This window comes from Glycine max, chromosome 9, assembly GCF_000004515.6.
Source record: "Glycine max cultivar Williams 82 chromosome 9, Glycine_max_v4.0, whole genome shotgun sequence".
In the NCBI taxonomy this organism is placed as follows: domain Eukaryota; kingdom Viridiplantae; phylum Streptophyta; class Magnoliopsida; order Fabales; family Fabaceae; genus Glycine; species Glycine max.
The window spans coordinates 11,730,519-11,794,796 of NC_038245.2; the positions used below are offsets into that span (position 1 = coordinate 11,730,519).

The following is a 64,278-nucleotide window of genomic DNA, read 5'->3' on the forward strand; positions in this document are numbered from 1 at the left end:
ATGAGATCCATCTTTGTCCAAATCTTCCTCCTTAAATTGAAGTTCTTTGGTTAATCAAACACAAAATAGTGAGCTTTTCGGATTAGGATGCTTCCTTTCCTATCTCTTTGAGAAGATAAAAATAGAATCAATATAATAAAAAATAGTAAGATCAGGTTTTGTTGTATGCTTCAATGCGAGAATGTGCATGAACATAATTGAACAGGTCATGACATGTGCTTGGTTCGTATCCCTTTTTAATTTAATGAATAATTGGTGCTTTGTACTTTCATGGGAAAAAAGAATGCTCCCATCTTAAAAACATAAACTACTCTTAATCAGTAAGGCCTAGGATCAATTCTACTATTTTTATCAATAAGGACTAGTATATGTTATATTCTCTTTAGATCACTAAAATGGAATGTCACCACAATAAGGTATAAACTAAGTCACTGAATTTTATAGCATCATTGATTAATTGTATTTTTTTGTTCTTCATCTTTTCATTTTTCTATATTTAGTTGTCTAGTTCAACTCTATGCTGGTTTGGAATGAGTGATTGACAAATTTTCTAAGATGGTGTCATCATAGGTATAATATGTCTTCTGAAGAGAATCCAATTGAGGAGAACAAAATCGAAGAAAGTTCAACCCCTAGTTCAAAAGAATGAGAACATCTATAGCTTGGGACTATTTTGAGAGGTTTGCCAATGATGAAGGGATTTCAAAAGTAAAATGTAAAAAGTGTGGTAAAGAGTATGTGGCAAGAAATGATAGTGGGACTTCAAATATGAAAAAGCATGTGAAGATATGTGATGTAGATGGGAGAATATCTTCCTATCCACTTTTGGATCAAGAAAACTATACGGACAAGGTTTTTGAGGTAATCATCAAACATAATATCCTTTTTCTTTTGTTGAACTTGAAACAATTATAGTGTGTTTGGATGAAGCAATTTAATAGGGGAATTCATTTTTTCAAGGAATTTAAAATGATCAGTGATAAAATAGCTTGTTTGGATAGAGTATTTGAAAGGAGATTAATTTTTGGTATTTTTATTAATCATTGTGATTGACTAAAACAACGGGATTTCAAGTTCTCTCAAAAAATATAGAATTTGAAATTCTTTTTTCGGAGATGCTCATTCTAATTCACGTTCTTGCTTGCGAATCTTTCTCGCTCAACACTCACAACTATGGGTGACCAAAGTTTTTACGGCTGATATCGACATAAGTTGTTTTTCACTGACGTTGGCCGAGGTTTTTTCGGTCAATTTTTTTTTGTATGATGTCAACCAAAGCTATTTTTTTGCCGATATCGGCTAAGATTCTTTTTAGATGATGTTGGTTAGGGTTATTTTCTCACTGACGTCAGTCATGGGAAATTTTTGCTAATGTCGACTAAGGATTTTTTTGGTCGTTGTCATCCAGGTTTTTCCAGTTGATGTTGACCAATGATTTTTTTGGCCAACATTGACTAGATTTTTTCTATTGACATCAGTGATGACTAACTTTTGAGTAAACACCTGTTAGGGTTTTTCAACCGACGTCAGCTAGGTTTTTCCAGCCAACATCGGCCAAAGCTATTTTTTAGCCAATATTGGCTAAGGTTATTTTTTAGCCTTGGTCAATGTCGTTCGAAAAGATCCTAGTTGGTGTCGGCCAAAAAAACCCTAGTCGACGTTGGTAAAAAAAATCTAGCCAACATCGGTTGAAAAATAGACTCAACCAATGTTAGCCAAAAAATAGCCCCGACTGACGTCAACTAACAAATATTTCCGGCATACTTTGACAAAAAAATTCCTATTTGATGTCGACCGAAAAATAACCTTGGTTGATGTCGATTGGTCAGGCAAAACAACCCTGGTTAAAATTATCAATATTTTATATTTATAAATTATTAAAAATTGAAAATATTTTTTAATTAATATTTTAAAATTAGATTGTGTCTATTTTTTATAAAGTTTAATATTAAAATTTCATCTATTTAAAATATAAAATTGAAATTTTGCATATAGAGAAAATTGAATTGTCATATCCAAACAAATAATTTAAAATGGAAGAAATTTGAATTGATTTATCAAAACAAAGCATTTGAAAAATGAAGGAAATTAAAATCAAAGCAATTCAAATTCTAGGCATTTCAAATTCCTTAAAATTTTGAAATTCTTGATCCAAACACAAGATTAGGGATTTGCTTTTTTTTTTTTTAAACCCACACGCTGAAACAATACATAGAAACACATCAAAGACAAAGGTTTTGAAGAGGAATAGGAAAGAAAAAGAAATTCTCAAATATCACTTACAGTCCATTTCTAGACAAATTTGTTTAACTTCTTATTTGTGGTCATCAATCATTACCAATCAATATATGGTGCTTACTGCACACTATATTACTAAGGGTTGAGAGTTACGAAAAAAAGTGTTAGCTTTCTTTCACTTTGCTCCACCTCATACTAATGATAATTTGACCGAGAAGCTATTAAGTCTTTTAAAAGTGTGGGGTATCGATAAAAAATATTCATAATTACTTTATATAATGCTTCTAACAATGACACAATGGTAAAAATATTGAAGAAACATCCATCATTTGGGTTAGGATTGGTTGCTAATGGAGATTAATTATTTTCATATTAAGTGTGGGGCACGTATTCTAAATTTGATTGTTCACGAGGGTTTGAAGGTGATAGATGATTCTTTGGCTAAAATTCGAGAGTGTGTGAAATATATTAGGGGTTTAGATGCATGAAGTCAAATTTTGCATCATGTTTAGAGCAACTTTCACATGTGACATCCAAGCAAGTTTGTCAAGATGTGCCTACAAGAAGGAATTCCACATATCTCATGCTTGAACGTGCTATAGGTTTTCGTGAAGCCTTTACCCTCCTAAAAAATATGGATCTCTATTTTGATAATTGTTTATTAGAAGAAGAGTGGGTTGAGGTAGAAAAATTAGCAAAGTTTTTGAAGCCATTTTATGATATCACCACTCTTTTCTCAAGCAGCACTTATCCGGCCGTCAACCTCTATTTTTATGGTGTGTGGAGTATTCAGATTAATATTAAGGAAGTTGCATGCTTTTTTCATGATGAGTTTGAAAAGGAAAATCAAATTTGATGTATGTATGGCTAGAAAAATATTGGGATTCCTACAGTGCTATTTTATCCTTTCTTGTCATCTTAGATCCTAGATATAAGTTTCAATTTGTTGAATATTGTTATGTGAAGTTGTATGGAAGTGAAGAAGATGTGAGATTGGAAAAAAAGGTTTATGATAAGTTGAAGGTTTTTTTTTTAAAGTATCTTAATTTCTCACCAAAGGAGGAAAATTTGTCACACTCACAAAGATCTAGTAAAGGTAGTCCAAGCGTTATCTCATCAAGCCATTTGGAGAGTTTTTGAAGCTTTCAAAGCAAGTTGTGTGCATCGTCAAGGAAAGAATTAGATTTGGAAGCTTATTTGCTTGAAGATAAACTTGATCATAAGCAATATGTTGATTTGGATGTTTTGGAGTATTGAAAATCAAATGAAAGGAAATATCTTGAACTTTCTTTGATGGCACAAGATGTTTTGAGTATATTGATTACTACAGTTGCATTAGAATCAACATTTAGCATCAGTGGACGTCCTAACAAGTATCAAAGTTCTCTTTTGCCTAAAAATGTTGAAGCATTAGTATGTTTAAATGATTGGCTTCATGGAACTCCAAGTTAGTATCCACCAACTTGTTATTCTTAATCATTTTATTTAATTTGAGCCTTTTTTTTAGTTTTGTTGTTTAATTATTTTTTACTTTCATTTTATTTTGTAGTTGCATTGTATCTTGATGATGAAGAACTTTGGAAGACTTTTGAGCCTTGTCTATGTCTTGAACTATTGTTAATTGTCATGTTGTTTAGCCATAAGTTTAGGATTCAGTTCAAAAGGATTGAATCAGACACCATTATATATTGTTGAGGTTGTTACTGAATTAAAAATATTAAAAATATAATTTTGCTTGTTACAATCTACAAAATAATTTAAATAAGTTGGTTTATTGGGAGACTTATTTCAAGTTCTTAAAAGTTTTTATGTACAATAATAATATAATTAAGAGTGATGGAAAAATCTACTTATTAATAATAAAATATTGTAGTGATTTTATATATTCCTTTAACAAGTTAAAATTAAATTTTATCTTTTGTAATTGAAAATAAAATATAAATTGTATTATTTGGATTTATATGATTTGGGATTTTTTTTTAATTCAACATTCAAGTTACTAAAAAATATATATAATTGCTTTCAATCAAGTTGGCTGGAATACGTGTCAAAAAAAAGTTGGTTGAATTGATGATTGAAATAGTTAGGAAAGAATCTTTGTAAATATGAAAGACTTTTTCTTAAAAAGAAAATAATAATAACAGTGTCCCAGCCTCGCATGATTTAAAATAAATAATAACTACATTCCAGCCTCCCATTAAATCAAGCGCGGAGAGAGAGTATTTTTTTTAAAATTAGATTTTAAAAATATTATTTTTATGGATGGATCGGATATATATCAATAAAAAAGTCTTAATAGATGGATTGGATGGATTTTTTATCAAACGGATAGGATCGGATTCATTAAATCATTTTTAATGAATCAAAATTGATTAATGGATTATTTTGATTCAATTCATTAGGATACATATTAAAATTTATCCGATTCATCCATTTGTCTCTCAAAAAGTATATTTTAGGTCACTTCTAATTTATTCTTAATCTCTCTTTAATATTATGAATATCCAAGTATTATTTGATCACTTAATTATTTTTAACTTTTCAAACAACAGTTTAATTAAATATAATATTTAAATTTCTTAAAGAGAAGATATATAATTAAGTTTGAATAAATCAATTTTGTTAAGCAAATGATACCTTTTGAGTTTTAAAGATTTGAGCATCCAACAGTCTTTAAGAGAGTTTCAACATTTATGAATATTGATTGTGTTGATTCTTGAGGTACCTTTTATAAGCTTCAGGATACTATCCATCAATTGTGAGATATGCATCTTCCTCAAATAAGGTATTAACAATTTGTCTTCTATTCTAGTGACACTTTGTTTAGAAGAAAGAGGGGAGAAAACTTTTATAAACTTCAAACTTTTCTTGCATTAAATATCTCCTAAAACTAAACATTTATTATTTTGAAAAACTAAAAACATGTTTAATTAAAAAATAAAATACAAGATAAGCTTTAAATTTTTTTTTTTTTTTTAACTCTGTTCACTTTTATTCTATCTCCCCTAGTCTAAAACTACTTTTCCCATGTAACGGGTTTCTATTTGCTTCCAGGATAGGTTTTATTTAATGCATTCAATTGAGCCGTTATTCCTTCATGAAAATGTCTTTCAAAAGAAGAAAATTATATAAGGAATAAAACGAAATCTATAGTAGTTGTGCAATATTATATCAACTTTACATTCTTCTCTAGATCATTCTAAATGTTATAAACTCGGAGTATAAGGTGGGAAAGTTACAAAAAGACAAACCACATAAGGACACACATTTGTATCTTAAGCCATCTTAAGTAGTTTGAAATATTTTATGGCTGAAAACAAACAGGACAAGACATGGAAATGTGGATTCAAATCATACAATAAAATACTCCATGTGGGTTAACTTCCCACAGCTAAATGAAAAAGAATTACTAAACAAAGAATAAAAATAGCTGCCTCGTACGATAACATGGGAATTCAGTGAAGTGAGGGAATATTGATGAATGAATTTTTTTGTGTAGGAACTTTTCAACGTGGTTGGATATGACTAGGAATTTCAACTTAAGACGCAATGTTGATTAATTGTCATATAAACTGTGTATTTCGTAGTATTCTGCATTGAGTTATGAATAAATTTAAAAGTTTGAAAAAAAAGAAGAAAAAACCCTTAAACGAGCAAGTGCGTTTTGAAGATTGTGTATGAGTTGGATTAAATTAAACCTTTTAGGCATTTACTCAATTTGATCAAAGTTTTAGATTAAGTACGAATAAAAATAAACTCGATCGTCCCAATCTATCCCATTGCTCATCTTATCTTATATATAAGTAATAATTAAAAGAGAAAATGTTTCTTTAATGGGTTAAGTTTGATTCACAAATTTTAAAACAAAAATTAATTACTAAAACAAAAAAATTATTAAACCTCAACAAGTTGTGTTGAGTTCAACCCAATCAACCAATTAACAATAAAATTCAAATCAATATAACTCAAAGGATTAACATAATGATATAAGATCATGATACATTTATATATGTAAAAACAATCTATTTAACATAAGAATCTTTAATTATTAACGCGTGTAAAATATTCTCTTGGACCAACAATAATCACACATTGTAAATAAAATTAATCTTTAATTTAATAAATTAAGAGACATCCATATGATCGATGACCTGAGATAAAATAAAAATTCAACTTCTTATACTCATGATCAGCAAAAAATTATTATTATTATTATTGTTGAAAATAAAAGTAAATGTACATGGTGGGCTATGGAAGATTTTAAAGCAAGGGAGGAATATTCCAGTCGATCGGCATCCACCACCACGACGAGATTACGTAAAATTCTAACAGTTAGTTCAAAGATTACAGTGTCTATGGATAATGTATAATATCTATAATCTATATAAATGACTATAAAATTAATTCAAAATTTTAAGCACGCTCAGAATGTGCATAAATATGAACATGCAGTTTGACCTTACGTGTTGTGAGTTGTAAACCCCAAATAAGGTTACGTTTGAACTCGGTACTCCTTTGCGTACGTGTAAATTCAATCCAAATGAGTGTTTTGCATGAACCAATTCTTCATATAGAACAAGAAGGGTAGTTAACGCGTAAAATTTAATAAAATTTACTTAGATGGTTTTTAGTGATTAACTTGATTCTATATAATTCAGAAAAAAAAAACACTTGATTCTATATAAAAATCTTTCCGATTAGAAGAAGAAAAAAACTTGATTGCCTGACGATCCTCCAAACTCACCAGGGAATGTATCGATATAAAAATTAATAAAGGTCCACAAAAGTATGTAACGGTGTCAAATTAACTTTGTATATATCATTAAAATGTAATGTAAACTAATTAAGTTCAATTAAATTTAATGAAAGGAATTAATTTTTCACAAAATAACATATCACATGTTTGAATTGTTGCTTAAAAAAATACTTATTTTTAGTATGAACATGTGAATTATTATAGATTTTGTTATACTTAGCTTCGATATCTATGGATAAAAAAAAAATATACCATGACTTAAAGCAAAACCACACACTACTAGAAAAAAGGTTTTTTACGACATTGCTTTTACGACGGTTATACAAGGACCGATGTAGTAAGTTAAGCGGTGACATTTTTGTAAATAATAATAACTTTTTAAAGACAGTTTCTTAAAAAACGACGTTAAAACTAAAAATATGCAATTTTAAGGATGCACATTTTAAGACGGTCTTGTTCACCCATCTTAGAATGTAGGATTATGGCATTTTTGTAATTAACATTAAAGTAGACAACAACGGTTTCGTCTAAAGGACTGTCGTTGATGGGTTGTCCTAAATTTCCAAAAATATTAGTCGTCCTTGGCTATCACGCGCACCTCAGCTGCTCCCTCGGTGAACCTCAATATCGCATTTCCTCTCACTCACCATTGCTCACCATTGCTCAACCTCTCAATCACCATTGCTCAATCGGTCGTTCTCGCGCATAGTTAGCAACCATCGAACGTGTCTCGTCGCTTGCATCGATGTCGTGTGCGACCATCGTCAGTTTTTGTTCAACCAGGTAAGCAGTTTTTGCTCAATCTATTTTGTTCATTCCATGTAGAAATTAGGAGTACCTTAGATGGCATGTATGACAAAAGCCCATGTTTCCCCTAAGACATAATATCAAAATATATGATTTGTTGTAGTTGTTCTGTTGAAGTTTGTTGTTTTGTATTTGATTGTCTAGTAAATGTTGTTGTTCCTTTAGGTTAGCTAGTGTAGTGCTATAGGTTGGGGAAATCATGTATTCCATATTCTCCAATTGATCAAGGTCAACAGAAGCTTCTACAAGCCTAATCAATTTATTCCTCTAATAAGTCTCTAAATGATGGCCATATAGATACCGAGTATAAACAGAACTGTGGAAGAACATTAGTAGAAACAAACTTACCTCATTATTTGATTGCAGCTAGAAGCTACCAAATGTGTGTTAGTGTTTGAGCTTGATCCAAAGAAGCTAACAAACTTACCATCTTAGCCTTGGACTACTTTTTTTTTGTTAGGTTGTAGCTACTTTATTATTGCCTGAGCTTGTTTTTCATATTGTTCTTTTTATAATTTGTGTCAGCTTGTGCTTCTTGACACTTTGAGTCTTTTTTTTTGTCTTTCTAATTTATTTTGGTAGGATTGTTATGCATTTTTATTAGTCTCCGATACTATGTTAGAATTTCTACACAGATCCAAAGGAGTTTGCGTAAATTGGAATGAATTTGTATGAAGCATAGGAGCTATATAGTCCAAAAAATTCAAACTAATTACACCTAACCTCTCTATATTTATATGCACTTATGTTTGTCTTTATTTACCTATTGTGCGAGACTTTATACTTCTCCCACAAAGAGTATAATCACTATCAGCGTACTCTGTGTGTCTTGTTTTTTTTCCTACTTGTCCCAACATTGCGAAGTTTGATCTATGAGGATAAGTCGTATGCATTGTGGGAATAGAAGGAGAATTTTGAAGGCAAAAATCATAGATATATACCAAAAGTGTGTTACATTCAGTGGCGGACCTATGTTGGCGTCAGGGGATGCACTTGCACCTTCTTATTTTTTAAAATTTATTAAATTTGTAAATAAAATTTTATATTTTTATATTTTATTTTATCTATATTTATATAATTGAACCCACTGATTTTATTTTTTATAATTTACTCCCACTGACTTAGGATCTTGGATCCGCCACTGGTTACATTTGACTGTTTGTGTCATGTAGTGGAGTATGTGTGTACAATCATAATAAAAGCTAGCAAAAGAGGAAATAATAATAATGCTGGTTGTGTATGATATGGAGTTGCTTATATAAACAACTTAAGTCTGAATATACAAAAATAAAGATTTCATAATTACAAAAAAACCATAAAAACCAATTGTCTTTGTAGAATTTTATTTCACTTGCAAATTGTATGATAGACAGTTGCTTATATAAACAACTTTCTCCCTCACTCTCTTTGTCTGCCACTTCATTACCACTCCTGCAATTCCACAAACCACAGGTTGTTTAACAATCAAATGTTATTGATAAATAAGCTCTTAAAATAAGTTAAGTTTAACATAATAAATATATGTTTTCCTCTTTTCCCTAATCCACGCTTCTCATTTATACAGACTTAAGTGTTTAACTCATTGCAAGTATACCCTACTGATATAGAGCACAGGAAATCACCATTGGAAGATCACCTCAGTCTCTTCACCATTGGAAGATCACCTCAGTCTCTTTAATTCCAAGGTATGTATGCAATCACTCTCCTCTCTTTGAACTTGATAGAGCAGATTGAAATGTTATATGGAATAGGTAAAAAAAAATTAAAAGCTATGAATTGATGCGTATTGTTGACTCCTTTTAAGATTGTTTGTACCAATCATGCTAAAAAATAAAAGACTGAATTTCTTTTTCACAATTCTCTAATTTTAATCATGCTCCAAAGTTCAGACAAAAGTTTCATCTGCTCAAACCTACTAGTGATGGAGTTTTTTTTTTTTTTTTTTTGCTCAGCAAAAATAGATATTTTATACATATGAGGAGTACTAGTGGTACTAAATATACATAATGAGGATTATGTAGCCAGCTGGTTCCTTTGGTTGTTACAAGGAACCGAGCTAGTCTCACAATAACATATTGCAAATGTCTAGCCCTTACTTGTGATGGAGATGTTTGGTTTGTGTTTCCAAATGACCATCAAGAACAAGTTTCTTCCTTCTCCTTCGAGCAATTTGAGATTCATGTTCCATTAGTTGCTCCCAGTGTTATGTCCAATTGAACCCAGTGTTATGGCCACAGTAGCATGATCAAACCACAAAACAACCTGAGTTAGTCGAAGTTTAGAAGCCATTAAGGATCATACGAAGTTTTCATCAGTGTAATTTCCAATGATGAGGTCAGGCTTGTCTTCCATGAAGTCAAATCTAGTCTCGCTCTGTTGTTTGTATGAAACATAGGTGGTATTGTTACTGACCCTATTTGATTTGAACTCATGCCCTTGTGTTGTGTCTTGTTTATTTGAATGATGTTAGTTCTATTACCCCTGCATTTAGGCAACAGCTTAAGCTTCTATTGTGGTTATAGTGTTTGATCTATTGGTTTAGCAAGAGATTGCCATCCAGTGCAGTGATGAAGAATTTGTTTCAGATCGTCTGTAAGGGCTTCCACTGTCTAAGATGGATAGTGTTCTGTGGGGTGAAACATGTTGCTCCCAACATCCTTAGTCATTAACCCTTCTTGAGCACCATTTAAGAATATGTCTCCTTTAGACCTTATGGTACCACTTGCTCCCACTTCCTTGTCTGCTGCCTGCGACCATGTCACCAATTCAATATTATTATCCAAATAAAGAACCACTAGAAATAATTTTTTATAAAATTCATTAGACATCATAAATAATCAATGCCATTTAGCATAAAAGGTTGTAGAGAGCATGTCTTGGGAATCATGTGTCAATTTGATGCATATGACTTTAATATTTTTTTACTTCTCTTTGGGGTCAAGAGAACCCAATACAAACAAGCATGAAAATTTTCTATTCTCAGATGATTAACTAAGTGAAAGGCAACCAAATACCAACATTATCCTCAACAATAGAATACGAATTACAAATATAAATATTAAAATCTTTCTTTGAAGTAATAATTTTTTTTCCTTCTATTTCTGATATGACAAAACTATGTTAACCTTAAACTAAATTTTCAACTCTCTCTACCTATGAATGTTGGTAATTAGAAATAAGGTCAGCTTAATGTGTGTTTGTTTGCATATCTCAAACGACCATATCCAAAAATATGAAAAGATGCAAAAAGTAAACTATGTTGCTTCTAAGTGGACATGAACCCTCTTTCTAAAACATTGAACTGAGCAAGCTATTAGCTGAAGTCATCCCAGAACAAAACTGCTATTACAACTTGCAAGTGTTACACAACTGGTGAACAATGCCCCATGTAGATGAACCACAGTTGAAAGTGTAAAATGTACAGGTGCAAGGCCAAGGAATTCCGAAATTTGATTAGGTTAGGAACTCAATGATGGGATTGTCATAAATAGCCATAAAAATGATTTTGAATCTAACGAACCAGGGGGCCTTAAATAACATTCACCTTTGTTATATGCAATACTTTCACAAGCATATATAAAAGCAGGTAATGAAGAGATTGTGGAATAGATAACAATAATAACATCTAAATTATGTGTCAGAGACAATCTAGAAAAGAAAAAAAATGATGCAATTTAGTGTAAGACGAACAAACAAGTAGCATATTTGATGTACTACCCATGTGTTGAAGAGTTTTTGAGCTTGAAGACTACTGACATAGTCATATATATACGTGGCATGGTCTATGAATTTGACGACTCAAGACTAGTGACATAGTCATATATATAAAGAGTTGGCTTAGAATGTGAAAATAAATAATCCAAGGCAACCGGTAGCTACTGAATATGAAGATGATGCATATTTCCCCTAAAAAACATATACCCTTCGTATAAAGTCATTGTTATTTTAATTTAATAGTTATGTCACGAAGATAGATAGACAGGCCAGCAAAGAATATTTTATTGCTTATATGGTTGATTTACATTGGATAAGGTTTTATGGTTATGGATTCATGTCTATTACAGTTTGTTTCATCAATATTTGTATTTGTAGGCTTCAGTTTGTACTAACTTGCAGAGAAGGAGGCTTTTTTTTATCAGGTGCCGAAATATTTGTTTCTGTTTGTAGTTTCATTCAGCTTTGGTCTCAGTATTACTCTTTGCATGTCTGCTTCCTTTTCTTCGTTGTGATATTTTTGGACTCAACGAATAATTTTGTCATAACTCTATTTATATGCATGAAATGTGTCAGTGGGCTGTTCAAATCTCTGAAAATGTGTAAGTCATTCAACCAACAAAAAGTTCACCAGTACATTTTCAGTATTCATAGAAAATAATTAAATTTTATTTTAACTGCTTTGCTTCTTGGCCTCTCTTCATGGCCATCTATTAATAGCATCTGGTCCAAAAATTATTCTGCACAAGTGGGATGGCACTGAGTTGAATGGTGTTGCATTTTTTGATGCACCACCATTACATGTTGTGAGCTTAAATATTGTAAATGACAGTTCCTTAAATCTTCTATTATGATGAATACAAGGCCATTGAAACAATTTGCTTAATTTAGTTAGTTTGGTTACTTGCTTCTTCAACCTTTTGAAGTTTCTCTTGTTGAATTAAAATTGGTTGGTAGGGTCAAATTAGAAATGTGTTCCTGGTTGTTATCAAATGATTAATTGTGCCCTCACCTCCACCTCTTGATTAGTAGATGTCATCATTTTTGTAGGTAAAGAACTTCATCCTTATTGGCGATATCCATAAAAGCATATACTTTCTTTGTTGGAAAGAGCAGGGTGCTCAATTGAGCTTATTAGCCAAGGATTTTGGCTCTCTCGATTGTTTTGCGATAGGATTTTTGATTGATGGAAGTACTCTCAGTCTCATGGTTTTAGATGATAATAGAAACATCCAGGTTTGTCTTAAGATTACATGGTAATATATTGTTTCCATTTGTTTGTTGTGATGTGCATTTGCACTCTTTAAAAGATAACAGGTAAAAAAAAGTATTTTTTAATTGAAAATTTGTGTTCCATTCTTTCTTCTTTCTTTAAAGTTCCCAGATCATATTCTACTATTTTTTTTCTTCTAATTTTTTACTTTTCTATTAATTTCACCATCATCTTTCATTTTTTTGAATTCATTGCTTTGTTTTTATTGTTCCCAGATTGATGGGGATTGTGTGTAAAATGTGACTTATTATTTAGCCATTGTGAGTTTGTCCTTGCATTAGCTCCTAGTAGTGATAATGCACCTGGGAGCAGTGATGTTTATGAAGAAGCTATACATTAGTGCTTATTGACATGATTGACAACCATTTTCTTTTTCAGACCAGTTAACTGTGATGTAGACACATTTTTCTCCTTCGCTTGTTTCATCTGAAAATTAGTTGTGAGCAGAAGAGATCAAAACAAATACATTAAAGAAAAGGAGGAAAAATGATTGATAGAATTTATAATAAACCGGTGCATTAAATTCTAGTTTGAAAATCAATTGATTGGTTTCACCAGTACTTTTAACAACTGAAGGTGACTCCATATACATACGGAACTTGACATTTAATGCAACAGTTGAACAACTTGAAGAAGTCTTTAAGAAATTCAGCCCTATTAAGCATGGTGGTATCCAAGTTAGAAGTAGTAAGGTCCATGGTTATTATCCAACCTTATGAGCTATATTATATTTTTGGCTTTGTTGAATTTGAAGAATTAAGTTCCATGCACAGTGCACTTGAGGTACAGAGCAATTTTGAACTATTGATTTTGTAGTTATGCACTGTTGTTTGTTTATTTGGTCATAGAGGAAGTGTCTGTTTGTGGATGCCCATAAGATTAAAAGTTCTTATATATTTTAGAATACTTTTAGTTAATTGGTAGTGGTACAAATTAGCATTAGCTTGTAGCAATGTTGCCTGTAATTCCCAAGGTTCAGCTTCTGATTGGAGCAATTCTGTGGATGGAATGTTCAGGAATAGAGTATGTTCTGCATCTTTTGCACATATAAAATTGTGCCTGGTTCTAAACAAGAAGGTCTTTATAGAAATCTGATTAAAGCAATATATGAATGCATTTTGAAAATGGGATTATTTTCTGTGTTTAGTATGATACATTTTCTATCTATTAATAGTGCATGTTCTTCTCACATGATTATGTGTCCTCTCCACTTCAACTCTCTGTCAAAGACATTCGATCCTAAACTTATCTTCCGTTTGTTTTGTGTGTGTGTGTGTGTGTAAGCCTTACACTGGGTTAGATTGAATGAATACTTACAATATCTACTAAGTAACTTTGTTTTGTGTCTTAAAATACAGGATGTACCATGCATGGAAGGCCTTTTTCCAATCTTCTGCTGTACGTGTGGGCATATATGTTGAATTCTTTGGTAGTTGGGGTCACTATAACGGTGTATCATATGACTTCACACCTTTTTTAGGTACTGTGTCAACATTTAATGCTTTATTTTAATTAATTACCACATGATAGTTATGTCATCATCATTCAGCTTCACTACTTGATTTTTATTTATTTTTTTAAATATCTTCAATGTCTAATATTTGGATAATTTGGGAAACAAAGTAATTATATATAAATAATTACTTATTTGATTAATTTGTGTCCAATTTGTTAAAAAATAAACATGTTTAGTGTACTTAATTTGCATTAAACTATCAAATATTTGAAAATTTCATATTCATTGCATAAAATTTAATTAATTTGATATTGTCACGTGTTTACGGCAGGTATTTGAACCTTATTTCAACTCTGTAAATACAAAAAAAAAGTACCTCCAAATACAAAAAATAAAAAAAATAGCATTTATACATCGATTTTGACAAGACCGATGTAGAATGCTAATCATTCTAAGACGGTCACGTGTGAAAGACTGTCTCCCTTAGTGACCGTCGTAGAATGATCAGTATTCTACATCACTCCTTTAGAGCATTGAGTCGCGATCGTCTTAGAATGCCTATCATTCTACGATGGTCGTGTCTGAAGGATCGATGTAGAATGCTTAGTTTTTTATGCCGCTCACAACTGATGGATCGATGTAAAATGTTGATCATTCTACACCGGTCCTTGACAACCGTCGTAGTATAGATGATCCCTTTTGACAACGTTCCCTACGACGACGGTCGTAAACCGATATAGTTGATCCCAGATAACCAATGTAGAAGACTGATTTTCTAGTAGTGACACCTCCTATTATAAAATAATAATAATAAGATTTATGTTAAAAAATAGATCACCTTTCTTAATTCACAAAAAAAAAAACATGTTTCTTATAAAGATATATCACGTTCTTTAATTCAACAAAAAAAAAATCATGTTCTTATGTTTTTTTTATCACCTAGAAATTTAAAAGAACAACTACAAACAAACACTACAGAAGAAGCATCAACAAGGAGCCTATGCTTCAAACCAATCCAAGCACTGACTGGGTGGCTTCCATTTTTTATATATGATTATGATTATGTCTCAAAAAAGATTTAAAAATATTTTTAATTTTTAATTTTTATTTTATATCACACTGTATCTCGGATGAGTGTTAATGTAAATTAATGAAAAAAAAATCACTTTTTAAAATTATTAAGATAATTAAAGATTAAAAAAATATTTAGCACGATTTTCGAAATAGGGGTTGGGACGTACACATCAATCCCTGTACCAACGTAAGCAAGAACTGCAAATTGGGACATGGGAGCTTAGTTTCAACATCAAAATAACAACATAAAGTGAATGACGTCATCTCACGCAATATTTGTTATGGTAGTATTTTTACTTTTTAGGTTTTCTTTTTTTTGTCGATTCTGTTTTCTAGTTTTTGTTTTTTATTGTCATTTATTATTATCAAAAAGTGATAAAATGAGAAATCCTCTTACGACAGAATATCAATGGCATACTGCTACTATCAAGATTATATTCGACTAGCCATAAAATTAATTAAAAATTAAAAAAATTAGCTGAAATGTGAAAAATTAATTAATAGTTAAAAGTTTATAATTGAAAGTTGTTAAATTATCTTATTAAATTATAAATATTCGATAAGATTATTTATTGAGCTGAAAAATATATATGATAAAATAAATATATTTATATTATATTTTATATAAATTTAAATTTTATTGTGTGGATGAAAATATTTTTGTGTTATAATTTTAGTTTTTTAATTAATTTTAAACTCTTATAATTAAAAAATAACTTTTGTGGATAATTACATTTTTTCATAATAAGTATTCTATTATTAATTTTTAGATTCAATTGTTACATTTTTAATATTAACAACTCCATTATTAATCTGACAATATAACTTAAAATACTTTTAATCAAATTTAAAATAAAATAAAAAATACAATAAAATGAATAAATAAATAAATCACGTTTTATTTAAAAAGGAAAATAATGAAATTTAATAAATTTTAAGAATAAAAATGAATAAATTAAAAAAGTTTAAAAATTATAAATTATCATTTAAAAATATTATTTCAAATAAAATTTAAAAAACATTAAAAATTATTAAAAAATTTGTTTACCTAATAAATAAATAGGCTCTTCAGTTAATAAAAATTTAAAAAATAACTAAAATAATTTATCAGACATCAATAAAATCACCTGTAGCACGTATAATTTATTTTCTTCATAAATAGGCTATAGGATTATTAAATAGGTCCGAATCCCAAATAATTTCATATAATTACTTATACTTGACATTTTTATTTTATTTTCAAAATTAGTGGTACTCAACTAGTTCATAAACAGATCTCTCTGAGTTAATAAAAAAAAAACACAGATCTCTCTGTTTCTTTTGGTTGATTAGCTTCTTTTTAATTTTTTTACAGTTGATAAGGCTTTTTTAGGTGCACACAACAACTTAAGCATTATGATATTTTTATTTACATTTCATTTTTTTATTGGCACTTCCTCTAATGTTTGATTTTTTTGAAAAAATAATTTTGAAACATTATTTTAAGATTAATTAGATGTATCAAAATTTTACTTACTAGAATTTATTTGAATAAATTTTAATTTTTTTTTGAAAGTATACAAATTTTATCACGTTGAGAAACAAAATCTCACGGTGTTAAGATTTTTACATCTTTTGAAAACTAAGGACTTGTTTGAAATAATTGTCTATTTTTTGTTTTTTTAAATATAATTTTTAAAATAAAATATGTTTGACCAATATAAAGTTAAAATGTTTTTTAATTTATTTTTGAAACTTTACATTCATTTTCAAAATAAAAAATAATTTAAATTTTAGTTTTAAAAAACACACTCCTTACACTTGATAATTAATGACCATTCTCATGTCGGTCACTATTATTGTTGGTACTACCATCACTACTATCTTTGTCATTGATACCACCATTATTATTGTCGTTGTCATGGATACTATGCATCACCACCATTGTTACCTATTACCATGAATACTACCATTGTTGGTGATAGAAAACTTTCAAAATGAACCATTTTTAAACTAGTTATTTTATTTTTTAAAAATTTGGTTTTTTAAAAAAAAAAATTAAAACCCACACCTAAAAACTATTATGAATGAGATAAACTAAACTATAACCCTCAACAAATCTGGTACTAAAATTGGCATTTTTAGTCAATTCTTCTTTGAAATAAACAAATACGACAATTGAATCCTCGATTTCAACTATGTTTAGTCAAATTTTGTCTTGATATTAGAAATAACACTAATGATGTGCTCTTTTTTATACATAGGAAAAGGAAGAACAAAATAGAAAAAGCAAGACTTGATCATGGATCCTGGTCACCGTCATTACATCTGCTAAATACACAAAAGCAAGAGAGGAAAGACAAACACTCCAAAACTTGAGACTGTAGTTAGATGAGGCTCCATATTTGGCAAACCAATTTGTACACTGGTTACCTTCCCTATAAATATGCTAAAAGGAAATATACCAATCATGATGCAAGAGATCACAAATGTCTATGATGACAAATTGATGATGTGCTCTAAAGTTAAGACCAAATTTATTGATAAGATAAGATAGTCTGACACAGTGCCATGCTGATACCATTAGGAATAGTAAAAAAATCAATTTTTATTATCAAGGATAATTTGATGTCAAGTTTTTTAAATGTTGAAGACCAATTGATTATTAATTGTTCATGGTTTCAATTTTAATGATCAATTCACTACTATTCAAAGAGCCTTTTACATCGGTTATTTCCTACATACAAAGTCGGTTAGGAATTGTCTTCGTAGCGGGCATCATAGAAGGTGTAGGCATTTACGACGACGATTCCCTGGAACCATCTTAGAATGTGTTGTTTTTTTTAAATGATTTATTTTTATTGCCACCTGATACTTTGTAAAAAGGTCTACCATTTTATACATGTGTAACAAAAGAAAGTCATATTTAATACATATATATATATATATATATATATATATATATATATATATATGTATGTATTTTTATATATATACTACTAAAGCCACTTGAATTTTGTAAAAGTCATTCTCCAGAAAGAAATTTCACAAAAACCTAATTTCATAAAAGAAGACATTTTACAGAAAATTAATTCAAATGCAAACTAAAGAGAGTAAGAGTAAATTTGCTTAAGTTTGTATTTCATAAAATTAAAAGGGTTCCAAGTGTTGGTGTGACTTTTTCCCATATTATGACTAGCTTAACAATTAATCTATATCCTAGGCTAACAAGCTTGGCTAAACACTCCAAAATTTCTTGAAAGGTAAAAGCACAACCCAAAATTAAAACTTAAATACAAGTACCTAATATTTAATTTAACATATACAATTGGATCTACTTATTTGTTAGGAAAGTTGTTTATCAACATATGAAGTTCATACTAGTTTGTTGTCATCCAAGTTTGGCAAACCTTCATTTTTGCGGGTTGTCGTTGTATGTTGTTTGTGAGTCTCAAATTGAATTAATCATGTGGTTTCTTATAGGAAACATTAGGTCCCCTTGGTAGTTACAATGGACTCCAAGATTGTTGGGCAGGACTCTAAAGTCAACGCAATTTCCTCCAAAATGTGGAAAGATATTATACTTGTGTGCCATATGGTTTTCTAACAAGATCACCAAGGTTAAAGTTCTCTATCACCTGCCCATTCATTATATTGAAAATTACCAACTTTGTCATTCTAGACACAAAATAGGTATAATAATGTAGCTTACTTGGCCTCTTTTGCCCCCCCCCCCCCAAATCAAAAAACCGGTTTGCTTAGTTGTGTCTTGAATCTCTACCTTATCAGCAAAAAATATGTGCCTTATACCAGCAAAACATGTAAAAGATTTAGTTCCTGTATTTGATAATATTCATCAGGAAAGAAAACTATTTGGTTTCTCTATTTATCCTTTTAGTTTTACTTTTGTTGGTAAATCCTTACATCACAACTAACAAGAAATTACCTACTTGTTCAGCATTTCAGTAATGGTTGTACAGGTCTCAGGTGAAACCACTACTGTTATTGCATTTTTCTATCAATAACCAACAAGAGAAAGTGGTTAGATACATGATAATTATTTATATTGTAGAAAAGACAAACAAATGAATTATGTGAGAAGGATAAGAAAATCACCATGAGCCATGCATGTGCGATTGTGGAAGCAAAGCCTTCCAAGTTTATTTTGATGATACCAAAGACTCAAGTCAAGAATCAAGAGTCAAACAAGTTTCAAGAATCAAAGAGTCATTCAATCAAGAATCAAGATTCAAGTGAAAATTCAAGAGAAGACTCAAGATATGCAAGAACTTCAAGAAAAGCATCAAGATAAGTATAAAAAGATTTTTTCAAAAGAAAAGATTAAATGACACAATTTGTCCAAAAGAATTTTTTAAAGAAAAATCTTTTACCAAAGTTTTTACTCTCTGGTAACCGATTACCAGAAGGCAGTAATCGATTATCAGAAGCCCAAATAGTTTTATAACTATTTTACAAAGTAGTAATTGATTACCATGGGCATGTAATCGATTACCAATGTTTTTAAACGTTGGATTTCAAATTTCAAAAGTCATAACTTGTGATAAAATAGTTTCAAACTTGTGTAATCGATTGCACAACATTTGTAATCGATTACCAGTGTTTCTAAATGTTTCGGTTTTCAAATTTAAATATGAAGAGTCACATCTGTTGATGTGCAATCGATTACACTATGATGGTAATCGATTACCAGTGACTAATTTTGAAAAATAAATTGCCAAAAGTCACAATCTTTAAAGTGACTAGTTTTCAAAGAGTCACAACTTTTAAAGTGATTAGTTTTAAAGAAATTGCCAAGAGTCATAAACTTTAACTTGAGTCATCAAATGACTATAAATATGTGACCATGACACGAATTTCAAAAACAGATTCCTTTCATTCTAAAAGAGAGATTTCTTTCATTCATTCAAAGCATTCTTCTAAGAGTTTTTGTTCAAGAAAATTTCATTGGCAAAAAACTTGTGCTATTCTTCTTCTTCATTCCTTCTCCCTCTTGCCAAAAGAATTCAAAGAACTAACCGTCTGAGAATTCTTTTGATTCATTCCTTCTCTCTCTTGCCAAAAGAATTCAAAGAACTAACCGTCTGAGAATTCTTTTGATTCATTCCTTCTCTCTCTTGCCAAAAGAATTCAAAAAACTAACCGTCTGAGAATTCTTTTGATTCTTTCCTTCTCCCTCTTGACAAAAGAATTCAAAGAACTAACCGTCTGAGAATTTTTTGCCCAAACACTGAATTCAAAGAACTAACCGTCTGAAAATTCTGTGTAAGAAGCGGGTAGCTTCTTGGTTGTAATAGTGAACACAAGGGAGGATACATCGTTTGTGGTTCACTTTAAGTAGAGGGTACATCTACTTGGTTGTTCAAAGAGAACAAGGGAGGGTACATCCTTTGTGGCTCTTTGCTTGTAAAGGATTTTACAAGGTTATTGGAAATCTCAAGAACCGTGGGTTGCTTGGAGACTGGACGTAGGCACGGGTTGTGGTCGAACCAGTATAAATCTTGTGTTTGTTTTCTTCTTCCCTACACTCTTTACTTTTCTGCTGTGTACTTTTTATTTCCGTTTTACTTTTGTCTAAGTTATTGTTTCTGTTCTTTACTTTCTCATAACTTAGTAGTAAAGCCTAATTGAATCTAGCAACATTAAGAAGGATAAATTTTTAATTAGTCAAGGCACGTTCATAATTAATTCAACCCCCCATTCTTAATTATTCCGAGGCCACTTGATCCAACGACGATATCATTTGTTCGTGATGTTGATGTTACAAAAACAGTGTCACATCCCTAAGGATTTCAGTTAGAGACCCAGTTACTTAATTTTGTATTATAATATGAAATATAAAAAAGAAATTGACAACAACTTGCCAATAACACATAAATGTGTAGAAACAATGCTGCTTTCTTTCAATACATACTTGTCCTTCGTGTAGAGATTCGAAGTTTGCAGTACTCTGGTTGTGAAGGAACTGAATGCAATCTTCTCCATTGATTTTGTTTCAGGTGAGCCAAAACATTTTCACATAAAATTAAGAAAACATTGAAATATGTCAAGGACCAACTCTTAATAGCCTAAGAAAAGCAAGTACCTCTTATCTGACAAAGTGTGAAAGATCCACAACCTATGCCATTAGATGCATAAAAAATTAATTTAAGCAAACAACTAAGTCCTTCATTATCTAACAATATAATAATATATTTTATAAATTGGTAAGCATGCAATTATAAGACTTCAAATTTATATTAGCTTTTACAAAACTTGATAACAGGCTATCACATAATATTTTGTAGAAACTCTAGAATTACAATTGAATAATCTAAAACCTTGAGCTATTCTAAGGCCACAAAAGACATGTAGGTTAGTTCACATTTTGTAAAATTGGAAAGTACAAAGTCAAAAATTGAAATAAAAAATAGTTTAATGTGTTTAAGAGTCTACTTTAGTACTCCCTCTTGTGGTTTATATTGTTTCTACTAAATGAAGTTGTTCAAACAAAGAGAATGAGAAATCACATTAAGCTACACGCATTAAAAAACACATCAAATAAATTACATACCACAACCCTATTGTCCACAGTAGCCAGTGCTTCATTATCATTATGAAATGTCTCAATCATCCCTTCACCAGAAATCTCCGCGCTTGCACTTTTGACAATATCCTACAATCAGTAAAATTAATAATTTGACAATAAAAATTTCTATATTCCACCTGATTTCTCTTCTCTCAAGCAATATCATAATGGTATTCCAAAAAACAAGAGTTATATCATATTTTCAGTCATTATATGTTACACTCATTTTTATTTGGTTCTTATATGACATAAACTTTCAATTCCTTACACATATCCTTTAAATTTAGTAATCACTATTTGTTGTTGATATGATATTCTCTGTTGGCGGTATAACACTATGAAGTGTGGAGCCAAATAAAAAATGTAGGGATCAGAAATACTATATTTGTTGTTGTTGGAACATCATTTGTTATTGCTCTTGTTGTTGAGACATTAGTGCCATTTGCACACTAGGGGGAGGTGCTATGTTGTTGGACATTGCAAAGGGATACTGTTGGTTGTCATGATCAAATGGGTTGTTGTTCTGTATATCCATTGTTCCACTATGTCCATACCCTGCATTTTGGAGTTGGAGTTGTCTCCTGCATTTTCATCTTCATATAGACTATCCAGTAATTGCTTGGCAAAACCACCAGCCTGACTCAATAGTAAAGGAGGGAAATAAAATTCTGTTATATTTTTGCAATATAGGCTAAAAGATTGTAACCTATAACCTCATTGAGCTAAGAATAATGTTTCTCTCATATCTTCATGGACTTTTTGGTTTGTGAAAATGTATCCTATTTTCATATTTTTATTTTCACCTTGTTTCCTGTTTTGTAAAGTTTTTAGAAGTTTTTTCTTATACATATTTTTAAAAACAAACAAAATTGAAAACGAAAAATATTTTCAAACCAAATTTATTTTTTACACTATTCTACACCTTTCCTTTTCCTGTAAAAAGGAATGAAGGGAGAATTTGGGAGTAGTGTAAAAATTTGAAATTATTTTTGTCTAAATATGTAAAAAGCTCAATTAATCATGACTTTGATGCAACACTAAATCATGATTTTATATAGTATATAAATTTAGTCATTGTCAAACAAACATCTATAGAATACTAATTACTAATGTGAGAGTGTATCTATGTATTTATAACCTAATTATGAAGGGATGAAAATCATGCGATCATTATAGAACTCACTAGTTATAGTGTGAGCAAATAAATGAAGATGTAAACTCCATTGATATTAGTATAGTAGTGAAACAAATCAATATGTGATATGGGGCTTGACTAGAATTGGTTACTTGGTGTTGTAACTAGTGAAAGTTCCCATCCAGTAGTCCCATCAAAGTTACTCAAAGCAAGATTGTTTGGACTATTTCCTACACAAGCTTGCAAAATTTAGAATTGAGTTAAGTAAAATAAAAGCTCACATAGTTTAATTAATTATGGGCATGATTGACATATAAAAAGGAAAAGAAAATAGTTAAAAGTTTCTTAGGTTCAAGTCCTAATTAGTTCATGTGAACAAGGAAAGATAAATATATTACATGCATGCTCATGGATTTTTTCATAAAAGCATGTTATGAAATGACAACTGCTAGGGTATTAGTCTTTTTGATATACCTATCTACCATCTTCTCTTATGAGCTTCATGTGGCAAAGTTAAAAAAAAAAAAATTGTCCACATGCTATGTTTACATTTTTGGATTTGTTTATAGGTAGATCAAAATGTACATATAAGTTGTCCTCGTTTACAAAAACTTTAAAATGCTAATATATACATTAATGAGGCACGTCATAATCTCTTGCAAGACTTGGACTAAAACAATTTATATTTCTCAATCAATTATCAATTACTTTAGGCCTTACCACTAGGTGGTACAATTGCAAGAGCCATAGCATTGCTTTCCTCCAGTACTACATGTGAGAGATCTGCCATTGAAGCTTGGTTTGACGATGGAAATGGGGCTGACCCATAAACAAAAAAGGTTGTTGAAGATACTAGCTTGACATAAAATTTTCGATTATGAGAGTCCATACAAGAGTAGAGAGAAGTAAATTACTGGTTTTGAATAAGGTCTATCAGAGAAAGCCTATTATCCAATTTAGACTTACTGGTGTGAGAATCGCTAAACTAAATTGACGATTTAGTAAGAGACAATTCCATTAACAAGGATTGGATTTCTATAGGAGACCTTACCGACATTATTGTCTCTATCCTTGGGGAATCTAATTGCAGAGTTGTGAAGATGAAGATCTTCATCACTTTGAAGGATGTTGTAGAAGGGCATGCAAGAAACAAGGTTCGGTAATAAATGTGTTGCAGTGAGGTGTAGGCACCATTCTCCTAACTTTGTTCACTTGTTTTTCCTTGCTTCAATTATATCACCCACTACCACCAAGGTTCTTATAGTTTGTGGTTTAAAATGTGTGGGTGTGTTTCCTTGAATATGGTATTTGTTATATCTTCTTAGGCATAAGACTTTAAAAGGAGTTAGGGGTTGGGGACGGTTTGATTACAGCACAGGGAGAGACTGATAAGGCTTAAATTGGATAGGAAATTTGATATAAATGTTCTATTCCATTCTTATGAGATGAAGTAGAATATGTAATATGAATAACTTTAACCCAAAATTATTGTACATTTGGACCATTTGGTGCATGGAAGAGAGGAAAAGAATGTCATGCATGCATGATATGTTTAGTTCGATAAGAATGTGGGACCTAGTTGTCAGTCTTAAATATTTTATTTGCTAGATGTTTCTTAATTTGTGTGAAGGTATGAACGTCAACTCTCACAACTGCATGCACAAATCCAGGTTCATGAATTGTTTTGATGAAAAAGAGTTTATTATTAAGAAAAGAGGGAAAGTTAAGCTAGCGGGAGGCTAATATTTTTTATTGTTTATCAAATTATAGTCATGCTAGTTTTCACTTAACTTGTAATTCTTATGCATGTCTTTGGTTTTGCCTATGTACAGGGAAAACATCGACCAACTCGTAAATACTATGCTACCTACAATGGTCTCTTGGAATTAAAAGAGTTGATGCTAAAGGAAACATGTTTATTGAATTTGATCATTTCCCAGCTATTCAGTGCAGAATTGGAAAGATGCTATAAATTTTTCCGTAGCATTTTGTTTGTTTTTCTTTTTTTTTTTTTGGTAATTTATTTTTAAAGTAAACTATGTAATCTTTAAACCCATTTCATATGTTGCTTAAGCTTGTATATATGCTTGGCACTCATGCTGATCAAATGTTATGTCTTGGTTTTTAATTTGGGTTTTGTTAAATTGAAATCAAGGGAAGTCAATAGGTAATGCTTTTTTCTAGCTCGCATAAATGACAAATTTCGAAGACCTAACTTTAGCTCTTCCATGTGTTGTGTTGATTGTAACTGAAGAATTCTAAGAATATTAAACATCTGATTGGGGATTAATTGTTTGTTTCAACCATGACACATGTTTGTTTAAACCTATTTGAATTTTTTTTATCATTGCATTGTATTTAAACAACACAAGAGGCAAATAGCTTTTGAAAAATGTTAGTTGAAACTTTTACAAACAACTTGGGGGCCTATATTTTCCTAACACATAAGGCATATAAATACTTTTACCAAAATTACAATAAAACATTATTCATGTATAGATTTATAACTTCCATAAGAAATTTTTTAAAAGTGGATACAGTACAGAGTTAATCCACATTCATTCCTTTCTGCATTGACTAATAGCCATTGGTTATAGTCACGTCCGCTCTCTAACTTAAGGTTTTTTTTATGATCTCTTATAGGAAAAAGCGGTTAATTCTCAAGGTTGGTATCACGTTAATCACTGGCTTAGGGAGTGACTCTAGAATTTCAAAGGAAGCCATTGATTTGCGATATCCATTAATTACTTCAACACCAATTTGGTTGAAATAAAAGCTTATGCAAACAACTCTCTGACCATCCCAGTGCAGTTTCTTACCTTCTTACTCTTCTAAAGGGTCCTATAGTCTGACAATGTAAAAAGTAGTTGCACGGTTAAAAAATAATCTAATTGAAAGTTCATACTTCTTAGTTGTGTTCATAAATATACAGTCTTGAGTGTAATGTGCTAGTATGTGTTCTCTTCCTTTCCATTGTTTGTATTAAAGAGTAGGTTTCTTTCATAGTGAGACAAACATTGTTTAGTAATTTCTATTGTTATCTGATTAGTTTCATTTATTTGAGACAGTAGTGTATTTTAAGATCTTGTCCACAAAATCATTTTCCATGTATGTGTTCGTTCAAACTAGCCAAATGGTACTATGATAAATTTTAAGTTTCTTTTCTAACTGTTCTGTCATGAATTGCTACAAGACTAGCTACTGTCTACGAACTGAGAGTATAATAAATAAAGTTAGTGATTTTCATTGGTAACCTGATTTTGCAATTTCGACACACTAACCTAGTCTCTTGGGGGATGATTCACTTTGCAAAGGAGTAGTATTGATTAATGTAATCTAGTCTCTTTTTTGGCTAATGAGGGCAAATGCAGTGTAAAACAATACCAGCAAAAGCTCAACTAAATTTATAAAACTAAATTTCAATCCCATATTATGCAACAGTACCGCATCTAGTATATACATTAAAAACAAATATAGTAGAAATGTTCACTATTGCACACCTTAGATATTTAGACCTTGTCCATTGTATCTTATTAAGTAAATCATGTATAGGATAAATTGCTTGCACATCATGTTTCTCACTGAGCGTAGATCAGAAACAAACACACGAGAATCAATCATGTTCCCTAAGATCAACAACAAATTTGTAGGTATGTTTAAACACATTATTTTGGTGAAATTTAAAAAGTATAAAGCAGTATTAAAATCAACAAATACATCCGGAAACTACATGCGTGTGGATTTTGGAGCATCATTGATGTGTATCCAAATCAAAATAGCTTGTACTTACTGATATCCAATTTCGAATTCAGATCATGTCAGAACAACAATCAAATCAAGCCAGTGTTAGCTCTAATCAACTAGTTAAAATTCTGCTCCTGTTAGACAGAACAAAATACTGTCAACATTTTTATTTTTGACACAATAATGAATAAGCGTTTAGAAAACAGTAAGCAAGAACTCTTGTTTCATCATTGATAACCTTCTACTCTAGTAAGTCTTGTAGACAATGAAAACATGGTAAAAAGAAAGTATTAATTTATTTTTTTTCCCTTTTCAACTATACTATTATTTTTGCTTTTACAGGAGTGTCATATACTTAGCATCTAATATCTTCAAATTGGATTACTGAGTTGATAGTACTTTAAACATTCCATTATGGCTAAGTTGTCTGATATGAACAGTGGCAACATTTTCTTCAAACCGCGTGCCATATGGTTTTTATTTTCTTTTGCCAATCCATCTAATGTATCTGTGTTACAAATTATACATATACCCTTTCGTCCTTCTTGAACAGTTTCATAATTTGGTTTGTTATAGTAGCAATGAAGTTAGCACTTTTTTCTCTCGCTACCCTCGTTTGATTGAAGTGGTCTTATGTTTGAATTTGAAATTCTAGTTGTTTGACCTTTTCTTTGACTTAAACTTGCAATTGAAAATTATGAATCCAGCATCTACTTGAACTCTTATCTTTATTTTCACTAAATTATGATTATCGTAACATTCAAATGCATTGCTATGAACTCGGCAACTAGCATTTAATTTTTTTTTATTTTTTATCAACAAACTAGCATGTGGTAGTCCAATATACAGTCCTAAAAATGATTAACGTATTAGGACTCATTATTTTCTAAAGTCAAACCTTTTTACAATTATCATCATAAAGAAAATGATATTAATTGTTTTATGATGATAATTGTAAAAACCACGAACCTTGACTTCTAAATGCAACCTAAAAGTTACAATGATAGGAAACAAGCACACTGATCTTAGAAAGGATCCATCTAACAACCTTTTTTGCCCTTTCATAAAAACATCCATCCTCAGACATGAAGTTAAAGATTTCCATTCTAATAATGTGATTTCTTGTTTTTTTATTTAAATTTATTGGGCTAATCATGGTCAGCTACAATGCTTTTTAACTTATGATCTCACTGGCTCCCCATTCTCATCCTCAGAAACAAATATTGTACTGTAGACCCAAATTGATCACTAAACCAATCCTCCCTAAGAAACCAGTGCACAACCTCATGGACTTCTCATCTTCTAACTAATTAGCTCATCACAGTCATGAACAAACATCTCAAAGTGAAATACAACTTAATGCAGTATCATCCTACTTCTAACCCACCTCAATCGGCCGTTACATAAAACAAACTTAAATCAGAAACTGTTACAAGATAGGATATACACTGCTGCAAGCTAAACCAATTAGAAAATAGTCTAAAAGCCTCTACGGCCACTAAGTGACTAAAATAATTTCCTTATGCATGTCAACAGACATGATTCATTTATTTTCAGTCTCGACAACTTGACGATGTTGATATGAACTATGAAGGCTGCATAACATGGAAAACCACCAAGCATGAGTAATGCATGAATTAATAAAATAATTAATCCAACTTACAAATTTGCTTTAATTTTGAACCCTAAATTGGGGTTGAGCTTCAGTAAGGATGTCACGAGAAATGGCGGAGCGGCCTGGGGTTGACGGACAAGACAATGATAAGATTCACAGGAGACAACTAGAGCGCAGAGGCATCGTTCTCGGGTTAGTGAAGGATGTTGCGAGTGAATGAATGCATGCTGAAATCAATAACCAAACAAAGACGGGTTTTGAGAAAAAACTGTCTTTGTCCAAAAGCAAAAATTTACAAGTTTGTCATCGCTTAAACATTTATGCACTATTCAAAGACGGTTATATACAAACCTCATCGTTGTGTTCCTATTTATTACAAAAATACCACCGCCAATCATTCTAAGACGGTTCTAAAGAGAACCATCTTAGAATCAGCGACGTAAATAACACATTTTTTTAGTAGTGATTGATGTTTTTTTTATAATGTTAAGGTATGAATTAATCGTCAACCTAGGAGAAGAAATTAATGATGTACTTTTGAAATTTTGACTTTTGATATAGTTGTTTTGGCTATGTTGTTCTTGTCAGTGCTCATAATATGTTAGGTGGAACAAGAGAGAGTCACTCAGAGTGCTATAGTTTCAATGTTGATTTTGTAGCATGTCTATCTATGTAGCATTTCTCATTTGTGTTTTGTTTTGACAGTATTTCAATAGGTTTTAATTACCGATTGTTTGGTTGAATGTTTTAAATTTTTGTATATCAACATATTTTAAGAGTTTTTTGTTTTCAAAAATGAAGGCATTGACTCAAAGAGAATTATCAATTAAGTTAAGAAAAGTTTCAAATTTTAGCTACCCATTCTTTATTAGGTTCAATTAAATAATTTAATCGCCAAATGTAAAGAAAGATAGGTTTAGAGAGAGTGCACAAATGGGTTTATACTTGTTACTTATTTTCTCAAAGAGGTGATCTTGTTTCCCAATCTATATATTTTAGATTCCACTAATCAACCATTGTATACAAGATACCTCACTTGTTACAACCTTTTGGAATCCCTCACCCAAAAATCAAATTCCAAAGCTCATGGGATTCCTCATCCACGAGTGCTAGAAACCCTATCCCAAGACTTCCAATCTTGCAAACTTCTTCTCAAAAGATCAACTACTCATAAGCCTTAGTTAGTCAACCTTCAATCAATTATTGAAGAACTTCAATGGAGAGCAGAGAGAATTTACTAAGTTAGAGATTTCCCCAATTTTGAAAAACTTATACAATGTTTTTCATGTCAAACTTCGAAGCCAACAAATGAATTTATATTTTTGATTTTGGGCTAGAAGTATTCGAATACGTTCATTTAGAGTATTCAAATATTCCAACAAGTATTCAAATACTTGTCTCAGAAATCCAACATTTGCTCTCCGTTGACCAAGTGTTCGAGTACTTCCATCGGGTATTTAAATACTTGCCTCAGAAAATGAAAAATACCAAATTTTGACTTCTTAAAAAAAAGTTTTAAGTATGGGAAATATCCCTAGCCTAGAATTCATGTATTCGTACAAACAACATATAAAAACTAAGATAATAAACTACCTTTTTGACCACCCAAGGACTCTCAATGTTCAAACTTATTACAATGGAATAAATACATGGAAACCAACTATGGAAAGGCGACAAGGGAGAGGAGAATCATCAAAACATAGAGATATAAGTTATAAATCTTCAATTCTTCTTGAAAAATATAAGAGTAATGCTTATAGTCTTCTACAATTATGGGGGAAATTTGAATAAATTCAAAGACTTCGAGTTACAATTGGTATCGGTGATGAAAATTTGGTATATAATTAGTATTTAATAAAATAAATTTTTAGTTTATATAATTAAAATTTATAATAAAGAAACATTTTTAATTATTTAAATTATATTTTTAATTTATAAAAAACAATTATATTGTGATACAATGTTAGTTTTAATTATTGTTATAAATTTTTTAAAAAAATACTGAAATTCAATTTAGAAATAAATATATTAAAAGTAATAGATTGAAAAAATAAAATAAAAAATGAGTTTAATTGTTCTACACTAGTGTAAAGTTTTTTATTTTATTAGTCAGTCATTCCATCATAAAATGTTACATTTTTAAAAAGTTCAAGTCTTATCCTAACACATAACATAAATAATACTTTTTAAAGATATGACATTTTGTGAATGATTGTTTGTGTAAGAAATTAAACTCAAAAGAATTATGAAAAATGTCCAAAACATTTTGGTTAAATAATGACATGGCTAGAAACATTCTCATCTAAGATATTTATTTTTATTTATACCAGGGGAAAACAGACACTCTGTGTCTACATGTTATTTTTAAACAAAAGAAAGATAATAGAAGTTGATGGATAGTTTATAAAGGTAGTTATAAGGATAAAATAATAATTTATGAATGTAATTATAAGAATAAAATAAACATAAAAATGTATACACCAAAATATTTTATTTCGTTGATATATAATCATAGACGATAAACTTATATATAGTTATAGATATACAGGAGGGTTGTGTTGTGACTTATGACTCAAGCTAACCCGTACATATAAAGGAGTGGTCAGATGCTATTGAAATTGAAATACGCAGAGTTATTGTTATGATTGTTACCTGATTCCACAAAATAAGCCATGGTTGTTGCTTTCTACGAGTATATACAGTTACTAGTATCTACCCTTTCGTTAGGATTCAGTAGTACTTGCAGGAATTTGTGCATATTTCGTTTGGATCTCAAAATATCTTCAACCCTTGCTCTTTTAGTGCAGAAATAGCAAGATATAATACTTTGCTGGAATTACTTCTGTTAGACTATATAGCAACCCATAAAATTGTTTGCATATTCTGTTACACCTTGGAAGTTGTTTTCATCTTCATTCTAAAAGGAAGAATTAACCAACAGCAGCAGCAGTGCCGGATCATTTTTGGGACAAAAAACAATCTAACATTTTCTCAAACGAAACTAAATGATTGGATACGTGTAGTTGATGTGATGAAGTTAAAGTTAGATAGTTGATGTGATGAAGCTAAAGCTAGATCATTCTGATGCTACCCGAGTTTAATTCTTGGTGAAAACCACTAAAAAGTTATTTAATTAATTAAAATTGTGAAGTTTCTAAAATAGGAGACCAAATGTAATTGTTTTTCAAGGGGGACTAAAATAGGGGACCAAAGTTTTAAGCCACAACTATATTATTCATATAGCCATGTTACTAACTGACATAGCCAAATTGGAGAAGATAGATTCATCTGAAGCAGCCTTCCGAGTATAGCTGATATTAGTTTCATGAATTATCTGTGGAAGAGAAGTTATTAATGGAAGTAGATAATCTAATAATTCATTATTCTCTGCTAATACTGTAAATAACCTGTCTACAAGAACCTATAAATCGTTTTGGCTCTATCATTTTGCTCATGCTTTATGATCTACTAAGGGGGATACATTTATGCAAGGTCGTATACTAATTTTAATGGGGGAGAGAATTCATATGACAAATATGTCATGTTGACTCTGCTTCCTTGTGTAGTCTTGCAAAAGCGGCTGAAGAATTAAGGGAATTCTAGTGTATCACACATAAAGAATGACTGAATGAGTGTCCCTTGTTCATCATCTAGATGTAAATTTCTACACGAATTGAAGCCCACAAGCCGAATAAGGTGAGTAGAAGCACTTCAGAATGTGAAGCAGATGTTGCTGTGTTGGGGCTTCCTGCTGGTCCAGTGCCATAGACTGATGCTCCACCAGGAATTGTTGTCATGCCTGGTGCAGTTGGGGTCATGATCCCTGGTGTAGTTGGTGTCATAGTGCTTGGTGCAGATGGGGTCATGGTAGTTGGTGTAGTTGGGGTCATTGTGCTTGGTGGATTTGGGGGGCTTACATAAGTTGGTGTTGGTGGACTCATGCTGCATGAACAATACATATATTAGAAATTTAGACTGTATATTTTTTTTTATATGTGGGAATCAAAGATAGTATTAGGTGGTTTACAACAACTCATGCACTCTTACTCAACCAACTGAGTTAGACCCCTTGACAAAATTTAGAGTGTATAAGGTTACATATCATGTTTTATTCATGATAGGGTGAATAAGATATAGTTGTAAGAAATTCTCACCTTGGTGTTTTGGATGATGTATAGCGGCAGTTCCCATTACCTGAAATGATGTAGAGAAGTGCGTGTTAATAACAGACATAACATATTAGGATTTTGTGAGAGTATAAATATAATTCCAAACAAACTGAAATAAGGGAATGAAGTCCATAATCCCTGGATTCATGAATTATGACACGGGTATGAATTAATTTGGTAGAGTGAGTATGCTAAGTATGGAGAGTTGAGCTTTTCAGATTATTAATCAGTTATTGACAAAGGGATTCAATGAAAGACCTTGGTAAGCTACTGAAAGATATATGAGACTCTAAGTAGCAATCTTGCTTCTGTTGCTGTGATTAGAACATTGCTCTCTACTTTTCCCATTAATTCTTGTGTGGATACTACTAGGATCTATCAGTTTTCTACTTTGTGGTTTGACCTTATTTCAATGTGTCATCATGTCATTTCTGTTTAGAGTGGACAGAAAAAATTTAGTTTGGCTATATGATAACAGAACGAACCTCAAAGGGGAAAGGAACAATTTCAAACCACAAAGAAGCACATTGAAATCAGGTCAAATTACATGACGGGACACTAAATTTAACCCGTAAAATTCTATGAAATGATCTCAAGAGATTCCTTGATGCTATGTGGCACACTTGCACTCATGCAAGTATTAGTTCCTGACTAGGAGGGATACACTAATTTTTGTCTTAGATATTGGCAAGGTAATATATATAGTATAAACTACTTAAAATAATAGCTATACATTTGTAAATAAAAAGCTTTGAATTAGAAGAAGCATCAAATTAGTTATTCTGTCATGGAAAATTATGAGACTGCTAGCATGAAAAGGTATATTTGATATAGAAACATGAGAATGCAAAATTTCTGGACTATCCATATGTTGTAGCTTTGAAGACATTGAATGCAAAGTTTCACTTGTCTAATTTAAGACACAAAAATGTTAATTACAAGTTTTTCAATTGTGTTCAATGATCATGAGGATGTACTGAGACTTTATTGTTTGATGAAAATTCTTACTAGGATCCTTGTTTGTAAGTGTGGCAGTTCCTCCGAACGCACAGCTTGTAGGAGCCGGATTCTTCTGGTAGTAGTCATTGAATGCATAAGAAGCATGGTCTTTCAAAGTATTTGGGTTGTAACAACTTGCTCCAGGTTGAATTGCAGAACAGTCAGCACCATAGCCACAAGCATAGTCAAGAGCCACCTTTAGAGTGTTCTCTGCAGCTGATTGGCTTGCAATACACCATTGACCACCTGATGATGCAGTAGTAGTCGGAGTGGTTGGGGTTGTCGGAGTAGTAGTAGTAGTAGTTGGGCTAGGTGGAGCCATAGTTGGAGTTGTAGGGTTTGAGTATGGGTTTGTAGGGCTTGTTTTTGGTGTTGTGGGGTTTGTGTAAGGGTTTATAGGGGTCATGTATGGGGTTGTGGGTGTGGTTTGTCCTGTTGAGCCAGGTGCTTGAGGAGTTGTTGTTGGATTTAGTGTAGGAAATGAATTTGCTGTGCCTGGAGTTGTAGGGTTTACTACAGGAACTGCATCCAACTTGGTACCAAATTCATATGAGATTTCTTGGTGCTCTTCTTCTCTGAATGTTGTGGCTATACTTAGGCCTGCAAAAGAAACCAAGGATCTTTCAACTCTTCAGCGGGACAAATGAAAAGTAATAGCTGAAATTGAACTAGTAAACCTGAATAATTTAACTCATAAGTGTTTCTGTGATTGCTCCCAAGGTAGCAGAGCATGTTTCATTAGCCATGTAATGTACCTATATATGCCTTCCCACAGCTACCATAAGTTTTTATGTTTTGTTTAGATTCGCATTACAATTCGAGCCTACTGAACTGGTTTAAGACGGAAAACACTCTTCATGTCTATTTTTTGCATTTGCAAGAGTCAAATTCGAGATTTACTCAAGTGACCAAACTGGTAGCTAGCATAAGTTATGTTCATACAAATTCAACCTTCTCAAATTCATAGCTATTGTACCTTAAAAGTACATATGGCTATGATTGTTGAACGGAAAAAATCTTGATTAATTCCTGAAGATTAACTTTAACCATTTTGGCTATTGATGAATTCTGTCTACAGCTTTTCATGGCTTGAAAATTGTATTTTTCTAATTAAACATTAAACATTGCTACTATATTTATGGTCAGCTTCTAAGGCTTTGCAACTATGTTATGCCTAGCAATACATGACTAGGAATATATATTAAATGCAAACACATATGTATCCATGTTTTGGGTTAATGGCCAAAGTTCCAACAAAAAATTAAGTTACCTGAATTGCAGAATAGACACAAGGAGAACAACACAAGGGGCCAACTTCTAACTCCCATATCTGAAGGTTGTCTTGTACTGTCTTGATTCTGATTTTTCTTTCTGGGGGTTAGGATGAGCAATGCTTAAGAGGTGCAGATCTATGAGGTAGAACTTTTTCTTTTAGCCCCCATCTTTTGTATATATATAATAATAGCTTGGGAATCATTGCTTTCTTGGATCAAAGAGAGAAGGAAGAATATAAGAAAACTTGGGAAATGAGGCATTGGATATTTGAAATTAGCAAGCAAGAGTAAAAAAGGAGAATGACGGGTAAAAGGCAAAAGGGAGATCTAGTATTAATCTGACACATGGGAGCTGAAATATATATATACTTTAATTGGATGGTGATATTTGTAGTACAAACTACAATGTCATGCTCTTTTGTGCTTTTTTTTGGCCACTGTATATGGGACTGAACCAAAAGTTAAAGCTGATACACTATAGTTTTGTACTTCGTGCCTTTTAGGGTAGTAACGAAGAATTCTGTCTCAGCACAAAACCGTTTTCTTTTTGTTTGAATAAATTTAAGTTATGTGGAATACTTAAGAATCACGATTTCATTTCTTGAGAATTGTCTATTTGGGCCATTACTCCTTCTCTGACAAGAACTTGAGTTGAATGTCATTCTTATGCTACCTTGTCCCATGCTTTAATGTTATTATCTCATGCATTCTTGCTTCCTTTTTTTAAGTAAAGATCTCGCGGATAAGAATATTGAGTGTCCTAGGATGGCAATCGAATATAGATATTTCAGATTTTTTCAACTTTTAGATGTCTGGGATCTTGTATTTAGTTGTTTTCACTTCTAAACTAGGAAAGTGAAAAATAGAAGAGAAGAATGTTGTATTTTGTTCCGTATTTAGTTGTTACCAATTAGTTGGATATATGAAACAACCAAGAGATTTTAAGATTAGCAAAATGGCGCACATAAATTTATTTATTTATTAGGTGAGTCTTTTTTTTCTTTCTAAAATATGTTTTTTTTATGTATGATAAATTAACGAATTTTATTTTTATCTTTGATATTTTCTTTTAGTTATAATAAACTAGCAAATTTTATTTTGGATTCCTAATAAATTATCTTCATTTGTTATTAATCCCTTTCAAAAGAACTAATACAAAATGAACAAAATTTATTAGGGACTAATAAAAAAATAAAATTTATTAATTTATCAATGACTATAATAAAATTGGTTTTATTAGGGACTTAACACAAAGAAAAAAACTATTATGAAATAAACACAAAGTTGAATATTTATTAAGAATAAAAAATATATTTTAACTTTTTTTCTACTGTATTTTTTAGGTGAGCTAAAGGCTTGTAAATTTTTTCTGAAGACCAGAGCCATGAAAGTTGAAAATTGTTCTGTAACCACAATCAAGGCAATTGCTTTATGCACCCCTTTTTGTTTGGTGCATCCCTTTATTGTTTGGTGCAACCCAAATTTTTTATGTCCCAATCTTACCCTTTTTTCCTTGCTCACTCACTTCTTCTCTCCATCTTCCTCTTCACCACATTGCACCTTCTCGTGGCTTCAACTAATGCTTCCCTCGCACCTTTATGTCACTAGCACAACCACCTCTCCCTTCAAATTTAGGATTCAAAGTTATGGTTTCATAATTTAAGTTTGAGTAATCTGAAATATATTTGTGTTTCAGATTACTCAATCCAAAATACATTTGTAAGTACTACAGATTGAGTAATCTAAAAAATTAATGTATTTTGAATTACTCAATTTAGATTCTGAAATACAACAAATTTGGCATTCCTATTATACTAATTGGGTTCTACACTTCTTAAAAGTTGTTGTTTTTTGCATCCCAATACATTTTGAAAAGTTCAATCTAGAATGTAAAATTATATTCTTGATTGGACTTTTTTGAAATGTAATGAGGTGCATGAAGTAATAATTGGAGGTGCAAGAAATAATTATGGAGGTACATCAATTTTTAGCCATTCTTAAATCCATTAAACCTAAATACCGGCAATTGCTAGGGGCGCCTAGCAACATTGCTGGTGCACCCAACAATTTTTAAAAAACCCAAAAATGCCCCTGTACGTTTTTCTTTTATAAAAAGCTATTTTTTTTATTTCATGCTTCCTTTCTGCTTTCTCTCCTGCGTTTTCTCCATTCTGGTGCTTGTGCTGTGCGATTTTTGTCCGTGCTGGTTGTGCTTGTGCTCTGCTTTGGTGTGATATTTGTCAACTAAGGTACATAGCTGCTTTTTTGTGGTTGATTGTTTATTTTTGGTAGTAGAATGCTGTAAGCGTTTCAAATTCGACCCAAGAAATTTGCATTCTTCAGCTGTTGACATTACAACTGCAGAAGACAACTTCTTCCGTGGAGACTCACGAAAGACATTTTCCACGAGCACTCACGGAAGAAGCTGTCTTCCGCAGTTGTGATATCAACAGTGGAAGAAAGCTTCTTCCGTGGAGTAATTCGTTTTATGATTTTTTAGTTTTAAGATTATTTTGAATGTTATTTTGGTTAATTCTATTTGTAATTTATGTGAAACATAAAAATATATTTGTTGGTTGAAGTGTTGATTTTTTTTGCCTAGGTTGAAGTATTTTTTGGTTAAATGAGCTTTGTAGGTTCTAATTTTGAAATTATGTAATTAAAAGTTGAATTTGGTTATGTATATTTGTGTGAGGTTGTCAAATGTTGAATTAGTTTGATATTCATAGTTTGTAAATTTTTTTGGGTTGCTATATTGTTCAAATTATTTAGTTGAATGTTGAATCAGGTGATAGTTATAGTTTGAATTAAGATGGGCGAAGATCAATGGGCATATTACAATGCGATGTTCGAAGAAGTCGATATGGATTTTCAAGATGAAGAAGATTGTGGTGTGAATGAAGCACATGTTGATTGTTCAGATATTTTTAATAGTTCTCAGGTAATCATGTCGATTAGTTTTAATGTTTGGTCTAATGTATGATTTGTGTAAAAATTAATATTTCGTGGTTGTGTCCTAGGTCTTTGTAACCCGAGAAGATGTTTTGAAGTGGGCTTAAACGGTTGTCCATGAAAATGGTTTTGTTGCAGTAATTATGAGGTCTGATACATATACTGGTAGTAGAGGAAGAACTTCATTTGTGTTAATTGGGTATGAAAGGAGCGGTAAGTACAAGGGTAGGAATAAAGAATTTGTTAGAAGAGACACAGGTACTAGAAAATGTGGTTATCCCTTTAAGATTCGTGAAAAATCAGTGCATGGAGGTGAAGGTTGAACGGTGAAGCTGATATGTGGGATTCACAACTATGAATTGGAGAAGACCTTAGTTGGACATCCATATGCTGGGAGATTGACAGATGATGAGAAGAATATCATTGCTGATATGACGAAGTCGAATGTGAAACCAAGAAACATCCTACTAACGTTGAAGGAGCACAACAGCAGCAGTTGCACCACAATCAAACAAATCTACAATGCAAGAAGTGCATATCGTTCTTCAATCAGAGGAGATGACACTGAAATGCAACACCTAATGAGGCTCCTTGAACGTGACCAATACATTCATTGGCATAGATTGAAGGATGAAGATGTGGTGCGTGATTTGTTTTAGTGTCACCCAGATGCAGTTAAGTTATGTAACGCATGTCATCTTGTTTTTTTTATAGACAGTACCTACAAAACAAATAGGTACAGGTTCACATTGCTTGACATTGTGGGGGTGACACCAACCGGGATGACTTTCTCTACTGGGTTTGCATATCTGGAGGGTGAGCGCGTGGACAATCTTGTATGGGCATTGGAACGGTTTTGAGGCCTTTTTTTAAGATACGATTGTCTTCCTGTTGTTATTGTCACAAACAGAGACCTAGCCCTGATGAATGCTGTGAAAGTTGTGTTTCTGGAGTGTACGAATTTGTTGTGCAGGTTTCACATAGACAAGAATGTGAAGGCAAAGTGTAAATCACTAATTGGTCAGAAGAATACCTTGGACTATGTAATGGATAGCTGGGGTAACCTGGTAGATTGTCCTTTGGAACAGGAGTTCCTTGAGCACCTTCAAAGGTTTCAAGTAGCGTGTTCCCTGTGGCCAATGTTCATTGACTATATATGTGAGACATAGATTGTCCCACACAAGGAGACATTTATCTTGGCCTGGACGAATAAGGTGATGCACCTAGACAACACAACAACAAATAGGTATTTAAATGTTTTATTATTTTAGTCAAGTTTCTTTTAATGATTGTTTGGAACATTATTGTTATTAATTTGTCTTCTCTGTTGTGTGTTTTAAATGTAGGGTTGAATCTGTTCATTGGTCTTTGAAAAGGATATTACAGAATAGCGTTGCAGACCTCTATAGTGTTTGGGATGCAATGAACAACATGATGACGCTGCAGCACACTGAAATTAGAGCATCATTCGAAATAAGTACGCATGTCGTTGGTCATGTTTTTAAGAAAACCTTATACAAGAGGCTTCTGGGAATGGTGTCAAGGTACGCTTTAAATTAAATTTTGGTTGAGTTTGAGCGCATACGTCATTTGAAAGACAATCTGTCTTCTTGTGGGTGTGTCTTGAGAACCACGCTAGGTCTTCCTTGTGCATGCGAGCTACAAAGGTATGATGGTGGCAGCATCCCACTGGATGCAGTCCATATGTACTGGAGCAGACTTAATTTTTCAGACCAGGGGCTATGTGAGGCCAAAGTGAGCATCAAGGAAGAGATTGATAGAATACATAAAAGATTTGAGGAACTTGATGTTTGCGGGAAAGTTACTTTCAAGAGTAAACTCCGAGAATTCGCATTTCTCGATGAGACCTCTATGTGCCCTCCTCCAACAAAGGTTAAGACGAAAGGTGCCCCAAAAAAGGTAATGAAAAGAAGCGAAAGATCGACAAAGCGTGATCCATCTTATTGGGAGTATGTTGATGCTTATCATTCGGTTCAAAACAGCAACACCTCAGTCAGACCCAATGCATCATCTTTTGAACCACCGAAGCCAGCAAGGATGATCCCCATGTTGGATCAATTTTCGCCATTTATGCATGGTTTCATTGAGGATGTTGTTGATGTGAAAACAGATGGTAGTTGTGGATATCGGTCAGTTTTCGCTTTGTTACGTATGGGAGAAGAGTGTTGGGCCATGATGCGTAACAAATTGATTAAAGAAATTGGCAAATGGTCGCAAGACTACATAAAGATCTTAGGTGGCACGGAGAGATATGAACAGCTGAGGTTGTCCCTACACGTGGATGGGTTATCCAAGGTATGTGTTTTATGCTTTTTATTTACATAAGTAATGTTTACATGACTGACACATGTATTTGTTATGTGATTTAGGTTAGTATGGACAAATGGATGGATATAATGGATATGGGATATGTAATTGCGTCAAGATATAATGTAATCCTTGTATCGTTGTCACGACAACAGAGCTTCACATTTTTTCCTCTCAGAAGTCGACCACCAGCCGATTCTGCTGCGCACCGCATAATATACGTCAGTCATGTGTTTGACAGTCATTTTGTTTAGGTCCATTGAAAATTCGTTTGCTCAAATAATTTCAATTATTGAATGAGTTGGTTTGTTTGTTTAACTTATTATTGTAATTTCACTTACAACAGGTTTATCTGAAAGATCGTTGTCCCTTACCGCCTATGGCGTTGTTGTGGTCAAGCAATGCGTATCCGGAGACAAAACAATGGCCAACTGCATATGTAGGTAGAATGCAGCAATACTTAAGCCTAATGACAATTAATACAACGCATGTAGACCTAAGCGGACACTAAACTTGTAATATTTATGTATCTATATTTACATTGGATTTATGTTCATGTAATTAATGAATTGTTCCGTGAACAAGTGTTAGTGTGTCAAATTGTTATATTTGTGTTGAACTGAATGCTAGTTATATGTTTCTAATAGGTCGAAAACCAACTTTTTTTTATTTTTGGTGCCTCGGTTTGAGGTGCGATTTGATGGAACGGGGCACTGCTTTTATTTTTTTTGGGTTCCTTGACGTGCAAACATGTCAAATAGTGGCCCTGGATAGTCTCAAGCGGCTCCCACATAATTTTAAAAAAAGCCCGAACAGGGGTATTTAGGCATGTTTCTAAAAGGCCCAAAACCATTTTTTTTTATTCTTTATTGTACGTATATATATGGTTAAAGTTTCTTAGTGACCATAACATTGTATTACTTTAACATATTTTTTCCAACAGGACAATAAGTTTATTTTACATATTTTTTTCTTTAATAAAATTGTCATGTCATAATTTTTATTTTTTATTTCCATATTTGAATGAATGGAATAACATTATTTTCAACATGACAATTTTTTTTCTTTTCCTAATATTATCTCCTTGTTAAATTATTTTATCTTCTTTATTTTATATATTCAAATACCATTATAAATGTGACTCATGTGTGTGGTTTATATTTAAATTTCAAACCATATATTTATAGAGAGACAAACATAAATCATAAATGATGTAAGTAAATGTGTTTTATGACATACATAAATAAATACAAAAATTAATAATTTAAGTACAATAAAAATATAAATCCTAATCTATGCGGCGTCTCTGGCGCGGCCTAAGACTTCCATTTGCGGCGTCACCTCTAGCTCAGACAACGAGTCATGATGTCATGTAAGTCAATGCCCTCAATGACCATCCTGAGGTTGTTGACCCGCTCCAAATCCTCAACAATCGCTCCTAAATCCTGAGCCATCCCCTGACATCCTTCGCAGTGAACCTGTCACAGTCAAAATAACAAAGTCAGTGTCACATTTTTAAAAAATTTAAATTATGAAAAACTACAGAAGTTATGCTTACCACTGAATGGGTAGGGAGATCGGTCGCGACTGAAACCTCGGGGATGGGTGGCTCCTCATGATGAGGGGGAGGCGGATGTCTCGACGCAGCAGTATCCTCGGTCTGCGTGACGAATGGGTGCGATATCCGAAAAAACCACTCCATGTAGTCTAGCACCACCTGTCCAGGAACTACACAGAGCTCCCCTGAAGGCACCAAATGGTCTGAAAAATGCAGCCACCGGTCATCTATATCATCACCCGTCAAAGAATCACAAATCGGCGGTGGAGGGACCGTCTGAAGGTAGCCAAACTGTCGAAGAACCCGCTCAGGTCGAACGTACACCACAGTCTGACCCCATCTAAGTTGGCCGGTGTATGACAATATCAAGTCAAAGGCCCTGACTCCCCGGTACTCACATAGGGCATCCAGCACACATAAGTCACAATCAGGGCATCCAAACGTCTCCGATACAAGGCTCCCTTGATCCTCATCATATGAGCCTTACTCGTAAGCCACCTGCAGGCCCGTGGGCTCCCCTCATCATAAGCATCATGAACGACGGATGTATGCACTGTAGGAAAGTGCTCGTATATCCAGCACTACAAACACATAGTCAACATCAATAAAAAAAAAAGAGATTCAATGCTATTTCAATTTAAATTATCAGTGATAATACGTACCTGGAGAAGTGTAATATAACCGCCCAACTGTCGTGTAGAGGCCTGCGACGCGTCGTTCAGATGCTCGTACATGTGGACTAATGTCGCCGCTCCCTAGGCGAATCCCCCTACCTGGGCTAGGTCCCTGAAAGCCTCCAAGTGCACGACATGTACATGGGTTGAACTCTTGTTGGCGAAAAGAGTACAACCCACCAAGTGGAGCAGATACGTGCGGGCTGCTACAACCCATTGTTTGGCCCTGCACTGGCTCTCATACAAGTCCTAAAGCCACCCCAACCGGACATGAGGCCCACCAGCCTGTCGGGTCTCAAATGTAACCTCCTCATGACTGACCTCAAGAAGCTCCGTCAGTAGACCAATCGCGTCTGAAGTAACAAGCGGCTCGAACGTATGCAGCGCGCCAGTGATGGGAAGGTGTAGGAGTGACGCCACGTCATCCAGCATGATCGTCAACTCGCCTACTGGCAGGTGGAACGTGCTAGTCTTGCGATGCCACCTCTCGATGAAGGCGGATATAAGTCCAGAATCAGTGGTGATAATAGAACACCTGATCAGTGGACTCAATTCGGTGCCAGCAATCAACCCTTCGATCTCAGGCGCTGGTCTCCCAATTTTATCTACTTTTCTACCGTGGGAGACCAACTTCAGATCGGGTTGTTCCTAAATTGAATAACAATTTATAATAATGTGTATATAAAAAACAATCCAACTACAAATAATTTTTATGTAATTAGTCAACATTAAAAACTACGTACCTGTCCACTCCAGATGCTGTGTGCGACATGCACAGCAAAATCGGTCAAAATCGATGGGTCGCGTGGTCCACCGGGGAAACCCTCATCTGCGGCAGGTGACCCCAAGCTCCCATCAGTAGCCACTCCCTCTGTCTGAATAGCATCGACGGCGCCTGTCATCTCTGGGGTGGCATCATACACATGAGGAACATCCTCATGCGACTGAGGCACATCCTCAGGTCTCTCTGTGACGTCCTCACGTAGACGAACCCGTTGCCTACATCCTGAAGCAGTAGGTCTACGACGCAGAGAAACATCAGCCTCATGCGCATCCTCACTAATGCCTCTACCTCTACCAGCTCCTAACGCACGACCTAAACCTCGTGTTCTAACCATGATCTGAAATCATGAAGAACATTTATTTTTTTCGGTCAAATTAAATATTCAAATAATTGGTAACAAAGCTTTGTCATTACAAATTTGTTGAAACACATGTTTTGTATGTTTCTTACTAATTTGGTCAAATTAAGTTTTCAATGTTTCTTGGACATGATGTTCTCATGATATGTGTGACATTCTCATTTATGATATCTGTGACATTATGCTTCATTATGAGGGACATGTAGAATCAAGGCATGCTTTTTGTTTTTTGGTTTAGTATTTTGAAAATAGGACAAAGAATTTAGGAGACACAATTCTCCTAAAAGCTGAAATTGAATAATGAAATTGTTTGCTTCCAAGGGAATAATCAAATCAAACATTATAAGATTTACTTCCAAGGGAAATATAATAGGCAGAATTTTTGGTTTCTGTTTGGATCATGTTTAAATTCTTTTTACAGCTCCAACAGGATTAACACTTACCCTTCTCTCATTAGCAACACAAAGCCCAAGATGAATGATGAGTGGTTCAAATCATGAGCAGATCCGAAGGGGGGGAAAATGGCCTAGAGGATCACTTAAAAAAAATTCCCACTGTTTTATCTCTATCTAACACATTTATTGTTTTCAATGAAGAAGTTTGAGTTCGATATTGCAATTGGTCTAACAATCAGAGATTGGATTTAAGTTGTCTTAATTTATATGATATTGTGGAGCGCGTGCATGTTCAGAAGGAATTCCAAAGAAAAGAAAAAAGCTCATGGCACATTCTAGGTTTCTTTAGATCAGGGAAATGTGTATTTTATATGTTTCTGTTCTTTGGTTTTGTATTTTCAAGATTGCTATCTTGTTAGCATTCAGTGTGCATGCGTGCTTGATTGTAGCACTCTCATTAGCATCAACTATGCTTGTGTAAGTGCCGTTATACATTTTTAGTGAATGATCAATTGCTCTTTTAACAAAAAAAGAAAAAAGAAAAAAAAAAAGAGGAAGCATTTACATAAAAGAGATGGAGAACAGCAAATTGATGGCAGAGGAGTTTAAGTTCATTCAATATTCGGTCATATGGTATCAGCTTTGAATTGCCATGTTTATAACATTGCTTAGATTGCGTAGGTATTAGATTAGACAAATTTGTTTTCAATATCAAAATAATTCCCATTGTAATTGACAAGTTGCAAGCTATTAGATTAGATTAGACAAATTTCTTTTCAATATCAAAATAAATTTAGAAACAGGGTAACACAGGAACTTTGTTTTCTTGTCTCATATTTTTTCTTAATTACAAGTCTAACAGTAGTCTAATAGTTGCATATTAGTATCCTAACTTACCTTGTTTTTTTTTTCTTAACCCTCTCATTCATCAGGGAAAAAGAATCCTAACTAATTCACATAATTTATGCAGTGTATACAGTCATTTAGACATCCTAATCAAATGACAGCAAATAACAATTCAATTTAGACATCCTAACCAAATGAAAGCAAAATACAATAGGTGATGCATCAAAATTAGGGAGTTTGTGTAAGTTAAATACCATATACACTTTGTAATAGCATATAAATTAAAAATAATAATTACTAATATCAATAAATTGGTGGTTCAGACAAAATTTTCAAGAAAAAAAAAAACCAAAAAATAGCAAAACATGGTCCGCGGAAGAAGTTTCGCATGTTCTTCCGCGAGAAGGATAGGTAGCATGCGGAAGAAGGTTCCGCAAGTTCTTCCGCGACCAGGAAATGTTGCCTGCGGAACCTTCTTCTGCTGAATCCAGCGAAAGAGCCTTCTTCGCCTTCTTCCGCCGGAACCCGTGGAAGAACCCCTTCTTCCGCTACAATATCCAACTTCCCCTTCCACATGCGCAGAAGAAGGTTCTTCTCGCGGAAGAACCTTCGTCTTCAACCTCAGCCACCACACACCACTACACATCACTCATGTCGTCTATCCTACGACCATTAACGCTTCCAAATGAAGACACGAGGTTAGAACACTAACCTGGATGGCGGAAGAAACAAACAAAGCTAGCCAATGGAGGACGCCAATACCTGTGGAGGAGAAGAAGGGAACCAAATTTCAAAGCGCGGAAGAAGAAGCTTGCTATCTGATACACAGAAGATGAAGGAAGAAGACGAACCTTTTTGGAAGGAGAAGAACGAAAGCACGAAAGAAGAAGCTTGCGGGGAGGTTGCTGGGTGCACGGGAGAAGAAGGAAAGCGCGGAAGAAAACGTTTTTTAAAATGAAAGAAGAAGAAAATGTTTTTTTTTTTTAAATATATTAACTTTTATTTTTTAAATGAAGGGTATTTTTGGAAGTTCATTCAATTGCTGGGTGCACCTAGCAACACCCCTAAATACCCCCACCAATCCATTCATTTCTTATTGGTTTGGGTTACATTAAGTAAGTATATCCAACCCGTAAATCTCGGTAATTACTTAACGCATCCTACTTTTTACTTGGTACACCTACAAATTTTCTAATTTATCCATTTTACCCTTTTTCTTTCTCTCTCCCAAAACCTCCCTGAACTAAGCACCGCTCACCCCTCTTCCCTCCTTGTAGCGCAACCACTCACACTAATCCAAATCCCTTCGCCACCCCCTCTTCGCCTTGATTTGCACCTTCCGTCACCACCCCACAACACCGGTTGTATTCTCGCCCTTGTTCACCACCGTCCCTACCATCAGTGGATGCCTCGTTTCCACCCCTAACGCCGCCCGCATCGACCACCCTCTAGATCGAGCCCTATTATAGGGTGGAGCTCCGCTACCAGAGTTGGGAGGACACCCATGACTCTGTTGTTTGGTTCTGGTTATTGGAGCTGAGAGGACGCGTGCGACGACTTTGTTTGGTTCTAGAAGGCACAGCTTGCGAAGAAGCATGATTTCACACCAGCGTTGGTTTCCAACGTTGTCGTTACGGACAATGTGGAAAATCAATCGTGTTCGCGAGGCACGTGAAGGGCTCGATGGAAGGGAAAGAGTAATGACGACGGTTGCGTGCAATCTCCCTCTGCAATTTTGTTACAGAATGTGTAATCCTTTTTTATTATAATGGATTGACTAATCCATATTGAAAATACATTATGGACTGTGTAATTTATAAAGTATTTTTTTTATTATGGTTTGAGCAATTCATAATATAAAAAAATATTATGAATTGATCAATCTATAATGTATTTATATTACATATGGATCAATTCATAATATTTTTTATTACAGATCCAGCATTTCATAATACAAAATATTACTGATTGGTTATTCTATATTATAGGTAAGAATTTTTAATTTTTATTCAGGTGTTTTATTTTGTTGTAATATTAGTTTAAAATTTATATGGCAGAGGTTGCGGAAGCGTAAGACGGCTCCAGTGGCATACTTTCTCTGGCTATGTTTGGAGTGAACGGTGGTGGAAAATGCGAGACTCGGCGAAATGAGGTGTTAGGTACTTAGGGTTGCCTCAAAGAGAGGAAGTAGGAATAAGGGCATTTAGGTCTCAAGGTTTAATTAAGGGATACATCAAGTAAGAAATGGGGTGCGTTAAATAAAAGTCATAAATCCCTTACTAATCCATATATTTCACTATTCAACGAGAGAAAAATGAAACAATTTCCCTTAAAAGGAAAAAAAAAACATTTAAAATGTGGAGTTCAGGATAAGTGATTGACAACTGTATTCTTTTTCATTGAAACAGCATGGCCAATTCTTCAACTTCAAGGTGTGTGTTGTATGTGCCTGCTTTAATATATCTTGTGTTTATGCCTCATTTGCTTCTCTTTGCTTAGATGCATTAGCCTTGCACCCTTCGAATGCCTTGGAATTCTACCAATGGATACCTTTTGGATTTCACCATCCTTAGTGTCGGACCCAAATTTCTTAAACTCCATTTCAAGTTGTTCTCTTGTTGAATTAAATGGAAAGTTTCATATGTATATGGAATGATCTTCGACTGGTAAAAGAAAAGAACAAGTCAATTAATTTTTAAACTAAAATATACACAATTATATATGTAGTTATAGAAGAATCTAGAATCAAAGAACTTAAACCCATTATCAAAGAACCCATACGTGTATCTTTAATTTGTGTAATCGATGAAGACCTGCCATGAGTGACAGCGAAACAATGGTTTAAGCTGAGAGAGAGGATCTTTGATTAATTGTTTCATATTGGAACATCACAACCTTTTTGATATTCTCCATTCAAATTTAACATGAGAATGTGAGAGTATCCAATGGATCTGAAAAAAGAAAATAGATAAAAAAAAATATAATTAATATTTAATAATAAGTTTAATTTTAATGTATTAACATTGTAATACAATTTTATATTGTCATCTAATCATAAATCATTGCATAATTCTTTTTTTCTCTTTAATAATATGATTTTCAATTGATTAAATAAAAAAATAACTCCCAAAATAAAAATATGTTTTTGTGTGAGGCTAAAATACACTAATAGTGCTTTATCTTATATTTTAGTTCTAATTTGATCAATTATCTTTTAAAAATTTAATTTAATTTTTTATATTTTTAAAGTGAGTCAAAATAATTTTTTCTAGTCTATTATGATATTAAAAAAAAAGTTGGCCATTTTTTTACCACCGATAATGTTTGAGTGAGGACATGGCTATTTTTTCTTGAAGGAAAGATAATTATATTTTATCAAAGTGGATGAAAGAGTTAATACACGAAGGACTATATATGATCAAAAAAGAAAAAAAAAAAAAAGAGCAAACGATCTAGATGTCCTAGCTAATGAGTGAGCAATTTGATTGGTTTGTCGGCTTACAATGAACAACATAGTTTTGAAAAGAGGAAATTTTGGCAACACAACTCCTTAGAATATCTCCAACTTCGTTATTCTGAAATCTTTTACCTTTGGTGCTATCAATGATTTGCTTGCTGTCAAATTCCAGAATGATGTTATTGAACTCATGAGAGGATAACCAGATTAGAGTCAACTCCAAAGATCGTGCTTCGGCCTCTGATGGTGAAGGCATTCCATTATAGCACAATGACATGGCATAAATGAAAGACCCATTTGAATCCCTTATACAAGCTGCTACTCCAAATTTACCTTGTTCTTGGAAGAGGACTGCATCCGTGTTGCACTTCACAAAGTCCCTTGGTGGAGGAGTCCAACGAGGTTGAAGAATTGGAGCTGTGACACATGGTGAAAGGGATTTTTGATGAAGATTTCGCCAATTTTGGATATAGTGAAGTGTCTGTTGAAGGCAACTAGTTATAGGCTTCTGAACACCATCCCAAAGTATAAACAATTTTTGGCAGTTTAAATTGGTTATTTCTCTATGTAATCCAACATTTGAGAACAATCACACACAACGATGAAGAATGTTCAAGAATCATCGAAATTTGAGTTTCACAATGGAGTACCTCCAAAGGCTATCTCCAACCTCTTTTTTCTCGACCATAGGTTCCACACCCAATGCGCCATTGTTGAGACTCCCAACTTCGTTGTCAAGCTCCAAACCAGTACGTGCTTTGTTGGACCCCTCACTCAAAAATTTGACCTGAAGACTCAGAGTGGGTCTCGCTGTATATGCCTTCTTTGGCAACGTCACTAGTAACTGTTGTTTTTAATTTTTGTTATTGATGGGCCGATGTAAAATTTAAAAATATACTGGTTTGAACCATAAGCAACACATTCAAACAAAACAACAAAAATAGAAAAGAAAAATATTATTTTCAGAGGTACCTACCTCCAACCATTGCTATCAACCTTCTCCAGCCTTCACAATTTTAGCTTTCTAAACCCTCACTTGCTCAAACTCGATGTTGTGTTTTATCTGAAGAGAAAAATAGATTTGGTGATCAAAACTGAGAGCACCTGGTTCTATTTATAGAACTTTGTCCATTACAAAGCTTAATAGAACGTGGGTATGGATAATAAGATCATGGATTGTTGCTAAACATTGCTCAACATGGGTTAAATATGAATAGAAAATGGACCATGTACAGAAACTCACTTCCCATAAAAATTGCAACAAAAAACAGTCCAGGAAAATAGGAACTGAAAAATTGAAAATTCCAACATTTTCTCACTTTGTCCATTTAACCCAACATTAGTCATAACAAGAAATAAAATATGCGAGTCATGACGATAAGTCCTCTAATAGCGAGTATTATCTTCCATGTACCACAATATATCAAGTCTCTAAATACTAGCTTTTAACTTTATGAATAAACCATATATTTATTCCAGATCTAAACTTAATGATATTTCTCAAAATAAAAAAATGAAAATGTTCACAAAACAATATGAGAAAATATCAAACTAAATAAGAGTTTCAAAAATTTCAATTGTACTACAATGAAATCACATCATGGAACCAAGTATCATTCGTACTACATGATCCTTAAAATTCCTTGGTGGCATGCCTTTAGTCAAAGGATTGACAACCATCAACACCATGCTAATGTGTTCAAAGACCACTTTATTTTCTTTAACACATTCTCTTATGGCTAAGTACTTGATGTCGATGTGCTTACTTCGACTTTCACTTTTGTTGTTCTTAGCCATGAATATTGCAACAAAGTTGTTTCAGTATAACTTCAATGGCCTAGAAATAGAGTCCACAACTCTAAGTCCAGACACGAAACTCTTCAACCATACACCATGCGAGGTAGCCTCAAAACAGGAAACAAACTCAACCTCCATAGTGGAAGTAGTGGTCAAGGTCTGTTTGGCACTTCTCCAAGATACAACTCCACCAGCTAGCATAAAAATATAATCAGATGCTGATTTTTGTGAATCAACGCAACCAATATAGTATGAATTTAAGTAGCCAATCACCTCTAGACAATCAGTTTGTCTGTACATGATCATGTAATCATTTGTTCCTTGAAGATATCTTATCACTTTCTTTGCAGCTTTCCAGTGGTCAATACCTGGATTACTCTAATATCTTCCCAAAACACCAACAGCATATGAAATGTCAGGTCTGGTGCAAACCTGAGCATACATAAGGCTTCCAACAACTGAAGCATATGGAATATTCTTCATGTGTTCCCACTCAAAATCATTTTTTGGGCACTGACTCAAATCGAGTTTGTCACCCTTCACAATGGGAGCTACACTTGATGAACAATCTTTCATGTTAAATCTCTCTACAAATTTGTTAATATAGGTCTTTTGAGAGAAACCTAAAATTCCTCAAGACCTTTCCCTATGGATCTCAATGCCAATGACATAAGATGCATATCCCATATCCTTCATATCAAAGTTCTTTGAGAGAAATTTTTTCACCTCATATAAAAAATTCTTATCATCAGTTGCAAGCAAAATATCATCCACATATAACACAAGAAAACAAATCTTACTCCTACTGACCTTCTGGTATATACATTGATCCATGATGTTCTCTTCAAAATCGAATGAAGTGATGACCTCATGAAAGTTTAGATACCATTGGCGAGAGGCTTGTTTCAACCCATAGATGAATTTATTAAGCTTATAGACTAAGTGCTCACTATTACTAGAGAAGAATCCTTCAGGTTGTTTCATGTAAACCTCTTCCTCTAGACGACCATTAAGGAATGTCACTTTCACATCCATCTGATGTAACTCAAAGTCAAAATGAGCTACTAATGTCATAATTACTTAGAAATAATCTTTCTTAGATACATGAGAAAATGACGTTGTATAGTCGATTCCTTCTCTTTGAGTGAACCCTTTGGTAACTAGTCTTGCCTTATGTCTCTCAATATTGCCTTGTGAGCCTTTCTTTATTTTAAAGACCCATCTACATCCAATGGCTTTTACACCTTTAGACAACTCGACGAGATCCTAGACTAGGTTAGATGCCATAGAATCCATTTCATCTTTCATAGCATTGTATCACAAGTTTGATTCCTTAGAACTTCCTTAGAACTCATGGCTTGTGAAAATGATTCAGGATCATTTGTGACTCCAATATTGTAGTCTGATTCTCGCAGATACACCACATAATCACTAGAAATTGTTGACTTTTTGACTTTAGTAGATCTTCATAATGTTGCTCTGTGATCTTCTTGAGAAACTTGTTGTTCCTCATCAACAACTTGATTTGCAGGATCATTTTCAACAGTTTGTGGAATTTCAATCACTGGTTGTTTAACACTCATTTGTACTTGAGGGGTGTGAATGAAAATCAATCTATCATTTGAGCAAGAGGGTTGAGCTTCATAGTGATCCTTTTTAGAAGCAATGTCTTGAAATTGACCTCTCCCACTGATCAAGTCATTCTTAAGAAATTTTGCATTTCTCGATTCCACGATCCTAGTGGTATGTGATGGACAATAGAATCTATACCCTTTGTACCTTTTTGCATATCCAATGAAATACCCACTAATAGTCCTTGGGTCTAGTTTCTTTTCTTGTAGGTTATAAATTCTCACTTCAGACGGGCATCCCCAAATAGGTATATGTCGCAAACTCAGTTTCCAACCTTTGAATAACTCAAAAGGTGTCTTTGAGACAATCTTGGTTGGTACTCAATTTAATATATACACAACCATCTTTAGTGCTTCAATCCACAAGAATTAAGGAAGTTTTCTATTACTCCTCATACTCCTCACTATGTCCATTAAAGTCTGGTTTCTTCTTTCTGCCACATCATTTTGATCCAGAGAACCAGACATAGTGTATTGGGCAACAATCTCACGCTCTTGAAGAAACTTCACAAATAGACCAGGTGCTTGTCCATTCTCTGTGTATCTACCATAGTATTCTCCACCTCTATCGAATCTCACGATCTTAATTTTCTTTCCACATTGTTTCTCCACTTCGACCTTAAAGACTTTAAAAGCTTCTAAAGCTTCATCTTTAGAATGAAGTAAGTAGAGATACATGTATTGTGAATAATCGTCTATAAAAGTGATAAAGTATTTTGGCCCACTTGAGTCCATGTTTGGACAACATATCAGTGTGCATGATTTCTAATAGGTTTGAGCTCTTCTTTGCACCCTTCTTAGACTTGTTAGTTTGCTTACTCTTAATGCCATATACACAAGTTTCAAAATCAACAAAATCCAAAGCACTAAGTACTTCTTCATTTACCAATCTCTTAATTCTCTCGATAGAGATGTGTCTTAATCTTCAGTGTCACAACATAGAGGATTCCTTATTCACAACACATTGTTTTAACCCAACAATAACATGTATAGAATTATAGGTAGCATCATTTTGCAATTCAATAAAGTAAAGCCCATCAAATAATGCACCAGAACCAATAATTCTAGATTTATTAATTAAAGAAAAACTAGAATTTGAAAAATTAAAGGAAAAACCCAATAGTGCAAGTCTTGATACAAAAATCAAATTCTTAGAAAAACTTGGAATGTAAAATGTCTTTTCTAAACACAAAATAAAACCGCCACTTAAAACTAAACTACATGTCCCAATGGCTTCCACATGTGAGCTCATCTTACCTCCTGAATTGATGTACTGCTCACTTCCCACTAGTCTCCTGAGGTTTTCCATACCCTACAAGGTATTAGAAACATGGATTATAGAACCAGAATCAATCCACCATGTGTTATGATTAACATTAACCATATAAGGTTCATAACAAACATACGTAAATGAAGTACCTTTCTTGTCGAGCCAGCTCTTAAATTTTGAGCAGTCTTGTGCCCTTTTTTCATGCAAAAGAAACACTTTGACTCTTTCTTTATGACCGGCTAAGTAGGAATCTTGCCCTTATTCTTGGCTTGATCCTCTTTCTTCTTTCCTTGAGCAGTTAAATATACTCTTTCACCCTGTTCCATTATTAACCTTTCCTTTTCTTGAACACACATAGTCAATAACTCATTAATTGACCACTTATCCTTATGTTTGTTATAAGAAATTTTTAAATGGGCATATTTCACAGGCAGAGTACATAAAATGTAGTGTACTAGGAAAGAATCTGACATGGTAACATCCAAGACTTTTAGTTGAGCCACTATATCCCTCATGCACATGATGTGATCATGGACATCTCTTATCCCATGGAGTGTTAAGGATGAGAACAACATTATAAGGGTGTTGACAAGGGCCTTATCAGATGTAACAAATTGATCATCAATGACCTTCAAAAGATCCTTGACCTTTTCATGTTGATCGATAGAACTACGGATACTAGTAGATATATTGGTTTTTATGAACATCATAGAGAGGCGATCATATTTCTCGCATTTTTTCATAAAGATCAACAACATTTGGAGTGTCAGTTTCAATAATACCCGATGGTTCATTTCCCTAATGGCATCATCAATATCCATCCGGTCTAAATGAAGGAGAATTCTCTCCCTTCAAACCTTATAATCATCCCTTTTCAATTCAAAAATATGACACTTAATATCAGAAATGCTTGCAGATTGATTAAATGCAAAGTTCAAACATACATTGTCATTATTCATAATTTGAGACTAAATAAAATATTATGTTTTACCAATGTAAAACTTGTATTAGTTTATAAACCTAAAGACATAAAACTTGCTTGTGAACTAAAATCCTACTCAATTAGATTCAAACTTATAACAAAACTATCAAATCATGTTCTTTTTTCCTTAATTCCTGTGGGTATATTAAGAAATATAACCTGATATTTTATTCTAATTAGTCAAGACACACCCACACACATCATTCAATAAAAGAAAACATGTAAGCTCTCTAAAAATTAATTTTAACATGCATAAATTATTTAACTTAATACTGCATACTTAAATAAATATCAAATTCAAACATACAATTAAACTAATTAAAAAAATAATTTAAACAAATTAAAATGCACTAAATAATTCATAACCATATATGTGATAAACCATTCAATTTAATTATTTAGCATATGTATAATCATCAATAAAAATTATGGCATATGAAAAGGAAAGACAATGTTTAGCATATGTTATTCAATTATTTAGCAAAACCTATATGTATTCAATTATTAATTAAAGATATTAAGGTATTTCACATACAACTTATATGACTGGGCAAAATATAAGTTGTTATATATATATATAAACAATTATTAAACCTTCAAATGGTTTAAAAACAACATGGACTGGCCAAAGCAAACATGACCTTCAATGTTAATTATGTAGAGTACGATTTTAATATTATTAAAAGCATTAGTCACATGGCTCGTACTAAAATGCAACAGGTGATTCCAAAAATAGTCCACGTGAGTAGCATCAAAATGATGGAAATGGAACAAAATGAAAGGCCATTTGATTCATCTCCAAGCTTGAGTAGGGTCACTTTGACCCAATTGTGACCCGCAGACCCGAATGAAAACCTGATGGTTTTTAACCATTTACAAAGCCAAAATTATCATTTTAAATCACAAATAAAAAGGAAAATCGATTCCAATTTGATTTTCAATCTTAATATGAATTAAAACGTTCAAAAAAAAAAAAATAGAGTGCCTGTATCTAAAAAAAAGTATGAGTGCCAAAACAGAAGCAAGGTAGAAGCAAAGATGGCTTTGATACCAAATATAAAATTTATAAATATCTGTTTTGAACCATAAGCAACACATTTAGACCAAACAAAGAAAACATAAAAGAAAAATATTATTTTCAGAGGTACCTACCTCTAGCCATTGCTATCAACCTTCTTCAGCTTTCACAGTTTTAACTTTCCAAATCCTTACTTGCTCAAACTCAATGATGTATTTTATATGAAGAGAGAAGTAGGTGAGTAGGTTTGAGGATAGAAACTAAGAACATCCGATCCTCTATATAGAGCTTTGTCCATCACAAAGCTCAACAGAACGTGATTGCATGTGCTTGAGTTGACACATCTTGGTCTTGAAGAAGATGAAGTCGTAGTTTTTAAAAAACTACACCTTCATTGAAATAGTTATTGGCGGTAACAAAAATCTGAGCTTAATTTTTTTAACATTAAACATAATGAGATCTTTCTTAAAGAAAAAAGAAAACATTACACATAATGGACATGGACATAACATAGTAATATTTTGACTCATTTTAAAAATAAAAGAATTAAATTAAATTTGTTAAGATATTAGAAAGTAAAATAAACTTATAAGATTCAGATAAAAAAAATAAAGTAACACAATAACCTTTGTTTGTTCTCTAGGATAAAAAATAAAGTAAATATAAGATAAAAGGACTAAAAATAAAATTTAGTTTTTTTAAACCATTCCTTTCATTTAACAAATTTGAAAATTTCTACCTACTCCGATTCCTCTTCCCTCTTGACGAAAATCCAAAGCTGAAGAACTCCGTCCTTTGTTTGTTTCCCTGCGCGCTGCGCAACACAATAACCTTCATCTCCGCCCTTTGCACACCCAACAAGAAGCGCTTCGCGAGGTCGGTTACGAATCCAACGTTGTTCTCCTCAACTTATGCTGCCGTCCACGTCACCACCCAAATGTTCCCTCTCCTCCGCAAACTCCACATTCCCTTCTTCTCACACAGAAGAAGAACATTCCACTTCTCTCTCGCTCTCTTAAGGAAAATTCCAGAACATTCCAATAACCCCCCCGACCCCTCCCTCGTGGACCGCATCTCCCGCCTCCTCCTCCTCCGCCGCCCCACTTCCATTCACCGCCTCCGATTTCGCCCCTCCGACGCCCTCACCGACGCCCTCCTCCGCCGCCTCCGCCTCCACCCCACCGCCGCACTCTCCTTCTTCACCCTCGCCGCCTCCGGCCAACAACACCCCCACTACCGCCCCCACGCCACCTCCTTCTGCCTCCTCCTCCACATCCTCGCCCGCGCCAAGCTCTTCCCCGAAACCCGCTCCATACTCCACCAACTCCTCTCCCTACACTGCACTAACAACTTCAAAACCTTCGCCGTCTGCAACGCCGTCGTCTCCGCCTACCGCGAATTCGGCTTCTCCCCCACCGCCTTCGACATGCTCCTCAAGGCGTTCTCCGAACGCGGCATGACTCGCCACGCACTCCACGTGTTCGACGAAATGTCCAAGCTCGCCCGGACCCCCAGTCTTCGGTCATGCAATTCGCTGCTCGCGAAATTGGTTCGCTCTGGCGAAGGAGACGCCGCATTGATGGTTTTTGAGCAGGTTTTGAAGATGGGGATTGTGCCTGATGTTTACATGATTAGTATTGTTGTGAATGCGCATTGTAGGGAAGGGAGCGTGGAGTGTGCTGAGAGGTTTGTGGAGAAGATGGAGGGGATGGGGTTTGAGGTTAATGTTGTGGTGTACAATGCTTTGGTTGGAGGGTATGTTTGTAAGGGGGGTGTTGATGGGGCTGAGAGGGTGTTGAGTTTGATGTCAGGGAGAGGGGTTGAGAGGAATGTGGTTACTTGGACTTTGTTGATGAAATGTTACTGCAGGCAGGGAAGGGTCGATGAGGCCGAGAGGTTGCTTCGGAGGATGAAGGAGGATGAGGGGGTGGTTGTGGATGATCGCGTGTATGGCGTGTTGGTCAATGGGTATTGTCAGGTGGGGAGGATGGATGATGCGGTTAGGATTCGAGATGAGATGGCCAGGGTGGGGTTGAGGGTGAATGTGTTTGTATGTAATGCGTTGGTTAACGGGTATTGTAAGCAGGGTTGGGTTGGGAAGGCTGAGGAGGTGTTGAGGGAGATGGTGGATTGGAATGTGAGGCCGGATTGTTATAGCTATAATACGCTGTTGGATGGGTACTGCAGGGAAGGGAGGATGGCTGAGTCTTTTATGCTTTGTGAGGAGATGATACGGGAGGGAATTGATCCATCGGTTGTGACATATAATATGGTTCTCAAAGGGCTGGTAGATGTGGGGTCTTATGGGGATGCTTTGAGCCTTTGGCATTTGATGGTGCAACGAGGTGTGGTGCCGAATGAGGTCAGCTATTGTACTCTGCTTGATTGCCTTTTCAAAATGGGAGATTCTGACAGGGCTATGAAGCTTTGGAAAGAGATTTTGGGTCGGGGTTTTAGTAAGAGCAACGTTGCATTCAATACAATGATTGGTGGGTTGTGTAAGATGGGGAAAGTCGTTGAAGCACAGACTGTTTTTGATAGGATGAAGGAACTTGGATGCTCACCAGATGAAATAACATATAGGACTTTGAGTGATGGATATTGTAAAATTGGCTGTGTTGTCGAAGCTTTTAGAATTAAAGATATGATGGAAAGACAGACAATTTCTCCTTCCATAGAAATGTACAATTCCCTTATTAATGGACTTTTTAAGTCCAGGAAGTCGAGTGATGTTGCTAACCTTCTTGTTGAGATGAAGAGAAGAGCTCTATCACCAAATGCTGTTACCTTTGGCACCCTTATTTCTGGTTGGTGCAATGAAGAGAAGTTGGACAAAGCTTTGACTTTATATTTTGAGATGATTGAAAGAGGGTTCTCTCCTAATTCAGTTATCTGTAGCAAAATAGTCATCAGTCTTTATAAGAATGATAGAATCAATGAAGCTACTGTGATCCTAGACAAGATGGTGGATTTTGATCTTCTTACAGTTCATAAATGTTCAGATAAGTCTGTCAAAAATGATTTCATAAGTCTAGAAGCTCAGAGAATTGCAGACTCTCTTGATAAGAGTGATATATGCAATTCTCTTCCCAACAATATTGTGTACAACATAGCTATCTATGGTCTTTGTAAGTCTGGGAAGATTGATGAAGCAAGAAGTGTTCTGTCAATTTTGTTGTCTAGAGGGTTTCTTCCAGATAATTTCACATATGGTGCCCTAATTCATGCCTGTTCGGCTGCTGGTGATGTGGGTGGTGCTTTCAACTTAAGGGATGAGATGGTGGAAAGAGGTCTTATCCCAAATATTACTACGTATAATGCGTTAATAAATGGGTTGTGCAAAGTAGGAAATATGGATAGAGCACAGAGACTTTTCCATAAACTTCCTCAAAAAGGCTTAGTTCCCAATGTTGTTACCTATAATATACTAATCACTGGTTACTGTAGAATAGGTGATCTTAATGAAGCCTCTAAATTGAGAGAGAAGATGATAGAAGGAGGGATTTCTTGAACCCGTACTCTGCTTTGATCAGTGTTCTTCTTGGAAGACTCTTTAAAGTTTTGCGATCAAATTATTCAGGGCATATGCTAATTAAATTCTTGCCTGATACTTCTCATAAATTTTGCTAAATGCAAAGCTGAGCTGATGGCTCAAGACTCAATTTCTACAAACCTGCAGCCATGTTCTGATGCATTAATTTCCAAACAAATTTGGCACAGGAAAAATCATTTCTTGCAAAAGATTTATAGGTTGGTAATGATCATATTCTCCTACCTATTCATCCTCAGGCATCATATTTGAAGTTCTGGAGTTTTTCATTCTCTTTGTTGTGGAAGCTAGATGTGCTTCATGATAAAGTTTTTATTCAAATAATCAAGGAAAGTGAAATGTGTTTTTCTTGATGCAATAGTGAAATTTTCACAGCTATTTAGAGGATGGGGAGGACTTGGATATGGAAGATTTGAATGACTTGGATGCTTGTATGGATTGGTCCATGAAGACTATATTGTTTGATGTCACTTAAAACCACGGGAGTTTTGAGCACGTTTGAAGGTACTAATTTTCTTGCTGTTAATACAACTAGATGAATAGGTTGCCTTTTATTAGAGTGATCTTATCAATCTAGAATATTTATCAGTACACTGACTTGTTAATGTTGCGCAACTCAGGTCAGATGTTGAAGAACATAGATGGCATCTGTCAAGCTGTGCCTTTTAATGTGGTTGGAAGCCGAGTTCTAATCAACTCTGTGTCAGCATCTCATCCATTTGAAAGGGAAAAAGACCTCATTTATAGGAGAAACACCGTTTTGGTTTTTATATATAATCTGCTACGTAGGAAAGATAAAATGGCTAGGTCACCCTTCAGGACTTCACAATATCTGGATGATAGAAAGCTTTCTGCATTGAAGATTCTAACTTAAATTACTTCATAGAGTAATGCTACATTCTCCAAAAAAGTAACAGCTAGATTATTGGTGGTTGTTGGATAAGATAAAAATGATAGGGACACATCAATTTTATTCATCCAAGAGTCAATAATAAGCTTGCCAGTTGAAACTTCTCAAAAGAATTCTGGCCATAAATTCCTTGTTATTTCGCCTATAGGGGTGAGGGGGTCACTTGGTTGACCTTGTGTTCTGATCGTGACAACTGTATAGAATTGGGATTGAATCCAGAAATACCCATTGGTAGGTACTTTGTAATCCCATTGTAAATACTCGCTGAGATTGCCAGTTTTGTCCTGACATTAGAGCCGGAAGAGCCTGTTTTTCCGTAAACATTTTTGTACCCAAAAACATTTCTTGCCATTCTTTTCATACACTGTTTAGCATGCAATTATTAGAATGAGGCTATACCACATAGAAAAAGCTTTGCCAATGAAATGATTCTTTTTTATTTTATTTTATTTAGACTTAATTAAATTTTTCATACCTAGAATATAAGTCATTTTCGGATTATTATCTAACATTTTTTCAACCAAATATCTAAAAATATTTTCAGTTTCATTTTATTACCTGTCGTCAGTCGTCTTTTGTTAAATAATGATGTGACAAACAGAATGTCACGTCATCACTTCTTATCACGGATATCTCATTGTCACGTTATCACCTTTAATGATGTGTTTGTGATTGGACATGATGACGTGACATTTTGTCTGTCACGTCATTATTTAACGGAAGAAAATTAACGATGAGTAGTAAAATGAAATTGAAATTTTTTTCAAGTAAGTATTTGACAAAAAATGAATTTTTAGGTAATAATATAAAAAAAATATATTTTTCCAGGTATGAAAAACTTATTTAAATAAATCTGAAAAATAATTTTTTAATTAATAAATAATAATGAGAAGTTTTATCAAATAAATAATTTAATTTCAGATAAAATGATAAATTTTATTATTTTATTGAAAATAAAAATAAAAATGATAATCATAAATTTAAGTTATGTTTAAAATTAAATCTTATAAGTCAATAAGAAAAAATCATTTCTCAAACACTTTTATTTAATAAAATATTTGTAAACTTGTAAAAAAACTAAAAATTAATTAAAATAACTTGATGAATATATATATATATATATATGTAATTTACTTTTATATAGACTTAAGAAACTTTATTTTATTTATTTTTTTAAGATAATTCCTCATTTAAAATAAGAAATACATTAAATTAATAAGATATTTTTATTGGTAGGAATAAAAAAATACTATTTAAAATTTACAATAACTCACCTATTAAGTTATCTTGTTTAATCAAGTGAACTAAATTAATAAGATAGTATTAAAGGTGAAATTAAAGAGTTAAGATGCATACATTTAATATATGAACAAAGTTAAAAGAGAACTCAACAAGATCAAATGGTGAGATATATCTTGGGTCTAGAGAATAGTAAAGGAAGAGTGAGGAAAGACATAATATGTTACATGTATACATTGATTATAGACCGCAAAATATCAATTATATATGATTTAAACAAGTTTTTCATGTCATATATTAAATAAGTTTTTCATATCTAAAAAGTAGGTTATTTTTATATTACTACCTAACAATTCATTTTTTTGTCAAATACTTACTTGAAAAAATCTTCAGTTTCATTTTACTATATGCCGATATTTTTCTTCCGTTAAGTGATAGTGTGATAGATGCAGTGTCACGTCATCATGTTCAATCACTGACGCAACATTGTCACATCATTGAAAGTGATGATGTGACAATGGAGTGTCCGTGACAAGGTGTGATGACATGATACTTCGTTTGTCAAGTCATCACTTAACCGAAATTTTTGTGAGGACTTCTTTCTGGGTTCCTCGCTGAACCAACTGAGACTTATCAAAGTAATCCTTATGATGTCTATCCTAACTTATCTTCCCTCTCTGGAAGTGGCGTCATCTGAAACTCTGTAATTTGTATCAAGCGATTTGGTCCTAACAAGGATCACATCATCAGTGGAAAAGGATGAAGGCCCAGAGACAGAGACACTACTATGAATATTAATTATTGTTGAAAGCCCAAACTAATTTGATGACTCATGCCAAATATGTTCTTTTTTTATTTATAATTTTTTTCGTTTTAATTTTGACCCAAACTGTTTTAAAAACCATGTCAACAGGTAGTAAAATGAAACTGAAATTTTTTTCAGGTACTTGATTGAAAAAAATAAATGTTAAGTAATAATATGAAAATAATCTATAATTCAACTATGAAAAACTTAATTAAGAATTTTATTTATTAGTGATTTGGACAGGTTGAATAAATTTTTATTTTTATGGGTCTTTTCCTTTGCAACAAAAATAAAAATAGTAATTATTATTATTATTGTTTAGTTTCTTCTTTGAACTAATATTGGCAAAGTGGTATTGCATCCTGAGAATGGAATTCAAACTAATAAGAGCATGAAAGCATCTAGCTAAATTCCTACGACAGTCAGATATGTCCAACTATGCACGTGTTCAGTTAGCTATTCATTGAATATTTGAGGCATTATTTGAGTTTACCAAGATTCAAATGCTATTGTGTTGACCGACTAAGCAATTAGATTTCTGAGTAAATAAAATAATTTCATGAATAAACGAGAGTATTTTGAAATATTAATTGATGGATTGAATGAATTTTATTAAATGGATCATGGATGAATTGATTTTTTTAATGGATCTAAATGTATAAATGTATTAATTTATTACTTTTAACTAGTGCGGTGACATGTGCAATGTACATGTACATTTTGGTTATAAAGATCAAAATTAATCATAAAATATATAATAAATATAAATATTAGTATTTCTTCATGTAAATATTTTATTCTATTTTAATTATTTTTATTTTTAATTATACTATAAATTTTGCATAACCATTAAAATTAGAACTTTTAATTTCTCAATAGGACTTTAAGATATTCTCATGTTTTGATTCTTTAAGTTAATTATGAGACTAATCCTTAATTCATAACTTATTCCTATTTAAAAGTTTTTATCCCATTCCAATAAAGTATTATGTGGAAATTAAATTTAATATTTTTTTTCTATAAATTTAATATAGGTTATCAACTGAATTATACATATTGAATAATTACTCTATAATTTAACTTAAATGTTAACATGTCTCATATAAATGTTCATGTGTCTCATATTTTCTTTTACTTTTATGTTATCTTATTTTTGTTTATATTTACATACATGGCTTATATATTAATGTTTTTCGTATAAAAAGTTAAAGTTGTGCGTAAATATTTACCTCTATTTTTAATACAATATCAAGTATTTTTTATTATATATTTTAAGTAATATCACCTATCATAATTTATATATTAAAAAAGAGTTTAATGTCTATAGTTATGTTTAATAACATATTTCAGTTAGTTTTTAACTTTTTTTATTACTTGAAAAATTCATTTGACTGTTTGGTAAATAAACTTTTTTTTAGTAGTTTTTTAGTAGTTTTGTTAGCATTTTTTAAAATGTTAATTGAAGTAGATTTTTTTTAAAGTGTTAGCTTCTAACTTTTTATATTTTCTTTCACTTTTATCCTCGATATATTTATTGATTTCCTTGTTACTTGTTTTTTTTCAAATAAATCATGATATTATTTTTTGTCATTTTATACTCTTTAACCACTTTAGCAGTTAGTTTATCGAACACTTCTAATTTAAAAGTTAGTTTTTTAGCTTCCAATTTTTAATTACTAGTTAACTTTTTAGCTAATATTGTCAAACATAATCTATATGGACCGATGGTGTAAAAGAGTTTTAAAAGTTAACAAACTTATATATATGGTAGATTATAATTGTAAAACTTTTTACATTATTGAGAGTGTATAACCATTTTTCTCATAAAAAAATCTCATGAAATTTTATATTCAAGACATAAATATTAACCTATGTAATATACACATTGATTTTCATATTAATATGTTTACGTAAGAAAGTTGTACAATTTTCCCATAGGCTAAAATTATTTTAAGCATAAACTAATTTATAAAAGTTTTCATATTAGCATGGCTAAAAGATGAATTTTAACATGTCTATAAGCTAATTTTAACTTATCACTACAAGAAAGAATCATATTCACAATGAATTTTTTCAGTGACAATTGAGTTGGTAAAGATAGATATTTGACATCTTCCATAACATAATTAAGATTTTCCTTTTGTAAAACCTCTTATGTACTTAATTAAATTACTTATTCAAACACGTCTTAAACAAGATAACTAACTTGAATGATAACATTCTTGTGAATTATGCAGGTTTTGATGATGCCTAAAATAATTTACTTGATAATAGTTATCATCATCAAAAAGGGGGAGAAGGTGAATTTATATCATGTAGGTTTTGATGATGCCAAAGTATTACCTAAAGATGGTTGTCATCATCAAAAAGAGGAAGAATGTGAATGAATATCATGCAGGTTTTGATGATGCCAAAAAGGTTACTTGATGAGCATGGATTGAATCAAGTCAAAAGAACAAGATCAAGTAAATCTAAGATAAGAAATTAGTAAATTTGTTTAAATAATCTCAATTTAATTGTTTTAGTTTGGCCTCAACATCTTTAGTATCAAACACTCTTTTATCAAAGGCTAAATCAGTTCAAAAAGATGTAATCGATTATCAGTCTGTGTAATCGATTACTAGAGAGTTTGTGAAGATATTTTTTACTAACGGCACAAAACTATTTGAATTTTGATCTGTGTAATCGATTATCAGAATCTTGTAATAAATTACCAATGAAGAGATTTCAAAAAACCTTTGAAAAATCATGACTCTTCAGAAATATAACTATGTAATCAATTACCAAAATCATGTAATCAATTACCAGTGAGAAAACTTCAGAAAAGCTTTTTGAAAAGACACATCTCTTCAAACCATTTTGGAAAGGAAGACATCACGGGCATATGTGGGTGTGGGTGTGTGGA

At 33.0% G+C, this 64,278-nt stretch overlaps 3 protein-coding genes across 5 annotated transcripts; 2 read left to right on the forward strand and 1 right to left on the reverse strand.

Moving 5' to 3' along the window:
• Nucleotides 1-31,934: 31,934 nt before the first annotated feature.
• On the reverse strand, nucleotides 31,935-35,257 carry LOC102667154 (PLASMODESMATA CALLOSE-BINDING PROTEIN 2). Its single transcript, XM_006587060.4, has 4 exons — nucleotides 34,816-35,257; nucleotides 33,555-34,145; nucleotides 32,532-32,571; nucleotides 31,935-32,319 (listed from the first exon to the last, which is right to left on the reverse strand). Exons 1-4 carry the CDS (start codon nucleotides 34,871-34,873, stop codon nucleotides 32,028-32,030), a joined length of 981 nt encoding a protein of 326 aa, XP_006587123.1. The 5' UTR covers nucleotides 34,874-35,257; the 3' UTR covers nucleotides 31,935-32,027.
• A 2,657-nt stretch (nucleotides 35,258-37,914) lies between these two features.
• On the forward strand, nucleotides 37,915-40,353 carry LOC106794347 (uncharacterized). Its single transcript, XM_014761595.1, has 6 exons — nucleotides 37,915-37,984; nucleotides 38,486-38,624; nucleotides 38,745-38,882; nucleotides 39,118-39,315; nucleotides 39,400-40,087; nucleotides 40,162-40,353. Exons 1-6 carry the CDS (start codon nucleotides 37,915-37,917, stop codon nucleotides 40,351-40,353), a joined length of 1,425 nt encoding a protein of 474 aa, XP_014617081.1.
• A 15,141-nt stretch (nucleotides 40,354-55,494) lies between these two features.
• Nucleotides 55,495-59,650, forward strand: LOC100811926 (putative pentatricopeptide repeat-containing protein At1g19290). Of its 3 annotated transcripts, none has more exons than XM_041004894.1 (3): nucleotides 55,495-58,619; nucleotides 58,781-58,923; nucleotides 59,040-59,650. In XM_041004894.1, the coding sequence occupies exon 1, from the start codon at nucleotides 55,807-55,809 to the stop codon at nucleotides 58,378-58,380; it is 2,574 nt and encodes an 857-aa protein (XP_040860828.1). In that variant the 5' UTR covers nucleotides 55,495-55,806; the 3' UTR covers nucleotides 58,381-58,619; nucleotides 58,781-58,923; nucleotides 59,040-59,650. The 3 variants fall into 3 exon arrangements, with proteins under 3 accessions (XP_040860828.1, XP_040860829.1, XP_014617518.2); XM_041004895.1 differs by having other exon boundaries at nucleotides 58,795-58,923; XM_014762032.2 differs by having other exon boundaries at nucleotides 55,495-58,923.
• The last annotated feature ends 4,628 nt before the right edge of the window (nucleotides 59,651-64,278 follow it).

Coding starts and splice junctions, on each gene's coding strand:
- LOC102667154 (XM_006587060.4), bottom strand. CDS start 34,873: ATGGGAGTTAGAAGTTGGCCCCTTGTGTTGTTCTCCTTGTGTCTATTC. Junction 32,572..33,554: donor ACTTACAAACAAGGATCCTA/GTAAGAATTTTC, acceptor ACATCATTTCAG/GTAATGGGAACTGCCGCTAT. Junction 32,320..32,531: donor ACATCATCCAAAACACCAAG/GTGAGAATTTCT, acceptor TTGTTCATGCAG/CATGAGTCCACCAACACCAA.
- LOC106794347 (XM_014761595.1), top strand. CDS start 37,915: ATGAGGTCTGATACATATACTGGTAGTAGAGGAAGAACTTCATTTGTG. Junction 38,883..39,117: donor TTCCTTGAGCACCTTCAAAG/GTTTCAAGTAGC, acceptor TTTTAAATGTAG/GGTTGAATCTGTTCATTGGT. Junction 40,088..40,161: donor ACGTGGATGGGTTATCCAAG/GTATGTGTTTTA, acceptor TATGTGATTTAG/GTTAGTATGGACAAATGGAT.
- LOC100811926 (XM_014762032.2), top strand. CDS start 55,807: ATGTTCCCTCTCCTCCGCAAACTCCACATTCCCTTCTTCTCACACAGA.